A 68,587-nucleotide genomic window follows, 5' to 3' on the forward strand; every position below is an offset into this window, starting at 1 on the left:
CAGGTACTCCTTTTTTCCACCATCGTTTATCACTGTGGATTTTCCTCATTGATCTTACCTTCCTATTTCTTTGTTTCTCACCAGGTCTGAGGTTGTCCCTATGACAAATCCCCCACTTCCACTCTATCTCTTTCAAACCAATTCCTTGCCGTGTCAGGTCCCAGGATCAAAACAAAATAACCCTTGAGCATCATGAAGTTGGATTGGTCGGCAACCTTGTCAGGGAAAGTTTGGTTTCTGAGCTACACAAAAGATTCTCAGGAGCAATTAAAGAGAGAGACTGTAGCACCAAAAAGCCAAAAGATTTTGCTAAGGCTAAAGGAGATCACTCTCCTAAAATGTTTAGTAGACTCTCAGTTAGAAATGTGCTCATTGCGCCTTCCACACCAAAAAGACTGACTGACGGAGAAAGACAACATGAAAATGTATTAATCTCAGGTGTTTTTCACTGGAGAGAGTCCAGTGGACGTTCCTTCTGTGATAAAATATGAAGAAACAGATAGGGGAGGAATCTCTTGCCAGAAACTTCTCAAAGGACTCCAACAATGCTGCCTCTTCCTGGTTTGGTGGACAAACTGATCGAAAGCCCTGCTAAGAGAGGGACTTAGACTGCATGTGTGCTGATACTAAGAAAAAGTCACTGGAGAACTTGTGGCAGGACTGAAACATTGATAGGTGGAATACTACTGCCAGCTCAGTAAGGAGCAGCTAAAGCTTCAAGAGGTATCCTAAAGTGTGAAAAAAAGATTGGCAATACCTGTTTTTCATTTTCATTACCTCTACTCTGTTTCTGATGTTCTCTACACTTTCTCTCCAACATCCCTTTGCTCTTTGCCCGGCTGCTCACACCCCTCTTTCACTGCTCTTTTACCATCATCTGTATGAGGTTGTCACTTCCGGAAGCAGTCCTATCTTCAGAGATTGACCGATGGTTGTGGAACATTTCTCAAAAATCTTCTTCAGTGCTAAAAGATGCTCTGTTCCAAGAGACAGAAAGTCGTTGTTTTCTAGCATTGCAAAGATCAAAGAGATCAGTCAGAGGTGAGAACCAGACATTGTGTGTACAGTAAAAAGCACAGAATGTCTGAGGAGAAAAACATGATTCCCTTCCCGTGTTCATTGTTCATTGTCATGTTCAGAAAATAAAGAATGTTGGACCTATATATAATAAATTGCAGTGCTTAACAACCGCATGAAACTATAATTTGTTCATGACGCCGAGCGCACAGCAACGTACAAAGGAGCGCGCCATGCTGTTTATTCACTGTCGTCTGTCTGCATACACGTGTAATCATGTGACTGCCGTCATTCAAAAATGAAAACGTATTGCCGTATAACATTGTATTTTGCGGCAAACCACAAATAAAGACGATAGAGCACCATATGAATCATGACTTTTAATTTCGTCCACCGATTTAAATCGCATATCACCCAGCCCAGCATTATAATGTGACTCTCTCTCTCTCTCTCTCTCATCTCTCTTTCTTCTCTCCCAAGATTCCACAACAAAGACAACCACGACACACACAACCACAACACACACACACAGAATCTAGATAAAATTCTTGTACACTTTCATGATAGAACCATTTTTTAAAAATACTTTTAATGATTCTAACCGTTGTGAAAATGATATCAAAACTAGATTAACCAGTATATTCATTTAACTTTTGTAAAAAAAAATAATGAAAAAAAAATTATTCTTGAAAGTTTGTCTAAATGTTTAAAATCTCTATACGCGTTTCTACCATAATTATTGAAGTATCCTATAGCGCCCTCGGGTGGCCTCACTGGTATTAAAAATGCCATGCTGATCCAGAAGTTATGAGAGTTTTAAATTTTATGCTGGCATCCCTGAACATGAATACATTTATGAAACTTACTGTGTTTCTAAGAAACTCTACTACATATTAAAAAAGTATGAAGTTAGAATAAAGATTCAAAGATATAGTCAAAGAACTGTTGCATTTTTTAATGTGAATTTAAATCGCTATGGCCACACCGATCAAGGTATCCGAAAACCCTCGCAATTTAACATCTTCAGTATATTGGCATCATGTAGACAAAGTTGGTGTGTATAGTGTATTCTCCTCTCTTGCGGAGTATGGCATTATTCACAGCCATATTTTGCCAAAAATCCACTTTAACCAAAATAGCAGACTGTCTGTAGGTCTCAGCTGATGCTAAATATAAAGTTGTCCCGTCTTGAATAAGAACAATATTAGACCAAGTGTGTGGCTGTAGCGAAAACTAACCCCCCCACTTTTGGACAAAGGTGGGCGCTATAGAGTGCCTCCTCCAAGCTCCTTTCATGTGCTTTGTGCCATTGTCTAGTTATCATTAATACTGAATTGTTTGAGTTTCAGTGTAATTTTTCTGATCTTTTTAATCTGCCTCAAAATCACTAGAACAGAATATTCAAGAGTGACACGTTGACATGTCACACTCTATTAATATCAATTCCCCACAACAGAGTTTTACAGCGCTGGGTTTGGTCATTATTCTGATGGAGTTTTGAAAGAAAATCGAGTGAAAATAAGATGCTGATTCAAGCATTTTGAAAATGACACACTTCCGGCTGCATGTGCGCCTATAACTTTGACTATCCTAATAGTCACTTATGCGATCGGCATCATACTCGAACAATCCGATGAAGTGTTGATCAAAAATTTTGTCCAGAAAATGTGGTGGATGTTATTAGACATTGCCTGTTTCTCATTTTTGTGCCCTAATTTCAAACGCCTCGCCACGGACAAACCGTCGATATCAAAAATCCCCTGGCAATTTTTTCATCCCCCAATTTCCTTGAGACCAGACAAGTGTGCTTACACCACGTGAGTTTCGTGGGCGAACGGGTGGAAACCCTCAGAGGAGTATTTCGAATTCCAGAGCAATGCTTTGTTTGAAACAGCCTGAATAGCTCACTTCCTGTTGGGCGGACCCTATGCCATAGGAGCGCGACAGTTTTGTATTCGGGTCGCAAGAGATCTATAAGTGTCCAGGAGTTTATAAAATACATGGCAGTAGTGGGTGACTATGGTTTCAAGATTCTGACCTGTATTCCCATGGGGCGCCGTAGAGCCCATGTTGCACGCCCGGGTCCGCAGCTCGGCGGCGTCCTGATGGCCGCAGGTTCATAACTGTGTTTGTGTGCAATTGCAAGAGGTTTGGAGTAGGATGAAGGCCCCGAAAAACACCGACGGGAAGGTGTATAAAAAATAAAAAAATAATAATAATAAAGAATAATTCCTTAGAAAACAATAGGGGCATGCGCCCAGATGGCTCGGGGCCACCTATAAAAAATCGTATGAGCCATGATGTCCACAAACATAATTAAGCAGCATGATGGGGTTTTAGCATCGATAAATAACTAGGAAACATTTCTTGAACCCACACTCAACATTTAGAATTTATTTTGAAGGATTAATCTGACCCCCTGAAGACTCGAATTAATGGCTGTTGAGAGAATTGCAGATTTTGCCATCAAACATTGAATTATATCTTAACAAACGCGTGTAGTTTTTAATTTGCTTACTTTTTAAACTATTTTTACTTTTTTGTTTTTATCAAATTAGTATTAGAAACTTTGGTAGGAATCTTACCAACCCCAAACCTTTGAACAAATGGTTGTAATTATGGTATTCCTATACAAGTATAATGTATACAAATGGCTCCAAAAAGATATTTAGACACTAAGACACAAATAAAAATTTGATAAATGTGTCTGCATTGTATAACAAAATACAAAGCAAGTGGCCTTTACTTTAACGATAGAACAAACACTTTTTTTTTTTTTATCAAAATGAAGTGTTTACGTTTTTAAAATTAGGTTTCAAATGAAGCCATAAAATAGATTGTCCAAAATAAAGACACAAAGTCCTGAACACGCTTTCTGGCTGACTTTTCTGGTGGAACATGTTCATATCCACAAAAATGACCTTGAGATCAAAAGTAATTGAAAACAGTGGCTCAGTTGCTTCTGTAAAAAGCTTTTAGAATCGTTCATGTGCATGTCACCTTGTTAAGCTATATGTTGTATATGCAAAATAAATTCAGGCATTTTTAATTGTGATTTAAGTGTCCAAAAGTCTCCAAATACTTATCTATATCTTTTTCATCTTCGTTCTGTGTCCCAAAAGGTGTCCAAAATACGTATCTATAATCTCTTTTTTTTTCATCTAAATGCTGTGTTCTAAAGTTGTGCTTCTGCAAACTCTTTTCTAGCTTCATGGATGCAATGTGCTGATGGAGCTGGCCTCAAGTGTGTTCTGCGAACGTAATCTGTGATGTGTACACCAGTATACTCTTGGGCGCCTTTGATGCTTAGATAAATTATATCCATAATATGCCCTACCAGGAGCAGACGTTACATCACCTTGGGTTAAAAGAATAGAGCTTGATGTTTATTTATTATGTATCTTAGGAATGCAAACTGGTTTGTACTGTATTCTACAGAGATATTCTTTAAAGACCAAGGATTATCTAGTCATATATAATCTCTATTGTACTGTGGTCAGAGAAAAGAGAGTCCTCAGACTGTGGAGATCTTGCATAAATACAGGAAGACCCCGATGCAAACGACTATCCCTTAAATCTTTCCTTTAACTGCCATTTCAGAGAATCGCCTGTCTCTAAAATTCTAATGTAGGTGAGTAATGAGAAGCTGGTTTCAAATCTGGTCCAAATCTGGTCTGGTCCAAATCTCTTTGAAGGAAAACATGTTTGGCCAGAGAAAACTGTGTCCTGTACTTCTGTTCCTCTTTAATGATCTGCTACTGGTGGCTACTAGAAAAGGGTAGGAGAGACAAATCCATTTTAGTAAAATGAGCCGATTTAAATGTTTACTTAATGAGACGTTTCTTCAATTTTCATTAGGTTTAGTTTCTAGGAAGGTGGATAGTTCCTTCTAGGTATCTCCTATACAGATGCCTCCATTCTCTGCCTGTACCGGCCCCCTGACACCTCACATTTTGGATGTCTCCCTTATCTAAAGTGACAGATTCAATTTTGTGCTACCTGGTTTGCACTGATAACAAAATGTGTCTCAAATACCGATAATTATGTTATCAAATAAATGACCATTAAATCAATTAATGTTTTAAATGCTACAAATGAATTTAACCATCAATCTGTTATGATATATAGTACGAAAAATGGACATTTATTTTGAGATTTGCTAAAAAAACAGTGTTTTTAAGAGTGACTTTAATGAGCATAAATGTGATGAACATTAGAATGTTATGTTAATTGGGGATATGAGTGTGAACAAATATCAATATCCAATATTGACAGATACCAATAAATAAAGAAACCTCTAATACTGGCCAATAACCGATATGGTACTGATACAATGTGTGCAGGGTTTATGACTAAATCCTATTCATACATAGCCTTTATGAATGAATGGAAGGGAAAAATATGCTATATACCATTCAAAAGTTTGGGGTCGGTAAGATTTTGTAATGTATTTGAAAGAAGTCTCTTATGCTCACCAAGGCTACATTTATTTGATGAAAAAAAAAAATCAGCGTAAAAAAACAGTAATATTGTTAAATAATATTGCAATTTAAATAAACTGTTTTCTTTTTAATATATTTTAAATATAATTTATTACTGTGATGTCATGTTTTTCAGCATCACATGATCCTTCTGATATCAGTGATCTGGCGAAAAACAGTAATATTGTTAAGTAATATTGCAATTTAAATAACTGTTTTCTTTTTTTAATATATTTTAAATGTAATTTTATTACTGTGATGTCATTGTTTTCAGCATCACATGATCCTTCTGATATCAGTGATCAAGGAACATTTTAATCATCAATGATTTGAACATTTACCTGCTTAATGTTTTTTGGAAAATCTGATCATTTTTTTTAGGATTCCATGCTGAATAGAAAGTTCATACAGTTCAAGCCCAAACTTTTCAACAGTGTAGATACAGCAGAAGGTCAATTTTGTCTGTATATTTTTGTCTGCCCATCCTGTCTTTTACGAAGTTCATGGCTACGTGCACCACTCAAGTGACCGAGGGCAAAGATCTGGAAGAGGAGCTGGAGGGATGTGAGCTGAACCGGATGTTTTTTAGACTTTTTCCTTTTGCATAATCACCGGAGCACCACGTCTCAACTTCTGCTGCAAACAAATTCAGAGTCAGTACCTGCAGTGCAAAGAACTGTCAAACTGTCAGCCACCACAACACGGTCTTTATCAAAACAAAATAAATATAAAGCATATAAAATTCTATGATGCTTCCTTCAATAAACATGTGTCTTCTTGTTTTCTTAGAGCTGAGAGAAGGACTCGTGGGTGGAGCTCCTGGGTGGCCGGAGAAATGGACAGAACACTGTGTATGAAGAGTGGGGGTAAAAATGAATCATTAAATGCAAATACCAGTTTTTTAAGTGTGCTTGTTTGAGTCAATTCAGTGGAAACCAAAACAATTCTTGTAATACATATGACATAATATCACTTTAATTGAACAATGTAATGGAAAATATTTTGGTTTTATTCTTAAACTCATCGCTTAACTATCTGTTAGCATTTCTTCCACTGAGTTATATAATATATTATAATAATAATTTTCTTTGAATTTTTATATATTACATACACGTACACTGATTTAGAGTCAGGTAGGTATACCCTCTTAATATCACATAATAAAACACATATTTATATCAATATATGTCAGATCATGTGTTTTACTATAGGTGTTATTTTCAGAGATTTAATGACAGTGTCTACAAAATATTTTAACTTTAATAAATAATAATTGGTACTATACAGTATACAATAGCTTGTGCAGCTACACATTGTCCAGTAGGGGGCAAAAGTGTCAATGGCTTCAAGATTGTGTTTCCAAAAAATGGGAGAACATCTGTTCTAAATCAGAGCAAACAGTAACTGCAGTGTAGATGTTCTTTAGAAATTATAAAACATGTGAATAAATAAAAAAATAACAATGTACATATCTGAATCAAATAGACACTGTGGCTAAGACTGTCCACAGGTGCGACGTAGAGGTGTATAGTGGACAAAAACAAGGCAGAGCTTAATCTACAGTTGGGAGATATGATCAACGTCATGCAGAAGACTCCAGATGGTACTGTTGCAACACAACCCTGCCATTCCAAATTAAATATGTCTAAAATCAATGAACATTTTGAGAATTTGCATGTTCATTTCTGCAGGGTTTGTGGAAAGGCCGCAGGGTACAGGATGGAGAGCAGGGCTGGTTCTCTGCTACATTGGTAGAGATCACCAATGAACGTGTGCAGAGACGTCACCTTCATCAGCGGTATCATGTCCTACAGACAGCCACACGTCTGCTGAAACCAACACAGTGGGGGCTACAACTTACAAACCAAAAAATGCTTTAAATGACAGACTGCCTACATTTGGAGACTTTGCATTTTTTTCACGTACTGACTTGAAATAAATTAGTAAATAATTCTATGTACAATCTATATATAATTCAGCTGAACTACTGCCTGTTGGTCAGTAACTGTAAATGTCCTTACACATGATTTAAGACACACTAAAACTACTTTCTATAGTTTACAACAAAAAATGCAGTCAGTACTTATTCTTGCTCCAGCATGCAAATGTGGAGTTTTTGCTTTGTTGTTGTTGTTGTTTTAATGTAATGTACTGTGCGGGTCAGGCTTATTCCCTGTTGTTATTTTCCCTTCTGTTTAAATAAAATTTGTAATGATAATCTATATCCCTCTATTCTCTTTTGGTCAGTTTTTGTTCATTTGACACCTCGACTTTTACACTGATTTGCTTATATGTTTTACTGTTTTGATCATTGACACCTTACATGTGAAGCTTGAAGTTTCACTTATTTTTGCATGTGAACAAACAATATTTCATTATTTGGCATTCCTTGTAATTTTACATTTCCCAGAATTATGATATAGTGCGCAGACACAACTATAGGTTTTTTTTTTTTTTTGTCTCTGTAACTAGCGTAGTATTTTAGACAGCACTTCAACACAAAACTATAGTTTAACTTTTGTTTTCTTTTTTGTTAAATGCAATTTCATGTAAATGCATTATTATATTATATTTATATTTATATTATATTATATATATTATATTATATATATTATATATATTATATTATATTATATTCTATTATATTATTATATTATTTATTACTACATGGCATTTCGATACCAATCAAATTAATCCGCAGGTACACATCTCAGCCAATAGCTGCCGACCGTTTCAGTCCGAGTCTAAACCAATAGAAGGCAGGATCTGTCTGAAGTCGTCGAATCAGAGCTGAGCTTTGGCCGCAGTTCGCCTACAACGACGGTCGGACGTGTAACTCATACTGAGTTGAAGAAATACCAGACGAAAAAGAAAGGTATGATGTCGATTTATCGCAAAATAGAGATTAAAAGCAAATGTAAAACAGTTTTTTTGGCAGTAGCTTATTTAAACTTGTCTCAGTGAAGCATACAACGTAGAGTTTTATGATCTCTTCGCATGTTTGTGTGGTTTGACTAAACTTTCTCAGTCTTTGTCTCATCTCTGTAATGACAAACAACAAAACGTGTACTTTTATTTTTTTCGTCGCAGATGAGGATATTTTTGTCGGTGTTGGTGAAATACGACGAGTAAAATAAGTTTATCGTGGGGGGTTAAGCTATAGCAGAGATTTTTATCTTGGTTCCATGCAGCTTTATCTCATTAATTTACATGAACCTAACTTAACGCTAGACAACTCCAGACTTTATTGTGGCTCTTCATTTAAACGTTTTTAGCATTTTTGCATTATCAATTGCATCCTGCAATGAAAGAGTTCTTTTCATTACTAAAAAAAAAAAACAAGATTAATGGTCACTGATCATTGGTTGGTTCAGCTGTAGGAATTGCTTAAACTCATGGATGAAGTATTCCATCTCAAATGTTAACTTCATTCCTATGAGGGGAAGTGGCTCAGTTTGGACCACAGCTTGTAAGTGAGCCTGTGCTTTGAAGGCATTCCAGTCAAATTACTTAAACCAACCTGTTGCATTAAAGAGACAGAAACATTCTGAATGATGTTGGCTTTAATGAATGTTATTCTCAGTTGTCCCTGTTGCTTTAGCGATCAAGAGAGTGGAGCTTGTTTGAGTTGGTCGTGTTGCCAGTGTTAATCAGACCTCATGCAAAATCACTGCTAAATTTGGCAGTACATTAGTATTTTGTAACGGCTAACCTGAGCTTGGTTTTGTGGTCATGCCACTGCTAATTGTGCTGGCCAGTCATGACGGGAACTTTATGACGTGTCATATGAAAGACAGGGAATTGGATCGCACTGTTTTTTAGTGTAAATATTAATTGTCATCGGATTCTGTTTTTTTAAACGTGGAGCAGCTTTGAATGCTTGACAATTAGTCAATCAAGGTTGACAATAAATACATCAGCTCTGATTGACTCATGCCTGTTCTTTAATGTTGGCATGAAATGGAAATTCTTATTCTTATCTTATTGCGAATGATTTATCAATGCATGGTTTGTTTTAAATTGTTTTATAGCTTAAAATTTTTACTCTGATGTACGCCATAATACATACGGTTTGTTAAACACACTACGATAATTGTTTTGACTGATATATTAATGAAATTTTAACATTTCCACTTATCTGGATATTGGTTCTTTAATATCGAGTTTATTAAAAATTAGACATAGGCTAAACAAGGATGAATAAACATGACAATGGAAAACAAATGTTCAAAGTCTTTTCAAAAGAGTCTTGTAGAAAACCGTTTAATTAAAAAAAAAGTTCTTAAGCTGTGCTATACTGTATTTGTCTTCTGAAGTATGTTCACCTTCAGATGCTTATAGATTAATGATTTAGGTTGTTATGGTTATTATTGTGTTTAGTAGCAGGAATAAAATAATTAATTATTTTATACATAATCCATGTATTGATCACAACAAATGAATACAATGAATATTATATTCTTGTCTTTATACTCTAATAGCTGTCTCTGCAGATCTGGTTTCTTCTGTTTTCATAATAGATTTCGTATCATTGTGTAATTTCTTTGATTGTTCTGTTGTCTCCAGGCAGGGGGGTGTATATGTGTGTGAGAGAAGGGGGCAGGCTGCATTGGGAGCAGCTATGAGTGAGATCGAGGGCACCTACCGCTCCTTGCAGACCCCTGCGGGGACACGGCTCGGAGCTCAGTACAACACCGGCATCAGCACCCTGGAGCCCGGGCAGAGCCTCAGTTCAGCTATGGGAGCAGGAGGGAAAGGCCACAACAAGAGCCTGCAGATCCGCGTCCAGGGCCTGGATGATGCTCAGGAGTTCTATGAACTCGAGGTCAGTCACTTCACATCAACTCCGTTTTTTTGCCTCTGTTCATCTCCATATAGGTCTGTGTGAGTAATCCTGAATTTTTTATATAATCGTGATGTATTTGTCACAAATATAAAATATAGTGTCTGTTAATGGGCTTTTTATTTGCCCATGGTACACTATCATTTCAAATCTTTTTTTGTTCACCAATGCTTCATGTGTTAAATACAGTTAAAAAACCGTGAAATGATGTGTGAAATTTATAGCTTAAAATAGCTTTTCTAATTAAATACATTTTCAAATTATTATTATATATATATATATATATATTATAATATATATATATATATATATATATATATATATATATATATATATATATATATATATATATATATATATATATAAAAATGTATTTATTTATTTAATTATAATATATAACTATTCCCTGTATTTATTTAGCAAAAAACAGTGTAGAAAAACATGCCATGATTTATTTTTGACTAGATTTTTATTGTAGTTTACTTATTTTTATTAAGCCAAATCAAATCTTTTGAATCTGCTTTAACTACATTGGCTGGTTGAACTGTTGAAAATGATGCATATCACATATTGCTACGCCCTGAACATATATCCATAGTTGTCTGGTTAATTCTATGCCTGGATGTTTTTTTCATTTTTTTATTTCGCTGCACAAATATTGTACTTTTGCTATAATGTTTGCAAAGCTTCCCAAAGTTTATTTAAAAATAAGAGCACACTGTAGCCAGCACACTGTGTTTGGTTTTGTCCATTTGCGGCTGTGCTGGAGAATGTAAACGACCGTCTCTCCGGAGACCACTGGCAGACTTGCTTTGCGTGTCGGGTTGTGGTGGGTGACAGCTGCCATATGGCTTCAATTCTTAAATCCTGCGTCTTTAAGTCTGTTTTACACCCGAGGCCTGAAGTCACTCTCTAAGTGCTAGCCTGGCTGTAGTTACACATGTGACGTATGCATTTTCTGCCTTGAAGTTCTGTTATTATCACAGTGGGTAAAAATAAAAAAAAGCTAAAGTTTTTGGTGAAGATGCATTGATTGAATTTCCTAAAATATGACGCTATAGCATCTGAATACAAAATGACATGTACACGGCGAGATTTAGGATTGTTTGGGTTTGTGCAATTTTGATATAAGCAGCGTGGCTTTTAAAACATGTTTATTGTTGAGAGCTGCTTAATCAGGGACATGGAAAAATTAACTGGCTTTACAGCACACACATCTGAATAATCCTTGGGCCATCCAAGACTGTAGATGAGTTGGTTTCTTCTTCCTCTGTACAGATTTGGAGAAATTTAGCATCATCTCACTTGCTCACCAATGGATCCTCTGCAGTGAACGGGTGCCATTAGAATGAGAGTTCAAACCGCTTATAAAAACATCACAATCCATAACGCATCCACTCTAGTTCATCAGTTAGCATCTTGTGAAGTGAAAAGCTGCATGTTTCTAATAAATAAATCCATCATTAGGAAGTTTTTAACTTCAGTCAAACCACTACTTCCGGTTAAAATACGAGTCTGTCAGTAATATTGCTTTTTCCTTCTGAATCAGAAAAGAAATATGCACAGATCATGCACTGTTTATGGGTGAAAACAGTTCTAAACAATGTTGGTGGATTTCGATGTGAGAGGACAAGAGGGGAGGGATTTTCTTCAGTGGAGGAAGCGTTTTTATGGATTATGGACTGGTATTCTGTCCATAAATGATGGTTTAAAGTCAAAATGCCTTAATGATGTATCTTTCTTATAAACACAGCTTTTCACTTCACAAGGCATTGATTGATGGACTGGAGTCGTGTGGATTACTTGTGGGTCATTGTGATGTTTTTAACAGCTGTTTGAACTCTCATTCTGACGGCACCTGTTTACTGCACAAGGTTCACTGGTCGTCATGATGTAAAGCTAAATTTAGCCAAATCCAGGTATGGCCTGATGTTGAGTACATTTTCAGCAGATGTTCATTTTTGGATGAAATGTTCCTTTAACGTCTCTCTGGTTTGACATGGAAGATTATCTTAATGTGGTGTTATAAGACAGTTTAAGTGTTTTGGTGGAGGATGAGAACTTCCCATGATTAGATCAGATAACAATGTGCTTTGAATTCTTCTGTTAAAACATCAAACACAGCAGTGGAAAATGGTTGTTATCCAGCTTTATTAGGTTACAGGACTTAGGAATGCGGTGGTACCACCAAACATGCTGTACTGAATCAGAGAGACCCTGCTGGATGTTAATCACTGTTCATATTATGTCTAGATAATGGAAGAACAATGGGGTCAGTTCTGGTTCAAAGATTTATTACTCTTTCTAGTCCTCCTCAGGAGTGCATTGGGACTTGTTTTCCATTACACTTAATTTAGCACTGCTGAGTATGTTTGAACTGCGGTAGTGATTGATCTGTTGTCAGATGATGTGGATGTTTTATTAGGCAGATTGTGTGTAATGATTCATAAGGCAACGTGGCTTTGTGATCTGTCCCATGATGCACAAACTGACGCTAACACAGTCTGGTGTTGTTCATGTGTGTGTGTGCGGGTGAGAGTACGCATGTGCACTTGTGTGCTCATTGCATTGTGGGTCTGATGTCATGAAGCCACATCTGTTTTCAAGATGGGATTGTGTTCTCGTGTGCACACCCAGGTACATGAATGTAAGAGCTGTGGGAAAATATCCCAAAATTAACCCTCAGGACTAAACTATCAGACCAAAGAAATAAAGACAGATGTGCTGAACTACTGCTCTTGTTAGTCGAAACATATTGTCTGGTGATGGTTGTGATGAGATTTTGATTTACCTTTTTCATATGTTCAAGTTTAAAACCTCAGGTTTGTTCATTGTTCAAATGCAGACACTTTTAAACTACATATTTTCATAATCATCAAGCCGGTGGGTTCTCTGAACAATTGACTAGTCTTAAGAAACTCTGTATTTTCTTGGTGTGTGTGCATGTCCATTATACTCAGATCAGATGCATTTCTTTGGGCAGAATTCACATAGGACATTTTTGTTTGCATTTTATTTATTTACAATGTCAAAAATGTTCTTTTTGAATGTCTAGTTATTATTGTTATAATTATTATTATTATTATTATTATTTTAAATGAAACGCAACTCGCTGTGCTGCATCCTGTTCCCCTGTCTTTTCTCCAATTATTTCCAGTCTCACTGTCATACCAAATAAAGCCAGAAAGGTAAACAAACAAAAAAAAAATAAATAGGAAGGAAGGGGAAAAATAAAATAATATTAATACTAAGCAAAAAATTCAATACAATGACATACAAAACTTAAACTAAGAAAACAAAAGTGTATATAGTAGTTAATAATAACAATAATACAATGTCTTTATGTCAGCTTAAATAAGATTCTCATCTTCACCATTTTTTTTAAAACTATATAATATAAAATGGAATGCTTGAATCTTGTTTTATTTTCATTTGATAAAGGTCGGGGGAGCAGGGTCAGGTTTGGGACATATCTGGATAAACAGCTATGTATGAGTGTATTAAAGGGTTACTCCACCGCAAAATGAAAATGAACATGTCGTTCCAAACCCGTAAAAGCTTTGTTCGTCTTCGGTACACAATTTAAGATATTTTGGATGAAAATCAGGAGGCTTGAGACTGTCCCATAGACTGCCAAGTATACAGTGTCAAGGTCCAGGAAAGTATGAAAAGCATCGTCAGAATAGTCCATCTGCCATCAGTGATTCAACCATAACGTTATGAAGTGACGAGAATACTTTTTGTGCACGAAGAAAACAAAAATAATGACTTTATTCACCAAGTCGTCTCCTGTGTCTCTCCCCAAATCACCGTAGCGTCATTTTGCAAAACAGCTGCTGAACGCAAACAGTGTATGCTATTCTGTGTCAGCCGCACCACACGGATGCGCTGTTTTCTTTCAAATCAAAGCATAAATTCTCATAGAAAACGTATCCTTGTGGCGCAGCTGACACAGAAGAGCATACACAGTTTGCGTTCAGCAGGTGTTTTCCAAAATAAAGCAGTTATTGTTCGTGAATTTCCTTTTGGAGGTCATTATTTTATTATATACTTATAAAAAAAAACAAATATTTTAAAAAAACATGAACATGTGAATTCTTTTACAGTTATCTAAACATCCCCATGTAGTAGAGTTTGCACACTACTGTAAATGTCTCGGATGTTTGTTACCGTTCGGTTGTCATCATCCGCTATTTCCACCACATAAGCCATTCGTCTTTAAAGCATGATGACATTTAATTTTTTACAAATGTCACTGTGTTCGTGTTGGCTCTTGTGTTGAGTTGTTTCGTCCACAACCATTGGAGTATTCCATTTCTTCAGCGACTGATCATTCTTTTTTCTATGAAACTTGTAAACCGCATTTACCGGTTCTTACTCTATAGTGACACCAACCCTATAGTGGTTTGCCTGTGCATTGCAGTTATTTTGCACTTAACAAAACTTCAGTCACATGGTTTTTCCCAACTTTATTTTTGTGTCTGTCCTGTGCGCAGCATATTATTTCTTCTGAGCGGTCGCAAACAAATTAAGTTTGCAGCTGAGAGGGAACATTGGTAAAAAGTATAGGTAAAATCTAAAAAAAATTAATTAGAAAACTAGTCAATCTCACTGATTGACTGTTATTCAACAATACTGATCATTTCTATACTTTTTTTTTTAAATTAGTTTTTTATAATCCTAAATTGGCATAAAACTATCAGCTGTTTGATTTTAGGAACTGGCAGGCCCACAAAGTTTGTAATGATTTGCCATGAGGGAATGAATGCTTGTGCATGTGCATATTGGGCATCTGTCTGTTTGTTTCTGCCTCTAACCTTATTCCCAGTTCACCCGGAAACCCACTTGCCTGCTCTCTTGATCTGTGAGCCGCTCCTCTGCCTCCCCAACTTGTAATTTGTGCTGCCATCTAAACGCTGAAGGCATACAGCAATCCCAGCCTCAGCATGTATTTATGGATATGGGGTTTGTTCTCTGCTCCATAGCTTCTGCCAGAGTTATAATTTTCTCTGACTTTGAAATCAGGGAAAATGTATTTATGTACTTTTACCCCTGTAGCTGGATATGATATCTGTAACTTTTGTTTTGGGATTTGTAGCCCAATTGTGAATATTTTGGCCTGTTTTACATTCATGTGTTTGCACTGATCGCGTAGCTGTTCTGATCATGAAAGACCAGGTCTAAATTAAACATTCAAGACAGATTACCATCCGATCACTCGAACCATTTTAGGAGGTAGTTTGAGACGTACTGTATTCCTGATGCATCTGGCCAAGTTTAATTTGTGTGTATTGTCTAAATTGGACAATTTTGTCTCTTAAGTGCTGATGCCAGTTTCTTCTTTTGGAGTCTTTGATCTTGTGAAGGATCTTTCATAAACTTCAGTCTTCAGTGTCACATGATCCTTCAGAAATAATTCTAATTTCCTTATTTAGTGCCTAAGAAACATTTATTATTATCATCTATACTAAAACAGTTTAAATCACTGCTTAAATCTTTGATCAAGGTGTCATACATTTTCTGGATTATTTAAAGGTGCACTAAGCGATTTTTGAAAAATGCTTTTGACCACTGTATCAGACCGAGTCCCAAAACAAATTTGCAGCTAATCAGCAGTAAGGGGCGTGTCTAGTAATGATAGGGAGAACAGAGCGCTCAGTGAGTGCACAGGATGGATATTAGCAGATGGACTATAGATAGCAAGAGATGGCAGATAAAAAAAAAAAATTTGGAGGAGCAAAACTTTAAAAAGAAGGGCTACGATCAGGCAAGATGTAGGACCGCGTAAATATTGGAGCAGCTTTCCTGGAGTGGAAAGAACTCAAGAAGTGGAAGGGAATTGAACGCCAAGGTTGCTTTGTTTCTTCTTGATAGGTGAGTTACGTTAATGTAGCGTTTTCACACAACTTTTTTGTGTTGGCTTTTGCTTGAATATGCTGCGGCAAGCAGGCATGGCAGATCCACCATCGTCGCTGCCAATGTTGTGTATGTACGTGTGGGGCAGAGTTTTTTCAAAATAGGGTTGAGCTTCTGTTGGAGTGTGGGTGTCAACGATATCAACATCTTTTGGCAAAAATCGCTTAGTGCACCTTTTAATTAATCAAAACCTTTAGTGACGTTATAATTGTTTTTACTGTCACTTAAATAACTGATTACATCCTTGCTAAATAAAAGTATTGATTTATTAAGTCTTACTGACCCCAAACTTTTGAATTGCACTGTATTTGAATGTATAATACTAAAATTATTATTGTAGTTACTGTACATGTTAATTTTTACGCAATGGATTTCTGTTGAAAACAAAGTAGGATAAGCTGCTTCCGAAATTACACACTTCATGCATAGTATGTATTGTATAGAACTGTTGATGAAGTGTGTTCTTTAGCTATGGGTGTAAATACATTCTACATGTGCCATCTTGGCATTATCTTTTGACCCGCGTGTTCTTTGACCTATGACATACAACAGCAACACAAAAAATTACTTGACTGTTGTTAAAAAACGTACAGTAACCTGTGAGGAAGAACAGCTGCTTAGCTCATAGGTTTTTCCGGTCTTTTTTTTTTATTTATTTTTTTACTTAATGCGTAATGGAATAGTAAAGTGTAGGTTATCAAGTTTAAAGATAATTGGTCCATGTCAGTGCAAATGCGATGATTTTGCAGTCTTGACATTTCCAGTATAAACAGGCTCAGGACAGTCTCCCCATGAGTTTTTGTTCACTAGGCCAATAGGAAGTGATGAGGAGGGAGCAGCTACAACAGCCTAAACTTCCTGTCCCATCCACACTCATGGGACGACGCAGCCTCTTCCAAGTAATCACTCAAGCTGTCAGTCAAAGTCAGTGACAGGCCTGTTTCCTTAATTTACACGTGTGTGAGTTCATGTGCATGTTTTTCATTAGTGTACACTTTTTTGTTTTTGCCCCCATTTTTGAGCTGAACTCAAAGATCTAAGACTTTTTCTATGTACACAAAAGGCCTATTTCTCTGAAATATTGTTCACAAACTGTCTAAATCTTTGTTAGTGAGCACTTCTTTTTTGCCGAGATAATCCATCGACCTCACAGGTGTGGCATATCAAGATGCTGATTAGACAGCATGATTATTCCAAAGGTGTGCCTTAGGCTGGCCACAATAAAGGGACACTCTAAAATGTGCAGTTTTATCACACAGCACAATGCCACATATGTTTGCAAATTTTAAGGGAGCGTGCAATTGGCATTCTGACTGCAGGAATATCCACCAGAGCTGTTGCCCGTGAATTGAATGTTCATTTCTCTACCATAAGCCACCTCCAAAGGCGTTTCATAGATTTTGGCAGTACATCCAACCGGCCTCACAACCGCAGACCACGTGTAACCACACCAGCCCAGGATCTTCACATCCAGCATCTTCACCTCCAAGATCGTCTGAGACCAGCCACTCGGACAGCTGCTGAAACAATCAGTTTGCATAACCAAAGAATTTCTGCACAAACTGTCAGAAACCATCTCAGGGAAGCTCATCTGCATGGTTCGTCGTCCTCATCGGGGTCTCGACCTGACTGCAGTTCATTGTCTTAACTGACTAGAGTGGGCAAATGCTCACATTCGATGGTGTCTGGAACTTTGGAGAGGTGTCCTCTTCACGGATGAATCCCGGTTTTCACTGTACAGGGTAGATGGCAGACAGTGTGTATGGCGTCGTGTGGGTGAGCGGTTTGCTGATGTCAACATTCTGTATCGAGTGGCCCATGGTGGCGGTGGGGTTATGGTATGGGCAGGCGTATGTTATGGACAACGAACACAGGTGCATTTTATTGATAGCATTTTGAATGCACAGAGATACCATGATGAGATCCTGAGGCTCATTGTTGTGCCATTCATCCACGACCATCATCTCATGTTGCAGCATGATAATGCACTGCCCCATGTTGCAAGGATCTGTACACAATTCCTGGAAGCTGAAAACATCCCAGTTCTTGCATGACCAGCGTACTCACCGGACATGTCAGTTTGGGATGCTCTGGATCAGCGTATACAACAGCGTGTTCCAGTTACTGCCAATATTCAGCAACTTTGCGCAGCCATTGAAGAGGAGTGGACCAATATTCCATAGGCCACAATCAACAACCTGATCAACTCTATGCGAAGGAGATGTGGTTGTGCTGGTTGAGACAAATGGTGGTCACACCAGATACTGACTGTTTTTTGGACCTCCCCAATACAGTAAAACTGCACATTTTAGAGTGGCCTTTTATTGTGGCCAGCCTAAGGCACACCTGTGCAATAATCATGCTGTCTAATCAGCATCTTGATATGCCACACCTGTGAGGTGGATGGATTATCTCTACAAAGGAGAAGTGCTCACTAACACAGATTTAGACTGATTTGTGAACAATATTTGAGAGAAATAGGCCTTTTGTGTACATAGAAAAAGTCTTAGATCTTTAAGTTCATCTCATGAAAAATGGGGGCAAAAACAAGTGTTGCGTTTATAATTTTGTTCAGTGTATATTTCCTTTCTCTTTGGAGTGTTACAAGCTCTTGGTGCATGCAGAAGATCTGTAAAGTTGCAAAGACTAAAGTCTCAAATCCAAAGAGATATTCTTTATCAAAGTTAAGACTCTGCCACGCCCTCCACATCTCTACGTCACTATGTGGAAATATTTGCGCAATGCCACCTAAATGTTCACGCAAAGAATGAAGGCATGGTTTCAGTAACTGCAGTTAGTGTTGAAGCAGCTGTGTCAGGGAGATGCTGTGTGTATGTAGGCGAAAGCAAAAGCACTTTATTTGGCCTTCCGAAAGTAGACGCATTTAGGAATCTTTAAGATTACTTACAACAGAACAGCAACGCACCGTGGACGACCGTTTCGTGAACATAGGAGAGGAGGTAATTCTGACTTTGCTACGACAATCTGGCGCTTCTGAATCAGCTACTGTAAGTATGTTTTGTTATCAGTTTAAGTATTTTGCTGTAATGTGGGGTTTTGCGTGTTTGTGTGTGTGAGAGAGAGAGCGAGAGAGAGAGACAGGGTCACACAGTGGAGTCAGCTGTCTTAACCGTCCGTGGCTTGTGTAATGCAAATACATAGGAGCTCCATCACTGTGTCTGTCACACGACTCTGTTCCTCTTTCGGGCTTGAACTGATGGGTAAAACTAGGACATTATTCTGTTACATTTATTTTGAAAGATGAAGCTCGCGATTATGGAAAGGGTCATTACATTTTCTACGAGTGCTTGCGATGTTCGGCCACCAATTACAATGCACTGGGTCAGTTGGCCAATCAGAACAGACTGCGCTTGTCAGAAGGAGGGACTTGTTTGAGAGAGGCGGGGCATAGAGGACCTACAATATTGTACAGTATTTTGAAAAATTATGTGTTTTTTTGAACATTAAAGCATGTCAGCATATTCTGTTACACCAAGTACACAAAATGATGATCTTTAAAAAGCATCATATGACCCCTTTAATGTTTTTGTTTTTGTTTTAGTTAGCTATAATAACCCTGGATCTGCAAGAGTCAAATCCATTCAATACATTTCCATTGGAGTGCATGCAAAACTACAACACTGACCTAATTTTGTAGTCATAACAATAACTCTGGCAGCTGTGATGGAGTGGGCTCATCTTAGATCATTTTTTTTTATCACTTAATTTGCCATATGCTGTCTCAGCTCTTGAAACAAAGAGAGAACATGGGCACATGCACATTTGCATGGAATTTGACCAGAGCATGCTGCAGCCATTCAAGCCCTACTGTGACCTTCTGAGGAATCTACTGGAGTGTTGGGGCTCTGAGGGGAGAACAGCAGAAATAGACGCTATTAAACAGAGACTGCAGAGACCTATCGCACAACCCAGGGCCAGAGAGTGCTGTATTTTGCGAGAGCCCCTGCTTTCAGTCCTAAAGGGAAGCAGGATAGGTTGTGTGTGGTAGCATGTCACACTGGGTCTCTTACTGAGCTGAGTCTGTGCCAGGACCAGGACCCTTGCCAAATGCTCTCCAATGAGGGTCTGTTCACAGCTGCTTGTGGAGAGAGAGAGAGTAGAGAGTCGCCTTTATCTGCTCAGTGACACCATGCAACAGATATAAATACACCTCAGCCGAGTGATAATGTCCTCTTTGTCTGGACAAATACTTCTTATCCAAGACTACAGTTTTTATCGGCAGGCTGCGAGTTTTAGCAATGAAACATCAAAATGTTATACTTACAATTGCAACAGTGACTTCTGGGTCAATGACGTGGCTCTCTTTTTTAGTTTTTTAGTTTTTTTTTTTTTTTTTGGTCCAGACCTCTTGTAAGATGAACATGTTTTTAATTTTCTTCTTTAAGTATACTTTAATGAAACAGTGAAACTTTTTTTTTTTCTTAAATATTTTGAAATAAACAGAAAACAAGAACTGACATCATAGAGAGGACCCATGAAGATCCTTATGGTTTAATTTTTTATAAATTTGGACTTTTTATGATAGCAAGGTTAGTTCAGGTTGCAAAATGTGACTCCCCATTAATGTTTTTTTTTTTTTTTTTTTTTAACCATAAATTGTCCTATTTAAATTGTAAAAATTTCTACAGACATGTATTCAAGGTGTACAGAAAATATTTTTATAAATATTATGAAATTAATTTATTAATTAATTTTTATAGTTATTTTTTAACTTGACAGTTTAATCAGTATGATAATTGGTTTTAGAGTCATTAATTTGGTAGGTTTTTTTTTTTTTCCTTTTTAATTTCTTGAATTTTTTAAGAATGTGGGGCACCTTAACTAGTTTTAAACTATTATAATTTATTAAAATAATAAAATCCGTTACCGTACCCGCTTAATAGTAAACTCATTGACCCTTTTATCATTCATGTTGAATATTGCAAGAACTTTATTTCACGAAATATGATTTATGTGAATCATAAAACTGTTTTAGTGTTTTTGTCCTGACTTGACACACTTGTAATTCAATCTTGGGCTTATTCTCCATTGATGTGCAAGTAAGAATAGACAGTAATTGCTGCATTGGATGTTTTGAACTGGCTCAGGCCTTGAAAAAGTCTTTTCAGAGCTGAACCACTGAGAATGTCCAGTGACTAGAAACTATCTTTTGAACCTGCACAGACCTGGAAACAGTCACAATAAAAAGACATTTCCTGTACGTAAATGACATTAATGGCACAACAGAAAGTAAAACATGCCTTCCAAGAATGCTGGCTCCATGTGCCAACTTTAGTCTTTTACTGGCAATATTCCTCCCTTATAATGTGTGTTTTTTCTTCTTAATAAAACAATGTGTGTTGTGTAAGGCTGTGCAAAGACCCAAAGTAGACAGTCCCCCCCTTTTTGTTTATGTAGACATTGTACCAAGATTCTTTTCTTTGTTAATGTTGGAGCCATTTTTGAATGTGCTTTCAGAATCAAAACAACTGCAACTGACAGTGGGGGAGCCACAGTGACACCCCAGGTAAATGGGCAGCTCTGGAAAAAAAAAAAGAGTTTTGAATGGGATTGGTCAGCAGGGCTTGGGGCACCACCCACACCTCGCAGCACCAGGAAGCTCAGTAACACTGGGCCTTTTTATTCAGCTCATAACAACAGCGAGAAAAAAGCACTGGCGTTCACGGGGATCCCCTGCTTTGTGTTTAAGACAGACCTGCAGAGCGATGAAAGTGTGTGTGTTTTAAAGAATATATATGAATGTGTTTTGTTTGTGTGAGGCACAGATGAGTCTTTGTGGAGGGTTCAGTGCAGTGAGGGGGCTGCTTCGATCCCTGGGGAATGCGGAACACTGAGACAGGGGGGCTGGCTGATGGGATTTCGGAGGAGGGAGTGGAGCAGGACTTGTCCCATCATGAACAAACAAGCTTATAAATAGTTTGTTTGACAGGCTATAGAGGGGTGAGTGGGAGGAATGGGGTAGGTGGGAGTAGGCATTTGAGTATTGGGCAGATTGTGTTGCATGAGTAGTATTGTGGTAGATTAAGCAGTAGTACCTTAAAGTCCAGCCTTTGGACATGTTTTTAAAACTTTAAGGACCTATGACTTTGATTGTGAGTTTGTTTGTGTCAGGCAAATTTAAATGGAGAGTCCTCAATAATAATGGGAAACTTCATTATTGCGGTTGCTTGGAATGATTTGTGATTCCGCTTTGTTGTTGTAATGAGGAGCATTTAGAGTTTAAACAATTTCCTGTGCTAAAGCTGAGCATAACATACAATGACCTGTCTCTCTTTTTGTCTTGTTTTAGCTAGTTTTAGTATTGGTCAACTGGTATATTTATTTATTTATTTTTTTAAGTGTGCAACTCCAATAACTAGAGTGTAGAATGACTGATGGTTGATAATATGAGTAGGGCTCCAGACTCATTCTTTACACTGGTTGCTCTTTTTGTGATTAACTTTTTCAGTTGGTCGCATAAACACATGATTTGGTCGCAATATTTTTATTTTTTTTGCACTACAACATGGGATTAATCAATGCATGCGGATGAACTTTTATAGAAACGAAAGTAGTTAACATTCAACCCGTTATTTTTCATCTGTAGTTTATTTGATATTTTGATATTTTGATAAGCTGATATATTTTAATTATAAAGATTGAGATGTACACAAATATTCTTAAATATTTAGTTTTTACAATTAAAATGTGAAGCAAATCAACAGTGACAAAACCGCTTTCAAATAGCACGTCACAGGGCGAGCAGTCAGTCCTGTCAGTACAGTCAGTACTGGGAAGCCTTACACACCCTCTCATTTGGTCTGCTTAACGTCCACCATACGATGCAATTAGTGGAACAAATTAGTGACCGCTTTGAGAGAGCTGGCCATGAGGAAAATCCTAGAGGTCAGCGTCTCTTGATTGCTTCAAGCCCCCGTCGCCCCCAACTCAGATGACAACTTTTGCCATCTCTCACTCTGATATAATTCGAGGGTGTTGAAGCGTGACAGATTGGGCTTTTCATTAGTTTGGCCTTGTTGGCAGCCATCGCTGGCTTTGACCTTAAATCAGGGTATTTGCTATAGCACAGATCGAGTTCACTTCAGAGCCTTTCCAAAAGACTTCATGTGTAATGTTTCGCTCAAGAGCACTTCTTTCCAAAGAGACTTCATTTAATGTCTGCTCACAGTACAGTATTGTTGAAATTTTAAAATTTGACATTTTATCAACCATTGTTGAAATGGTTTTAAATTTGATTTTATGAAAATTATCCAAAAATTCAATAAACCGTTGTTGCCAGGTCACTTGTAATGTGACTAAAAGTGATGATACAAGCAAAATTGTTCTTTGAACTAAACTCTTTACCAAATAACCCTTTTTTTTTTTTTTAGAGCACTACTCTAAAAGCCGCCCTTATCACGCCTCACTGAAGGGGTAAAATGAATGAAATTTTTTTTTTTTTTAGAGCACTATTATGATATATCGTTCAGCCCTACTAACTAACTATAAAGACTTTTAACGATATATCGTTCATATTTCGGGATAAAAATAGTAATTTATTAATTCGTCAGCATGCTAAATCAGACTCGTATTTATCATTATTTCACATAAAAGAGAATGCACATAGGCCTGCTTGTTCAGTGGCAGCTGCTCTGTTTATTTGTGATGACAGGAATGCACAAAACAACCACATTAGGGCTTTTAAATTCAAATGCAGACACGCGTAACACAATATAGAAAATTAGCTGACACTCTAACAACGCCTTGTGATGTGTTACGCAGTCAGGAGAGGGGAAATCTAAATTCTTGATGTGAAAGTTCATATCCTAGATATGATTACGATAACGAATGATCCCACTAACACTATTATATCGAATTTTTCCACAGTGTATGTAAGGATGTATCGCTTGTTATCCTTGTTTTCAGCGCTTCTGTTGTCATTTGTGATGACCAAAGCACAGTGAGGGAGCTCACAGACAGAATTACTGAAACCTGTACGTCCAAAAGTGTTACCAGAGTTATATGAGTGTATGAAATTTATGACCTATGCAGACGCAGAAGTCCGGTATGGCCGTTGGCCCTGAGGAAGCCCTGACGAGGCCTGATGAAGCCCTGAAAGCTACAGTGGGAATGCAACTGGCCCAAGCATGCACTAGCACACCCACTTTTGGACTAACAGTGGAAATGCGGCTAATGTTTTCACTGAAAATCAGGGCAGGGCTTAGCAATGGGCCAATAGATTTGGCCTAGCAAAAAGATTGGGCAAAAAGAGAGTGAATAATAGCGTAACTCCTGGGAACTTATCTACACAAGATATTTGCTTAAATTTGACTAAATCACATTACATCTACAACTAGATAATGTGTTGTTCTGTGCTGTGCCTGTTGAATGAGACTGAGCACCAAACCCCATGTGTACTGATCATGTTAAAACTGCACTCTGGGAGTTTAGTTCATATGGCAAGCTTTAGCAAGGTGTTTACTGTGCACACTGGAGCAGTTGGTCAGTAATGTCAGGTACACATAAACCCTTCTTAGAACTCCCGTTTTAACTGCTGACAAACCTCTATTATGTATGTCCAGCTGTCTGCCGAGATGCTAGATACAGGTGATGCTCACACATTGCTTGCGGGAGTCCGTCAGATTGATGCATGCAACAAGAAATCAGATTTATAATGAAATGTTATGAAATGGGCCGGTTCTGTTTATTTTAAGAGTCAGATTTCCTGAAGCATTTAGTTGCCTGTAACAACTTGAGCACTGAGTCAGGGAGAGTGTTTATCTGTGCTCTTAAATGAGTAGGGTCAGCTACAATTACTTTTTTGTTTACTTTGCATGTACGTTCTTACCACAATTACAAGAAGTCGGGAAATTTAGCCGTCTGCAGCACATTTCCTGAGAGCTTTTCCTCTTCCTTTGAGCTAAATATTGAACTAAATGGTTAATCTAATATGTACAGTCATGTGTTGGCTGTTACATTCATAAAATCATTTGGCTGGGGCTGCCACATTTTCTGTGAGTTTTTGATTTGTGTCATTTGAGTTGATTTACATGAACAACATTCCACAAAATTTAAGTACACACAACTTGCTTAATTTTAAGTTGGGTGTCGGTGGAAGTAATGTTAACTTTTTTTAATAATTCAACCTATCGGTTTTGAAAATGCACATAATAGATCTTATTGTGAAAGATTCATCACTGTATATGTTTAATATTAGATTAGGTTTTCGAAAATGTAATTCCGGCCCTGAATAAATGTCTAAAAATCCCGATTGGAGTACCACTATAATAGTTATATGTGGTAAAAAGAAGGCTTTAAAAAGATCAGTATCGGTGATCGGTATCGGCAGATACTGCTTTCTGTGATCGGCCTCAAAAATCCTGATCAGAGCGCCCCTAATATATGTAGTCTTTTTATATCACATTCTGTTCATTCTGTATGATTTATTTTACTGAGGGCCTGTGGTGCTGAAGATTCAACAGCATGGCACAAGAAACACTGTAATCCATTCCTGTAACTGACATGTTAATGATTTGCAATGTTTTTTATCGCTTTGTGTCAAGGTGTGGCTGAAATCATTGCAACATAGCTGTGATGGCTAAGGCCACACTTAATAATTGGGCTAGTTTATTTCAATTGTTCTAGTTTCCTTTTTAATTTATTTAATTTCTTTGTAGAAGAAATTGATTTTGTTTAAGGGATTAATTGTTTGTTCGCTAGTTTATAAATTTCTATGTATTTATTTTGTCTTTTTAATATTATTTACCCAAAACATTTTGTTTAGTTGTGCATGTTGTCTCTTATGTGCACATTGAAGATCAAAGAGCGACATAATAATTCATTACTAGAGTGCACGCTAGTGATTGAATAAAACCACAACTAGACAAGATATGGGTTAATATTTTCTTTAATTGTTTGAATGATTGTGTATCTTACCCGTGGTTCTGCTGGGATCCATGACTGCACCATGGAACAAAGGTTTCTTATTAAAAGAGCACAGCATTTCCTGATGTCCTTTGTATCCTTTGCTAGGAATTATGGGAAATGTAGTTTTGGCTACCATAAGGGTTTGGATTGTTTGTTCATTTGAATGTGTTAATATAAAGGGCATTCTTCCCAGTTTATTTTATTATTGCTTTTATGGTGAATGGAATTCATGTTCATAGATTTTAATTGTATATATTATACATTTCATTCTGTACTGAATTGAGACCCCCTGTAATTATAAAATTGTTTGATCTGTTTTTTTTTTCTTTCATGGCTGATTCAGTTCTGGTGAGGGATCCCTGGAGAAACATCTGAGGCCCAGAACTCAGTAGTGTGCTGTTGTTATATAGCAGTTAGTTTTCTTTCTTTTCTTTTGGTTTTTCACATTTTTTTCTTGCACCGTTGTGATCAGTACATGAGTGTGGCAGTTTATAAAATGTAATTTGAAGATTCTATGTATGCCTTCTGAAAATTTTATGGAAGAACCCTGACAATAGCAAAAGCTGCTATCTACTAAGACTGTGAGGAAAAACATGCCCAAACACAGTCAGCGCTCAAACGCATGATCACATAGATTCTGTGCACAGACAGACTAAATGAAAAAGCTTACACACTAATGTTAGTTTGGATTAAGCAGTTGCCAATGTAGTCTGACAAGTTGGCTTGGTGAATGTGAGAAACATCTGCTGCTCAGTAATCCCAGCCACTGTTGACCCATAAACCTGCCCAGCTGACACTCCAACTGTAACAGGGAAACTCCTACACGCTGGATAGCGTCTGTGTGCTTCGAGGGTTCGGCGGGCTCTGTGACACATGGAAAATATGCTCCGGTTGTATTTCCTTGTTGCAGTCAACACCACCAAGTTGATCCTCAGCTTAGTTTTGTTATGCTGTACTTCTAATGGGCTTTTAGTTTAGGGTGCTTGAGAAAGCTGTAGAAAAGAGACTTAATCCAATTATTGCTGAAGTATGTGAACTGAAAGTCTGTAGAAAGTCACTCCCAAGCATAAAACACACCTGACACATGAGAACGTCGAGATGTATTCATACCAGCAGTGGGTTTTCATTGTTTTATTGTAGTGCCTAAATGAATGTACATCAAAATTCTTCAATTGGCAGCCATTTTTGCATATTTTCTTTATGAGTTATAGACATAGTAGTATAACTTACACTACTGTTCAAAAGTGTGAAATATTAGTACAAATTAAAATAACTTTTCTGTTTTAATATATTATAAAATGTTAATGTCAGAAATCAATCTAATGTGCTAATTTGGTGCTCAAGAAAAATTCCTTATTCCTGGCTTCTGACACTTCTGTATTTTCTTGTCCTTGTGTGATCGTGTGGTCTCGAGTATCCTCAAGCTATGAGCTCTCTTTTCTGCGTGCCCTGTTTCCTTGTTTCATGTTGGAGCGTAGCTCTCTTGTTTGCGTGACTCATGTCTTGTTCAGGTTCAGTTTTGTGTCGGGGTTCAGACACTCACGCTCCGTGTTCTGTCTTGTTGTGGGAGCTTGCGGTCTTGAGTACGCTCGGGCCGTGTGCTCTTCTGTCCGTGTGTGTCGTGTTTTGTTTAGCATGTGGTTCGTGTTCGGCTGAATGGTTTTTCGTTGTCTTGTGTTGTTGCACTCTTCTCATGTTTTTATCGGCTGTGTGCTTTCATGTTGTCATGTTTTGCGTGAAGACTCGGCTTGTGAGTGATCTCATTTGTCAAACTGTTTGTGGTTGTGTTTTTGTTTTGTGTGAGCACATGGCTTTTCTTGTTTGTTTCCGTGTGCCATGTGCTCTCATGTCTATTATTTAACCCCGCCCACCTTGTTACCTGATTATTGGTTTATTTTCCCAACTTGTCTTCCCTCTTTACCCTCCTTGTTTTTCTCCCTATTTATTCTCCTTGTGTCTGTACTAGTTCGCATTGAATTTCTGCGTATCTTTCCTGATTGTGTCCCGCTCTGTCCTGTCCTGTCCAGCCTTGCAACGCCTTGCTGCCAGCCTGTTTTTCCCCCACGGGGTAGTTTTTGGTTTTGTTTTATTTTTATTATTAATAAGGAGCCCATTCTCTGCACCATGGAGTCCTCGCCTCCCTCATCCCCAACCCTGACAATAGGGCCCTATGAATCCATTTATTATTTTTTCCCAAATTCTTTTCATTTTTTTCGAAATTTTTTTTTTTTTTTTTTTCATTTTAATTTTTCTGGATTGTTTTTTTTTCTAGACTGTTTTGTAAAAAACATCATGAAACTTGCACAATTTAATGGCAATTTATTGAACATTTAACAAGCCCTATGAAATATATATTTTTTATATTTTTTTCTCAAATTCTGTTTTCCATTAATTTTCTGGATTCCATTTTAATGGTTTCATTAAATTCTAATATTTAAAAGCATCTCTAATTAATCGATTTAAAAAAATCTATGTATTTACATTCTTCTGCTAAATAATTCTGGTAAAATTCCTTAAATAATGTTTTAATATTTTAATTAGTAGTAGTAGTACTATCATTACAGTAAGTCATTTCTGTTACAAATTCTGGTTAAACCAAACTTTTATTTTGACGGGTTACTGTGAAGACCTTTCGGGGGAGGACCTATGGAGATGTGGTATTGGGTCAGTGCTATCCTTTCTCCAAGAGGGCCTGGACAGGCACCTATCCCTACTTGTCAGTATCTGTGCCATCGTGAACTTGTAGCTTGTTGAAATTGCCACTTTAAGGGTATGAGCCAAAACGCACTTTTGGCAAAACGTTTTTTTGTGTTGTGACGTCATAGTAGTGAGAAATCTGGAAATGCTAGTGTGGAGAGACTGATTATGATTTATTAGGATTATAAAACAATGAGTGGGTGATAATTTTTACCATTATAGGCTGGTTGTTTTCAAACACTGCGGCCACACTACTGTGTTCAAACACCTTATGAAAATTATTTTTGCATTCTATGGTACTTTTAAGTTTTTATTTGTATATGATCTAGTTTTTCCCAAAAGAAACTGTAAAATGCTCATGAAGTGACTCTCAGGACAGTTACAGAGATTGTTTATGTACTCGTATATTGAGGCTATGGATTTTTAGATTGACACAACAGTCATTTATTATATTCAAAAACAACAACATTGGCTCTACATCATTAGACATCCACAAAAAATTTTTTTTTTTTTTTTTTTTTTTCCGTTGTTTATGAATCAAGTGTTTACATGTCCTGTTGAAACGGATTACAAAAGGTTTATTCCACCCCTCTCACCCCCTGTTGAAATTTCGATCGGATTTGGACATTTTTATTCAGATTGAGGTGTTTTACATGGCACATTTTCATTCAGATTAGACTTTCAAACCGTTTTTTTTTTTTTGTTTTTGTAATGGGAAATACTGTATAGTGCTCTGTAAACACACCTATAGTAAATTAATTTACTTTTTCTCTAAATAAAAGTAATAATTTCTTTCCTTCACAAAAAGTCTTACCCCAAATTTTTGAATGGTAGTGTATCTACTTCAGTGGTAAAAAAAGACAGAAAAAACCCCAAACTTTTTGTCCAGATTACATTTCAATAATATATTTTAGGGCTGGGTGAATGTTTTTTTTTTTTTTTTTTTTTTTCCCCTCCCCAATTAATTATGATATTGAGCGATCCAATAATAATAATTCAGTGCCAAGGTAGAAGAACTCATACTTTGCCAGAGATGTTCTTATGGAAACAAGTATATAAAGCACAACCAGTGTAGCCTGATTCCCATGAATGAAATGAATGAACGACCTTTATGTCCAGTTTTCTTTTACAGAATATTTAAAAAGGTGAATTACTGGTTTTTGAATTATGAAACACTGCCCTGTATAATTTACAGCATTAGAACACATTAAAAAGTGGCAGAATTATAAATGACATTGTACTGAAATATCCCCAAATTAAATTAAGAATGGTTTCAAAATCTGAATCAAGTCAAGGGTTTTATGAATCAGAATCAAATCTGGACATCGTGTATTGATACCCAGCTGTAATGTATTTCATATCAGCATTCAATTCTAACAACAATGGTATCATAAATTTTGCTTATTCAGATCAAATTAACAATTAACAAATATAAAAAGTAGTATTTGGCAGAGCCTAGAGGAGGCCAGTTGGAAGGTGCTTACCCTGCTTGGCACGGAGAGTACATTCTTACTTAAGAGTCTGTATTAAAGGCTAGAAAGTATCAGTCAAGTTTAGAACGTACCAAAGAACTGGAGGGTAACAATCTGACCGGCCCAATTCAAGTCAGGCTGTTTTTATGGTCTTTAAAATAAACATTTCCACATTACAAAAAGCTGTCCTGCTGTATAATTTTCCCAGAAAGTCACAGGCTCGAATGGCAAAACCTAAGCACAGTTGTTCTGGGTACATATTAATTAGTCCGTCATTTTGTACTGACAAGCCCACCGAGTCCAGTATAGGGAAAACCCTTTTTTCCTTAAGGCAGATTTAAACCCGCCTGTGTGCCTGACAATGTCCGCAGATGTTCTCCTCGCCTTTACACAGTTATATGTTTACAACAGACAGTCCAGCTGATCGCAGAAGATTGGACTTGTGGCCTTTGTGTCTGGGTTGGCGCCTGGGGCTGCACGCTTTAGAGAATTACTCCAAATCAGCGCACAGATATTTCCCCTGACGCCCCTTAGCGCTCAAAAATCCAGCGAATTTAATACATACGCAGAGCTGCTTTTCCGCAGAAATATTTTACCCCTCACATCCCCATAATCTTAAAAAAAGGGGAAAAAAAGAACAGAAAAAAATACGAAGAAATGTAGACCATGTTTTATAAAATGAATTCCAACTTTGAACTTAGAATTAGTTAGACTTTGAATCAATTTAACTGAATTTCAGTTGTAATTAATAACTGCAATTTTCCTTAATTTTAGCCTTATGTATTAAGAACGTTTTGAAATGTATTAGCAAATTCATATTATTCCTGATATTTGTAACATATATAATAACCAACTATTATATAACCATAATATTATAATCTGTGTTGAATGGAAGTGAGAGAATATTTCAATTATTAATTTCATTTATTTAATTAAAAGCTTTTTATCAATAATTTAATATTTACAATATAGTTGTTCATGTCTTTACCTCCTGATCAGTATTTTAAATATAGCCTTAAAGGAATCAACTTTTTATTGTTGCATAATTCTAGTGTATAAATAAAGGACAATGACCACCTTTTCAGGTGGATGTTGTCTTATTTTTACCCTGTAAAGAATCAAATGGACAATTAAATATTAATTGTATTATTTGTTAATCCCAGAATAATTTGTAATCATCCAAATTGTCATGATTGTTGAAAAAAAAAAAAAAAAAATATATATATATATATATATATATAGATTTATATATATTATATTTCATTTATATTTTATAATATATAATAGATTTTTGTGTGTGTGTGGTATCTATAATCTATATATATATATATATATATATAATATATTATATATATATATATAGTATATATGAATTAATTTTTTTTTTTTTTTTTTTTAATTATTTATTCACTATTATTATTAACTGTATTAATTGACTGTCCTTGTTTTTCTTCTCTCTGTAATGGGTCAAAGCGGATGGCAGGTGACTCTTTTCCTCTGAAGTGTTCAGAACGATCAATCTCATTGATAGCGATATTTTTGGTACATGGGCGGTAAAATTGTGGGGGGCAGAACGCGCAGATGAAGCGGTGGGAGGGACTAGCCAAACTATGGCACACGGTTGACATTAAACAGGGGTGCGCCACTGTTCAATACAACCAAATAATTTAATATTTACAATATATTATTGTTCATGGCTTAATCCTGTCATTATTTTTAATATAGCCTTAAAGGGAATCATACTTTTTATTGTTGAATATTCTAGTGTAAATAACGGACAATGACAACCTTTTCAAGGTGTATGTTTGTCTTATGTTTACCCTGTAAAGAACAAATGGACAATTAAACATTAATTGTTAATTATTTGTTAATCCGCAATATTGATAATAAGCCAAACATTGTCCATGATTGTTGAAAAAAAAAAAAAAAAAAAGTATTATATAGGTAGTTTATTTATAGTATTATATCTATTATATTTATATATATATTAAGTATATATATTAATATATTTTTGTGTTTGTGTGTATATATATAGGTATATATATATATATATATATATATATATATATATATATATATATATATATATATATAATTTTTTTTAATTATTGATAAAATATTAATATTAGCGCATTAATTGACTGTCTTGTTTTTCTCTCTCTGTATTGTAGTCAAAAGCGGATGGGCAGACTCTTTCCTCTGAAGTGTTCAGACGGATCAATCTCATTGAGAGCGATTATTTTGGTCTGGAGTTTCAGAACCTGCAGATGAACTGGGTAAGTGGCCACTTGACAAACAGTCCCCGTGCTCACACAAAGACGGGATTGTGAACGGCCCGCTCCTCTGAAAACCCGGCTAAGCTCTTAAAAGACGAGGAGGTGTATTATGTTGTTTGTGTTGCCTCTCTCTGGGCCCCAGAGGTTTGCTGTTCCCTTTAAACCTGCCTGACTGAAGGCGCACAAACTTAAAGAACACATCTTGATATTTTATAACATACCTGCAAATGGACAATGTCATTCAGAAGACATGTACAGAATTATTACACACAAATGTGAAAGATTTTACATTTGATTTAAACAGTTCTGTGTATTGTGCCAGAGGAGATTTTATGTATTTAAAGGATTATATGATCCAGGCTAAAGAGTAGCAAAACGTCAAGTTGAAGTATGTTATTTTTTTCAATCTTAAAATACTTACCCTTGCTTAATAGGCAGAGAAAACAAGTAAATTGATCACAACACTGCCAGTAGTGTGAGTTAGGAACTCTTCCTTTTGTTTGACCAATGAAAGGAATATTCAGAAAATCTTTGGGCAAACAGTCATTATTTTTTCTCATTTATATTTGGTGTCACAGGTGCAGAAATTACACACTTCACTTTTAAGTCAGTTACATATTCAATGAAATCTTAATTTGCTGGTAGATTTTTTTTCATTGTTATATGCTTCTACAAGGCAACCATGAGCTATTTTAATAGCTAGGTCTTTTTATAATAGGCTTAAAGGGGTTATCGACCTAAAATGAAAGTCTATCATCATTTATGTTGTTCCAAACATGTATTTTGATGAATGTTGGTAATAATCATTTTTGGTTCCCATTGACTTCTATTAGCATGGACAAAGGCCACGGTGGAAATCAAAGGAAATTGAAACCACTTTTTGGTTGCCAACATTCTTCAAAATATCTTCGTTTGTGTCAATGAAGAAAAGAAATACAGATTACGGAGATGACATGAAGGTGAGAGTAGATTATAACATAAAATAATAGAACATTTTTCATTTTTGGATGGATTATTCAGCCGGAGAGTGTTTTTAACGTTTTTGCCACAGCCTTGTTGTTTTGCTTGTGCTATTAATAAGCAGCCTTGCATAACTTGGTTTAATTATTGCCATTATGCATCTTTTTCATCTTGGTTTTCTTTATTATTGGTGAAAAAAAAGAGTAATTATGAGATGAAATAATGGAGACAGTCTGTGGCCATTTGTTTTTTTGCGTGTGGCCAAGCCAGTTTTCTTTGAAGAGAGTTGAGTCAGTGTGGAATTGTGTGTACGGGTGTTGATTATTTACTTATTCTGGAAAGATGAGAGGTCATTGGAGTTGGAAGGAGCTGGAGTGGAGTGAGAAGGTACATTCATAGCCACAATCAGCTCCAGATGTGCTTGGAGTCCTACAACTCTGCAGACACACAATTAAAACACATCCTTCACATCTAGCAAGACCCAAACAGGCAAGCACATAGGTTTGATTTAAAAATGTTGCATTAAACCTGATAATAGCTTTCCAAAAAATTCGTTGAAATATGTTTTTTGGTGTGGTTCAGCACTCTCAGTATCTCATCTGTGGTCCTGCTGTGGACGCGAGGATGTTCTTCTAGATTATTAATGCTTTCTAAACGGACAAGAAACAGATGTATTTTGATAAGAGTTAGGGATTTATTTTGTATTTATTATTGGGCTGCAATTTATATTAATTTTTTTAAATTCTGAAAATGCCAATGTTTTGTTTCTACAGGTTTGGATGGAGCCCCCAAGCACTCATAGCTCTGAAATAAGAGTGATACGTAAGTTCTCTTTCTGTTTTGTGTTGTGTTTAGACATCAGAGGATCTTGGGGGTCTTTGAAACCTGTGTGTTTATACTTCTTATCCTTAGGGCCAATGAACACAACTCTTGCGCCTGTCGAGTGAAGTTCTTTCCTCCAGATCCTGGTCAGCTTCGGAGGGTAGTTTACTAGGTGTGAAGATGTCTTCAGAAATCATCATTCATCCTTTATATACTTATAGTCAAGGTGAAACCGTGCTTGGATGTGTGTTTTTCTCCGCAGGTACTTGTTTTCTCTGCAAATCAAGAGGGATCTAATGGAGGGCCGGCTGAACTGTACAAGAAAACACTGCTGACCCCTGCTGGCTTCTTCTCTCTGGTGCAATGTATGTATAATTTTGATCAGTCAGTGTATCTGAAGTCCTGAGTCCGCATCCTCCATATTGTTTTAAATGTAATGATGTTACCACTGATTTCTGTTGTTTCTTGCTTGGTAATGCCGTTGGTCATTAACATTAGTTTTTCTGTCTTTATTAATCAATCATCAATGATGAATTAAAAAATGGAATTCCTTACATTCAGTTGCTTGAATATAGTGTGTATGAATGGGGGCAGTAAAGTAAAAACAGACAAAAAAAAAAAAACGTGGAGCAGTTGATATCACTGAGACTCTTGCATTCTTTCTCACTGTCTTATCACAGGTCAGAAAGTATTTTGAAATAACAGATAATTTTTTGACATTTTTGTATTTATTTAAGGTATTTCAGGTAGTGAAATGTTACTGTGGTGACAAATCCCCCCAAAATAACAATGGTCAAGAATCTTTTTTAAATGTTTTTTGGAAAGAAGTCTCTTGTTTCTTATGATCACTGAGGCTGGTTTGATTTTGATCAATAAAAACAGTAAGTCTTGTGGAATATTTTTTACAATTTAAAAGATAAAACCATTTTCTATGTTTAATAGAAGTTACAATTCTATCTTTTTTTCCTGTATTAGTACGAATGGTTGGACTTGTTTCTCTTCTTCAGCCCTTACTCCAGTTCTTCAGTGTCCACATCATCCGTCGGAAGTCATTCTAATCATGGCTATTATGTGGTGCGTAAAGAGAGAGTTCACCCAAAATGAAAATCCAGTCTTTATTTGTACTCACCCTGTGTGGTTTTCCAATGTCATTAATGTGCTCCTTTTTGTGTTTAGACCACAAAATTATATATTGTATTACATATCTTGCGTCGTCGGTTATAATGGGCATTGAAATAGAGACCAGCAATCACTTGGTCCTCCCACCCACTCTAGAAGCGATACTAAGACTTCAGTGGAAACGCAAACCGTTCGCCGAGTCGCCTGCCGGGACGAGCTGATTATAAACACGCGTGGAACACTGCCAATTATTGTCTTTGACCATTTACAGTCTCTCTTTTTCCCCCTATACAGCTGGCAGATGGTCGGTGACTACTATGACATAGCATACCGGGAATTTCTGAAGATTAATAAAATTGCTGCCATTATCCAGACGAAAAGTGGGCAAGAAAAAGATCCTGGGAGCTCCACCGACAGGGACACAAGGTAAGACATTTAGTGTTTTGGCCTGATGGTCTAGGCTTGTGCATTGTTCTCTCTTTAATTTATCTCAGCCTGTCGGCTTTTGCATTTGTAAGTTTCACTGAGCTCTTTATCTTGTCAAGTTTAGTTGGAAGCGTTGGTATGAGTGGCGCTTTTTTTCCCCAAACGGGACATCTTAAATGAACTTTACATACAGCCTCCCCCCGGTAATCTTGAATGCCAGTCTGTTTTACATTTGGTGCCTGAGTTTATTTGGCGAGAAGAGATCTGATAGTGTGTAAGTGATTGTTGTGTGTGGCAGTTTTAGTGGATTTAGGTGCAGTTAAGGTGGACTGCAGTTTCTCTCTCTCTGCTTGAACTTTGGAAAGATGTTTTTTTAAAGAACTTGCAGACACTATATCGATAACATAATATGATATATATGGGACAGATGATCCTCCTTTTTTATGCTCTGAATGGATAGAAATCCTTCCAGATAAAAATAAATATGATGCTAAAATTAAATGTTTAGCAGCATTTTTCATTATTAGGTTATCAAATTTGTTGCTATCATTCGTTAGGACTTATGTTTTTCCACCCCATTTGCTGGTACAGACATGAAACGATAATTAAAACGTGTCCTCTGCCTATGACATTTGTAAGCAGTGAGCCTTATAATTGCTTTTTTTTTTTTTTTTTTTTTGCCTGCAGAAGATAAAATGGGCAAAAAAAAAAATAATAATATAATTTAAAGCTACTATCTGTCCCATATTCTAGGAGTAAGTATATCTTGGAAGTACATTTGTTGTTTTTTGTTTTTAGAAATAATGTCTTGAGATATCATCCGTTGTCAGTTTTTTGTAAAATCTCCAGCATGTCAGCCCTGTGTTTTGGGCTCTTTGTAACAGTGCATTTAATCCTGAGGGCTTTGGCTGTGAGAGAAGTATGGCAGGTGGGCCGTGTCAGGAAACTATGTGAGGAGTGTGATCGTAATTTCAGGGTGGCTCAAGACTCTTTATTAGCCATACAGGCCAAAAGGGAAGGGGAGGGGGGCTTAAGCAGATTGAACAGCTTAAAGGATGAGCAAAATTAGAGTGCACTGATGATCTGGCACTGCTCTAACATTGTGCCCACGATTAGCCAGAATGCTACTCAACATTACTGGAATATGTTTTACCCATCCCCCACACTTTGCGTAGAAATGGTAGGATATAGTTTTTTGCGAAAAGTATCTTGTTTTCCACAAAATATTAAGCAAATCCTTGTTTTTTAAGCAAACAGCGTTTCATTCATTGATTGATAAGAAGAAAGTCTTCTTGAGAAGCAAATCAGCATATGTAGAATGAGCCTTTTCTGAAGGATGTAAATAATATATTATAATATAATACAATAATATATTCTAGTATAGTGTTTTGGAGAATGGATGGTAAATGTATGTTTAAATGAAGTTATTGTAAAGTGAGTACAGAAGATGTGTTTGTCTTTTTAAATTGTGGGGTAATGTAAGGTTGAAAACCTCTGCTATAAAAAAGGCTACAAAACATATGCTTTACCACTCCGCATTTTCCTTTGAATTCTTTTTGCTGTGGTACGAGGTGTTTTATTTTGTTAAATATTTTCTCTAATTTTTGTCTTTGTCTTCCTCGACTGTAGTGGGCAGACCCCAGCAGAATCGGATTTCCAGGGTTCTGGAGATTGCTCGTAAATTGGAGATGTATGGGGTTCGCTTTCATCCCGCCGCTGACCGAGAGGGCACCAAGATCAACCTGGCAGTCGCACACATGGGCCTGCAGGTCTTTCAGGTACATAAACAGCTTTACTGTCTTTCAGAATATAATTGATATTCATAGTGTTCTAAAAAAGGTGCCGTTTATGCTCTATTTTAGTTGAATGATTAGTGCATCTTCAATGCCTTTATTGTTGTAGTACATTAATATAAATTAGCTGAAAAGTGATATTCATTTTTTATTTATCTACCTTTCTTTTTCTTTTTTTTCAGGGCCACACCAAAATCAACAACCTTCAACTGGTCTAAGATTCGGAAGCTGAGCTTTCAAGAGGAAACTATTTTTAATTAAACTGCACCCAGAAGTTCATGTGTGTATCAAAAATTTATATTATATATTGTTGAATAATGATATTATATGTCCATTTGCAAACATGTAGACACACTGCCTCAATTTAAAAGGGACAGAAATAATTAGTCTTAATATGAGAACAAGGACTCAATTTCATATGAGAGTAAGACTCAGTCAGAATGTCAATACATACGTCCACCAAAATACACAATTTTGGAGAAATACAATGCCTGTGAAATCAGTCTGTGGACTCCCGGGACATATAGGTTCAAGTGTAGAAGTAATGTGTTCAAGCTCAGGAGCTTGGTTGGATAAGGCCATCTCTTCCCCCATGTAAGACATTTAAATATATTCAGAGTGACTTTGTTATTCTGTCGGTATCTATTACTTGGGGTGCAAAGAATCTGAACCATATGTTTTTGTTGCCTTTCATCTGAGATGGAAGTTCTCAAGTTCAGTCTTTTCTCAGTGACCGATCAACCTTTCGTTTCACAGGGTCCTCATCAGGATACGCTGGAATTTCTAATGGGTAGTCGAGATCAGTGTAAGATCTTCTGGACCGAACTGTGTGGAACATCACTCATTTTTCCGTCTGTTTGAATCAGCCTCAGACCCAAATCCAAAGCCATCTTCTTCAGCAGAGGATCCTCCTTCAGATACAGGTGCCACAGCTGTAATTATATCGACGTGGGTTGGTAATATCTTATTTAACATTGGTGTTCCAGAAGAAATGTTTTCAAATATTGTTTCTTTCTGTTGTGGTTATGCTAGTGTTTTCCTGCACTGCTGCTTTAAAACTGGTTCATGTCTTTCTATTCACTTGTTCTTATGAGTTCCAAACAAAACACACAGCTCAACCAGTGTAGCAGAGTTACTAGTTAATCAGCCGGACGAAACCTTCTAAATGAACCTGACCTACTAAATCTATTTTACTTAAAAGCTACTGTGGGTTCTCATAACTTTTAGGGGATGTTTGTCACAAAATGAGTTTTTCGGTACCAGTGGTTCACAGTTACTATCAGTGCAATTACAGTAATATACAACTGAGTAATATCTGGAACTCTGTACTTAACATTAGGTAATAAGTAAGTAAAAAGTTTTTCAGTATTCCATAAACGCTATCCAAAATGTGACCTTTTTTGTATTTAGAATTTCTTTTTTTCAATTATTTATTTATAAATTTGTTGCATTGCACTGTACATTACTGTATAAGTATGACATTTGTAATTGTGTTTGGAAGTTTTTTTTAGGTGGTTTTAGTATTTAGTATATATTTAGAGTTTCTTGTAATACTTTTTCCTTGTATTGTGGAGGCTACCAATCAAAATTATTAAGTAATTTTTTATCGTAAGTGACAGTAAAAAAATGTTACTAAAGAGTTTCTATTTCAAATAAATGCTTTTCTTTTGAACTTTCTATTAATCAAAGAACCCCTGGGGAAAAAAATGTATCAATGTTTCCACAAATATACTGTATTAGCGGCATAACTGTTTTCCAACATTGATTATAAGAAGAAATGTTCTTGAAAAAAATTCAGCTTTTTCACAGGACTAAATAACATTTTAAATAAATATTATATATAAATAGAAAAGTTATTTTAAATTTTAATAATGTTTCACAAACATTACAGCTTTTACTGTATTTTTGGTCAAATAAAATGCGGCCTTGGTGAGCATAAGAGGCTTCTTTCAAAACATTTAAACATCTTACCAACCCCCTGCTTTTGAACAGTAGTGTATATCACAGTTTTGTTTTGTTTTTTAAGAATAATGTGATTACAAATTGTTGCTTTTACCACCCATCTGTACTTTTTTTAGGTTAAAAAAATGTGTCTGACTTGGTTTGTAACGCATTGTGTATATGTGACAGTGGGCGGACACAGAAGCAGCTTGTTGAGTATGTGAGGGACATCGGGTTGAAAAAGAAACTCCTTACCAGAGGTAAAAATAAATTCTTTTTTTCATAGTTTCACCTGAAAGCAGTTTTATCTTATACTGTATTTCTGGACCATCCTTCATAAGCGGCCCCTTTGTTGTGGTGCTTCGTTTTCTGCTGAGTGTTTTTGTTAGTTTTTTCCATTGATATGCTGTTTTTACAGGAGGAACAGTAAGGTTTGCATGTCGACACGTTCCTTGGCTTCTGATGTGCCAAAACAGGTAAGTAGAGTCGTTCGATCGGAGCGGGACACAGCCAATATCTCGACAGCCCAATGCCAATACCCAACATGAAGAACCATAACAACTGCAAGAACTGACTTTACTGTTTTCATCCACTCTCTCTTTACCTTCCCATCCATTTCAGAATCTGTCTTTTAATGACAGTCTAAGGTCTCCAGTACCTCCTTCCTCTGTTCACGCCTCCCTTCCACTCCCTGCATGCCCCCAGTTCACCCATGCGGATGGAGACCCCGAAACCAGCCCGCTGCATCTCAAGCCCAGCAGACACAGCAGCCCGCCCCAGAGCCCCCAGCCCAGTGCAGCAGGACTCCATCGAGACCAACTTCCATCCACCTATACGCCTTCCCAGGTTTGCCACTACATATCCAGGCAGCAGGAGACGCAGCCCCTCGTTTGTGTGTGTAGAGAGTAGTTCCTTTAGTGCACGGCCCTCCCAAAATGGCAATGAGGATCGCGAGCAAGTAGGGGTTGGTGGCCGTAAGCAGTGGGGCACAAAAACAGGTTTTCTCACACCTGAAGCGTTTGAGGCAGAGTTGATGCGTGTTCGACAAATGTCATACCAGATCCCGATGTTCCAACACACAGTTGCATGTTAGCGAAGAGTACATCGATGACGATCCCGGCCCGAAAATTTCCTTTTACGCTGGGGGCGCGGAGGCTACTATTATGGGTTTGACGAAGAGAGTCCTGAGAGGTTTGCAAATATGGGCCATAGAAATCTCTGTTCAGCCCGCTGCGTGTGCTCTCGGTCTCGAGGACCTCAGCGGCAATGCTAACGCGTTCCCTGAAAGTGCTTTCGGCCGATCTGAGACCAGTTCTCTGGTCAACAACCGTTCCGAGTGTAGCTCGCTGGATAAACCTTCCACTAGGTTCTGTCGGCGACTCGCTCTCACTGGGATTTGGAAACAGGCCCCGACTCCTCATCCTCCTTGCGTCTGCCTGGTTCCGAGAACCTTTCTGAGGCCAGCTCGATGTTTAACTTCCCTACGTATTCAGTGCGGTCGGCACACGGAAGACAGTTCGGCCATGCAGTTCAATGATCTGGTGGAGCAGCTGGAGCAGCTCAGCTATCCGCCCACAGCCACAGAGGGCTCGGCTGATGGAAGCTCCGATTCCGACTCCGACTGGGGGTCGGATGGTGGTCTGTCAATGCAGATCAAAACCTCTTCTTTAGCAATCCACTAGTGAGTGGAGCAGATTTAGACAACTTCCTGCTGGAATGCCAAAATCTCAGGGCTCTAGGCATTGGGGATCCCCCACAATGGGCCCCCACCCATCTTAAAATGTAGCGTGACCCCCATTAAACGGCAGCAGTTATCATTGGTTTTTTAATGCAAAACATGACCAAGCACTTAATTACCACCTTATCCTGATATAATCAGTACTTATAGTTTTGGCTCTTCCTGTTAGCGCTTTAATCTGCCACTTTTTTTTCTTACATGCCCTTTCCAGTGAGCCACTTCCTCTCTTCTCTCTCTTTGGTGTTCAATCATTTCTTGTTTTTTTTTTTATTGTTTTTGAATCATTGTGCTTGTGAGGTTTTTTTTTTTTGTACGACAGTAAGATTCATTAGCATTTTTAAGATTATATAGTTGAATCATTTATTATCCTTTTACATTTAATCTTAGTAGTCTGGATGGCTACAAACTAAAGTTGCGCTGTGACGTTTTGAAGAGGAAAATTAAATGACTATCACCTAGAAATGATATTTACGTATTTTCTCATTTCTAAGCATTTTGGACTTTAAAAAAAAAGAAATGGATTGCATTTCTAGATTCGTCAATATTAGGGCTGCATGGCATGCGGGAAAAATGTGATAATGGCTGCATTCATTACATCTAAGATTATGGCACACATTTATTTTTTTTGTTATTAAATAAAAAAACATTTAATAGATTTAAATCCAGAAAATTATGAAACATCCGGTATGCCTGGCTCTTGTTCTTCCTGGGTAAAGAAAACATCCCTCAAACTTCTCAAAGACTTGCGATTCTTGTCCCTATTAATGTTTTGACCTTACAGGATCCTAAAGTTAGTTCGACGTTGATTTTCATTGCAAACATTCTTTCAATGGCTGAATTTAAATTGTCTGAAAATGAATGAAAAATATACATTATTAAGCTTTTTACAGCATGTATGAAGGTACTTTTATATCAGGATAATTGCAGAGTCCTTTTCCAGTAATTAACCACTATACTCAGGGTTGTGATTTAAATTAGCAGCGGACCTGACAGCCTTTGCTGCTAAGAGCAAATTCGAGCTGAAGTTGTCTGTTACTTTAGAGTTAGTCACTCCACTCTGCCCCCTGCTGTTTACTTTTCAGAAATGTTTTGATTCTCAGCTATTCTGATTGGACTATAGGGCTGCATCTACACTGACAGTCACTGACACAGATCAGACATTGTTGCATGTGTGTATGTCAGAACACTTTTTTGGCATTGAATTTAAGCCATTTGCAAATTTCCCTTTCAAATTTGCATTTTGACTCTCTAGTTAAGTCTTTAAAAGATTATTGGATCTCTGCATGTTGACTTGCAGTGTGAGACTGAGAATATTGTAGCCATTAACCTATAGTCTGTAAGTAAAGGAAACAGACACTAGTTTGGGGTTAAAAAGTTTTGGGTCGGTAAGATTTGTTTTAATGCTTTTGAAAGCAGTCTCTTATTCTCATGATAGCTGAATTTATTGTGATCAAAGAGACAGTAAAATTGTGACTTTAAAATGTAAAATAAATGCTTTCTATTTTAATATATATATATATATATATATATATATATATATATATATATATATATATATATATATATATATATATATATAGATATATACATACACACACACACACACACACACACTCACACCACACACACACACCACACACACACACACACACACACACACACACAACACACATAAACATTTCTTATTACTATCATCAATGTTCAAAACACTATTTTTGTGGAACATGTAATGCAGTTTTTGTCATGATTATTTAATGAACAGAAAGTTCAAAAGAACAGCATTTGAAATGAGTCAAGACTTACAAAAAATCTTTTACCGTCACTTTTGATCAATTTAATTTGTCTTTTAGTGAAATAAAATAATTAATTTCTTTAAAACTAAGTCTTAACTGACCCCCCAAAATTTTGAACAGTAGTGTAGCATTTTACTTTTCAGTCAAAGAATGTAAGTAGTTGAGTATTGTTATATGCTGTCAATACCACTGCTAAGAAAGTGAATGTAATATAGAGCTTGAATTCTAACCTTATGCACGTAGGAGTATGTGAACCTATTAGGGCTGTGCAAAAAATCGAGTGCGATTTTCATGCGCATCTCATCAGTAAAGACGCTCCTGTAATTAGTAGTATACCTCCAGCACGTGCGTTAAGATCAGGGTTGCCAGGTTTTTCACAACAAATCCTGCCCAGTTGCTTCTCAAAACAAGTCCAAAACTAGCCCAATCGCGTTTCCAGGAGGTTCCCCGATAAAAATTGCATCCCGGGGTTAAAATATGTTTTTTGGCAGGGTTGCCTTGCTAAAAATCGCATTTTAGGGGCTAAATATCACGTTATTGGTATTGGGGTCGCTTCAACCCGCAGACATGAAAAAAACTGGACTAGTTTTGGAAAGCCAATTGGGCAGGTTTTGTTTTGAAAACCTGGCAATCCTGATCTGAACGCACGTGCTGGAGATATACTACTAATCACAGGAGCACCTTTACTGAGGAGATGCACATGAAAATCGCATTTGATTTTTTGCACAGCCCTAGGACCTATAGAAACCAGAGTGATAGTCAATAGTCCCCAGTTACAATTATGTTTCTATCATTAACAGTATGTCTAGTTTTGGCACATTTCTATGAATGTAGTGAACATTTCTTTCTTTAAGTTCAGGAGCTATTTGCTTGTGCCCTGCATTTTGATTTAATGAAATTGGTGAACTTTTCTGCCTTTTATCTAATAGCTTTTACAACATAAGTTAATGATTCGGGTATTATAATTTGTTGAATTATTTTTGATTTTATTTTTGTCATTTTGGTGTATCCACGTCTGGTTATATTCTTGCAGTGATTTTTTTCTACAAGTACTGCAGGTTTGCTTTTGGAGCACTTTGACTTGCTTTCGAAGCACTTAGGTTTATTCCTGAATCTTTGTTTGTGCTTATTACCTTTGGGTGTCTCTTTTCAAGGTTTAACTTGACCTTTAATTGCCTGTTAATGCCTCAACGCATTTTTATAAGAAATGGCACTCCTAATGATGCAAAGTATTACACAGTGCCTTAATAGGTAACATCAGCTCTGTGCAGTTGTGTTTTTGTATGACATCCAGACCACAATGCCCTGGGTTTCTGTGTTCCGGGGTCTGGAGTGAATAACACTGTCTGTGTGCCATGAGTACATTTGAGTTCTGTGAGCTCAAGATGAGATGCAGACAATGCCATTTGGTGTCATTTCCTCTTCCTTTCTTGAAATCCCATTTAATATCCTGCCATGTTACTCTTCTTTACTTGACTGTGTGATTCAGGCTCTTCTGTCCTTTGCATTTCTTTTTCAGTCCATTTTAATGATTAAAGGGGTTATATGATGCAATTTCAAATTTTCCTTTCTCTTTGGAGTGTTACAAGCTGTTCGTGCATAGATAACATCTGCAAAGACTAAAGTCTCAAACCCAAAGAGATATTCTTTATAAAAGTTAAGACTCGTCCACACACTCCTAAAATGCCTCGTTTAAACACGCCCCCATATGTCTGCGTCACTGTGTGGGAAGATTTGCATAACGCCACCCAAATGTTTACGCAAAGAAAGGAGGAGTAACTTTGGCTGCATTTACACTGCAGGTCTTGATGCCCAAATCCGATTTTCTGACTATATCCGATTTTTTTGACGACCCGCTTACATCATCTTTTAAAAGTGACCCGTATCCGATTTTTGCATTTACACTATACACTGCTGAAACTACACCAAACTTAGACGTTCTGACCCGGAAAAGGAAGTAAAACAGCACGAAATACAATGGCTGCAGATGCAAATAATATTATACAGTGTTTTGCTTTCCACAATATTTTGAAAAGTCAACAAAAAAATCAGCAAAACATTGGTCTCGTACGGCGCGGCGGAGAAAAAAAGCGCTTCCAAACCGTGCCTCCCCATCTCTCGTGAAATGTCCTTCAAACACGGATTTATTTCTGTTACAACCCTGCATTTTTTTGCCTGCACTGTCTCCTTCTTCCCCAAAGACTCTAAAGGACATGAAACCTGCCGCATTGCTCCACTGTTGTGTATCCTTCGTCCTCCATTCGCGCTTATAATAAGTCATGTGATCTCAGTTGGTGGTGTCCACCTGAGTTGACGTCACTTTTTTAATGACGTTTGACTCGCATTTACTGGGGAATATCCGATTTGTCTGCTACCATGGCACACGTCAAACTGCACGTATGCCGATTCATATCCATTTATACCACATATGAATGAGCGGGCCTGAATCCGATCTGAGAGAAAATCGGAATCCATGCGGGTTTTTTCCTGCTGTACACGTTCACTTCGGCTTCGGCCGGGTCATATCCGATCTGTGCCACATGAGAGGAAAAAATCGGATTGGGACTCACTTGGACAACCATGCAGGTTATAAATGGGGCGGCCTTTGCAATTCTCGTAGTAGTTCAGTTATTGCTGTTTGATGCGTGCCATTGGTTGTGGAGACGATGTCTGTTTTTCGTTTGTGTTCAAAGTGAAACTATTGTTTGTTTGGCCTTCCAAAAGAGCGAGACCGACAGTCTCCTCGAGCAGTCTCACAGTCAGTGGTTAAAGTTTTATTTACAACACTGTCCCAGAACAGTTTCAACCACAAAATATTCAGATGTGTTGCAGGCGCATGTTTTACGGAGGACCTTCTTCCTGGGAGAGGTAGGCCTACAATGGGATCTGTCCGGGGCCACAACGGCTGTTTTCTATAAAGTTCCCGGGCAGCAGTTCCACACTTTGCGGGCCCAAGGACAGTCTGGCAGCGCCTTCGGAACTCAGTCTGTAAGTACCTCTGTCCGTCGCTTTTCTATTTAAAGCAGGCGCTTGCCAATGTGATGATTCAAACGTGTCGTGATTTTTTTAGCTCCATGTTAGAGAGCTCGGAGCGCTTGTTTGTCGTTTCTCAGATCGTGCGAAAGTCAGACATGGTTTTTAATGTTTAATGTGGCACGATACACGGACACATAAAAAAGACAGGGACACTGCATCACAGGATGGGAAGCGGGCATAACATTTCCGTCTACATGCTTGAAGTATTTCAGCCAAATCACAATGCACCGGAAGAGCTAGCCCATCAGCGTACACCTCACTTTTCTGAATGATGAGGCTTTGTAAAAACGCGAAAGCGTTTTCGGAAAGGCCGGGGCATAGAGGGAGAAACATAATGTACATTATGGGCAAAATAATGTTTTTTTTAACTTTAAACTGCATTAAACACATTGCATTACACCAATACACAACAGAATGTTTTTTTTAGCAACGTCATTGACCCTTTTTAAATGTTTTACAGTTGCTTTCACCACCCAGTATCTCCTGTCAAAACGGTGAATACCCTGAAGATCACCCAAAACTGGAATTGTACGCCATTTTTTTTCCATTGTTCAACCTAAGGTTAACTTATTTTGAAGTAAACGGATCAACCATTTTAGTATTACCAATAAAGAATCCATTCGCATTGTCATTTGAAAAGCAAGCGAACCAGGCCCTTAAAAAGTTTTCTTATTTGCTGTCCTATGGTTTTAAACTGTTGGGAGCCTCTCTCCTACTCCCACACGCAAAAGGGCAGGCCTGGGTTTGCAACTTTAAACTCCTGGCAAAGGCACCATTTGGCCATCATCTAACGGTGCTTTCCTTCACATTCAGCTGAATTCACAGATCTCCCATCATGGACTTAATGGACGGACTTTCTCCTTTGTATTGACCAGTATTATTATTATTACTACTAAGTGTTGCCAAATCTAACTTTTATAACCTTGGACAGCTGAAGTACAAAATTAACCTTTTTTTTACTGTTAACAAAATAATACTGTAATTCAGGACTGTGGACCTTTTTATTTTAATTTAACTGATCATCACAAAGCCTGCCAATAATGAAATCCATAATGCTTCCCTTGTCTAGTTGTCTTCTCTCATATTAGCCATAGTATTTAGAATTTGCGTCTTTTGAGGACTGTTCTGGTTTAGATTTCAGCTGTTCCAGTTACATACAAAGCAGCTTTAATTTCAAAGAGGTCTTATTCCTGTCAAAACAACGTCAGTATCGCAAGCTTGTGACAGGGTTGCCAGTTACATGACTGTTCTTGAGTCTAGACTAATACATAATTAACAGTATGCCTCTATCATGTTGTTTTTAATATCACAATGTTGTCCCTGAAGATCTTTTTCCATAATCATGGATCATGATTATTATAATCTACAGCTATGAACCATTTTTTTAGCACTCACCTTACACATCTTAGCACTTCAGGATACATTTCAAATACATACGTTTTGATGACAGATAAAACTCCTTAGTTAGTAAGTAATGAAGTCCTCCATTTGGTTTCCTTTCCCCCCAGATAATTAATTTTTTATAATCTAGTCATGTTCTGATTTGTTTGCATGCACACTTTTAATATTTGGCACAAAAATGCAGTTTGTTTTCAGTGTGGCTGTTTTTAAGTGTTTCTTACAAGAAATAAAATACACGTTATGTGTAGGAAAATTCTTACAAGGTAGTATTAAAAAACTGTGCATTGCTATTGAAGGTGTCTCAAATTAATATTATTTTGCCATTTTTAAGACACTTCAGTATTTATACCAAATTACATTGCACTTAAAGTTTTTCAAATAGAAATGCAGCTTAAGTTACAACGTTAAGTCTCCGTCAATCACAGTACTCCTTCAGAAACAAGGTTTTCATTTTTCTTTTAATCAAAAAGAGGTATTTCCTAGTACTTTAGGGGATCTAACGGGACAAAAGAGAACCTGAGCAGATTTGGCCTTTTCTTTACCTGCCTTGTGCTTTGCTTTGTGCTTCCTCGGTATCAAATTTTTTTTGTAAATTTTATTTCTGAAATTAAGTGCTATTAATGCAAAGGCAAGCGTCCTTAATGTACTAATGTGAAAATAGTGGTTATTATATGTGTGTGCGTGCATATTTTTCCCTTTGAAATAAAAAATAATAATCTTTTGGGTAATTGGGATTTCAGACTTTTTTGTACCCTTTTAAAAGTGATTTAATTGAAGCAAAGGACTTTAAATAATAAACCTGTGTCTATACATAAACCTACTGCCATACCCTACTATAATATGGTGTTCATTAAAAATCTAATGCAGTTTTTCTTAAACTGCTGGAATGCTTTTTTTATAAGGATTGTGACCTTAATGGGTTTTTCAGGATTTGTGATGTTTGCTGTGTTATTTTGATTAGATCTATATTTAAGGAGCTAGTTTTCAATGTCATGGATCAGTGTCAGTGTCAACATCTTGAGCCCACATATTTATCATCATTTCTTTGATGGAGTTTGTGGTTGAACAGTGAGCTAAAATACTACAGGAAAAACAAGCTGATGGCCAGGAAAATGGGGAGCAATGCTAAAACTAGTGGGAGCCAATGTGTCCGGCAATCGTTGTCGAATCCTTCTGCCTATAGTTTTATACTGCAAATAAGAGAATAATCACTGAAATGAATCACGGCCAGGTTCTCTTCTGTGTAGGGTACTGCCCTGGTCTTTTGTTACCTAATTCATGTAAATATCCATTTTAGCTTGTAAAAATCTCAAGTGAAAATGGTTGAAATACTGTACTAGCCATCAGGAAATAAAGAAGCCGAATTCTAAACCGTGCTAATGCTGAAGCCCATATCAGATGTCTATTTGCCCTCTATGTTCCATTTCTTTTTAGGTTCAATGTAGACATACAAATGTACTGAAAAAAGTCTCCATTCGTGTTATTTTAGTAGTAATTGTTTATTATAAAAGTATTTATTAATATATTTGAATTCTCTTTTACTTTTATATGGTCAATTCTAGTTAGTTTTATACATTTCGAATTTTATATGTAAGTTTTGTTTAGTTTAAAAAAAAAATTTTTTCTTGTAATTTATTTTTTATTTTGGTTTTTTATTTTAGCAATTTTTAGAGTACTTAAAAATGTATTTCAGCGTTGCCATGGCAACCTTTTTTTTAGCTTTATTTTTAATCTGCTGAAAATGGATTTCTTTTATTAAGTCTGGTTTTAGCTAACCGTAAGAACTCTGGTCTTCATTATCTGTTTTTACAAGATTAGTTTACTAAGTCGCTTAAAAACTCACACCTTTGAAATAAATCCTGTCCATTTGTATCTGTTTTACATTTGTTTTTAAGCAGATAATTTCTGACCAATAGATGATACTGTACACAAGTTTCATATAACAGTACTTTTTTTTATGATTACTAAGGTATTTCATGGATGCATGTTGTGTGTTAACACTAATTTCTTAACAAAAAAGTTGTTAATAAACACAGTGTCGATACATATTTTTTTATCTATAGTTTATAGCTGTAATGAACTACCAGTAGGATTTATACAAAAATACAAAACTGAATACAATCTAGCAGCAAGCCTTTCTGTTGTGTTTAGAGTTTCAGACTATGCTTCTTACTTGCTGCATTCCACAGCCTCACTCTAGTGTAGAGTGCTGCCTCTGTGGTTTGTTCAGGCTGGCTGCCAAACCCCAGCTCCAGACCCCTTCTCTCCCTCCCACTCTTCTCCTATGTCATCCCCGCTGGGACGCTCTAGTTATAAACTGTAAAACCACTGCCGGCTCACCAGCCCAGCAGTACCGCTGATAATCCTCTGCAGGAATTATTTCCGGGTCGTAAAGCCACCTTTTTCTATCTGGAGTTCCTTGTTTATGCCCAGCCTCTACATTCTTGTTTTTTCCCCCATGAGCTACTCCTCTTTGAGGAAGAAACCATTTCCCCCTTCTTGTATTTATCCCTTTATATATACAGTAGGCATGGTGCCATTTTATTCATTTGTTTTCAGGTTTATTATCTTCATTTCTTTTTAATAAAATAGTATGTGGTAAAGGAAATGGGTGTGAATTATTGCTCTGCAAACAACAGCTCAGTGTGTCAGGAATGGGCGTTTCTTCCTGATATATCATATCTTTCGCTGTTCTGCTTTGTCAGAATTGCTGTGCAGAGTTGTTGGTGACCTTTTTTGTGTGTGTGTGTTTTGTTTTTTTTTTTTTTTTTTTTTTTTTTTTTGTTATGTAATGTTATTAGCACCTTAAATTTACTTTTTGATTTGATGCAGGGCATACTAATGACATGCTTATTGAATTTAGAGTTTCTAGATGCATGGAAGGGTGTTTTGAGTGGTTTCTTCTGGTGCATTTGACCAATTTCAAGTACAAGTGATAGGTTGGTCTTGGTAGTTGCTGAGTGTTCTAGATGGTTGTTAGGTGTTTCCGAAGTATAATTACTATTTGCTTCTTTTTTTATTAGTAGTAGTATTTCAATTACAATTATATATATTTTTTTTATTTAATTAAGCTCCTAAAACATTGTTATTTGTTTTTAGTCATATATATATATATTTTTATAGAAATAAAATATTTAATAAACTCCTAAACTAAAAATAAATAAAAAGTATTTACTTTTATATTATTATTATTATTACTATGGTCTTAACAGTATTAACTCTTGTTCTCCCCTTCTTTTTTCATCCCCATAGACTCGGCCACTGACATCCCCACAGCTGCTCTCTCCTTCAAAACACCAAGGGTCCTCTGTGTCTGTCGCCACTCTTTCCAGATGTCCACTCGCAGTCTTCCCGGCCAGGCACCTTCACCCCTGCAGAGCCCCTTCTTGAATGAGGTGGGCACTGCCAGACTTGAGGAAGACGAAGAGGGCAAGGCAGGAAGGTACACTGATCGCATGCCAACCTGCCTGAGCATTAAATAAGAGTTGAAAACATCCTTGGATTTGATTGGACATAAGTAAAAAAAAAAAGTTAAAATGAGAGGAAAAACAACCCGACCACATTGATAACTTTAAAAATGTAATAGTATCTTAAAATATTTCAGAGTTAACTGAAGTTAGGTTGAAATGAGTTTAGGTTCTGCCTTACATTCTAGGTTTCTGTGTTTGAAGTAAATTTTTATGTTAGTTTCTATGTTAACTACTGGTTTAATTTCTAGGCTCTGAGTTCTGTGTTAAAAATGTTCAAGGTTCTAGACCAGGTGGTTTCTCAACCCGCGGGCCGCATGCGGCCCGTCACGAATTCCAATGCGGTCCCACCATGCTGAACACAATTATAAAAAAATAATTTCAGTTTTACAATTCATTTTAGTTTTTACATCATTTAAAATATGTACTAAAGAAATATAAGCTATAGCCTAATGTTTTTCTGTAAAATTCTTTTGTTTTTCATATATTATTTTCAGACATGAGCAGACCTACTCACATAAAATTGTTTCCATACAAGCGCGCACACTTTGGCAGAATTCAATTCAAATAGTCATCCAACATCCCTTAGTTCGGTAAAATTGAGCATCAGAATGGACAAATTTGTTTTTAAGGGAGTAAAAAGAAATGTGGAAATCCCAGCGAATGAACACATACAAAACAAGAATAGTCACAGTATCAGCAGTGAAGGAGAGGGCTGGATTTTCGGTTTGCGCCGTAACTCACTTGAAGAAGTTCAGGCACATAGAAACATCCCATAACTACGCAGCAATCATCCTTAATTGCAGAAATGTGGCAAAACCATCTCTGGAGAGAACCTCATATTATTAAATTCGAAAGTGCTTTCCATGATTTGGAATCAAACATAGGCTACATGTGAACGCACATTTTCGCAATGTCGCGCGTGAAGTCATGCTCCCGTGCGCGTCTTACAGACTGCAACTTACAATCGCAACGTCATTGTGCTGTTACTCCTTCGAGCCGAATTTTTCACAAAATTGGTCAGCTCCCGACAGCATCAGGTGTTTTATTTATGGGGAGTAGAATTATTAATTTATTTTCAGTGAAGTAATCGATTTAAATATCATAATATTTAGGCTATAATATTATAAATCAGGTTGGTTTGTAGTGGTGAGTTAATATGTAAATGATATGCGTGCGACCGCGAGAGACTTGCACTTGGACCATAGTGTGGCCCGTTGGGAAAAAAAGGTTGAGAACCACTGTTCTAGACTAACCTACTACGTTCAAAGATATGTTCATTTAGTTAAATTGTAGGTTTTGTGTTTGAGGTTGTAGCAGTGTGTTCTTGCCTAACTTCTACATGAATTTCTATGTTAACCTTTATGTATGAAGCTCTACATTAAGTTTAATAGATAAACTGTTTTCTACATTAACTTCTAAGTTCTAAACTGTGCATTTTTATGTTCATTTCTGGTTTTTATGTAGGTTCTAAGTACTATAGCTTAATTTCAAAGATAAGTTCTTGGTTCTAGGTCTACAGATTTAACTTTGAAGTGCTAAGCTTTTAAATTAAATTCAACTTTCTGAGTTTAAGGGTCAAATTGTATATTAGTTTTTTTTAACTTATGAATTCTAGGTTCCAGGTCGTACATCCAACGTATATATTCTAAGTTATATATTAATTTCAAAGTTAAGTTCTTGGGTTTCTGTTTTTCTGGCTGCATAACTTTTTATGTTCTATATTCTACATTCATTTCATAGAACATAAATTAGTTAAATGAACGTGCCAAATAAAATAGTGTTTAGAGGGTTTAAATGCAGCGTATCTAAGAATGGTTTTAAGTATGCGTCTTTATTTTCAGCGATATCCCACCGACAAAGCCTACTTCATTGCTAAGGAGATTCTGACAACAGAGCGGACTTAGCTGAAGGATATGGAGGGTCATCACAGTGGTGAGCAGAGCTGTCTGTGCTCATGATCATGAGTATAACAAGTTTAGTGTGTGAGGCTTGTCTGTACAATGTATCCTGGGTGTTGTGACACTTCGCTGTGTGTATGTTTCTACTTGACGTGTTTTATGCGTAGTTAGATGATCTTCTGTATTTGAACTTTGTCTAATCACATTGATGTGTGTGTGTGTGTGTGTGTGTTTCTGTGTGTGTGTCCATGCCCTCAGTGGTTCCGGAGTGCAGTGATTAAAGAAAACGCAATGCCTGAGGGTCTCATGACCCTCTTGTTCTCCAACATCGACCCCATCTATGAGTTCCACAGAGGTTTTCTCAAAGAGATTGACCAAAGGCTGGCTCTCTGGTACTAGTTCTTATTTATCAAAAATGCAGCTTGTTTGACATATATGACAATGTATAAACAATTTTTAATTTAACCATATAAAGCCTACTGTCTTATAACTATGAGCTCCATATTTACTGTGCAGATACTATATGAACCATGAAAACCTGATGTCTCAAATATGATACTAGAAACAACAACAACAACAAAAAACTAAGCAAACTCTTTTTTTTTTTTTGTGTTTTGGTCTAAAGGTTCATGACAGGATGCTAATTTTGTCTCAGCCACTAATAATTTCACATGTTCACAGGGGGGGCGCTCTAACGCTCACGTAAAAGGAGATTACCAACGAATTGGAGATGTTATGCTGCGCCAAAATGTGTGCTCTGAAGGTGGAGGTTATGGTTCAGTTCTACAAGCAACAAGAACAACTTTGATTTTTAATTAGATCATCCATAATTTATGTGATGGGGTTGTTGCCTTTTAAATTCTCAGGAGTTCATAGGCTATTTGCAGAAGCATGATGAGGTGTGTAACAGAGCTTGAGCAAAGCCACAAAGCGTGTGAAGACAAGTTGAAGAACGTGGGAGACTGTGTATAAAGATGTTTGAGCTGCAAGAAGGTGTGCTACCTGCCTCTCAACACCTTCCTGCTGAAACCCATTCACGACAGACTCATGCACTACAAACTCATCCTGGAGCGGGCTGTGTGTAGCATTACGCCCCCCAGCACAGAGACTTCGATGACTGCGAAGGTGATTCTGTTACCAGCTAAACCTCTGAAGAACAAAACGCTTTTTTCTTTAAGATCTGAGCTTGATAATGAACTTACACATTCTGTTTTTTGCAGAGGCTCTGAAAGAGGTTGCAGAGATGTGCTGCTCAGCTGCAGAGCAGTCTGATCCGACTGGAGAACTTTCAGAAGCTGACAGAACTTCAGAGAGATCTGATTGGCATTGAGAACCTTACGGCTCCGGGAAGAGTGAGTTGTTAACCCTTGTGCATTTTCATTTTTTTTTTTGGTTAGTTAAAGCAGGTGGATGAACTGGTGTACAGAGCATGGTCATGGTCACCATAGTTTATAACTGGGGATTCCTAGATTTACACTTTTTTAAATGGCAGGAAATCTTTAAGATAAAAGATAAAATATATGAGCTAGACAATCATATTTCAACTCAGAATAGAACAATTATATCGAGAAAGGTAATTTTAAAAGAGGGTTATAATACCCAAAATAACTAGACGTTCTTCACCGGAAATGATATTTCACCTCAATACAAACTCTCGTTGTCTCAATTTCTCATTCGATTTGTGGTACACTGCTGGCAGGATGATGGTATGTAGTGCTTAGAGCTTGAAAGCAATACAATTGACGTCATTGATTCAGCCTTACATATGAACACATCTTACAAAATGAAGAGTTCCAGCAGAGAAACAAGGAAATTGGAATTGTAGTTTGCAGCGTTATAATTAATTAAAGTCATTAAGTGATTGTGGGACAAAAAAGTTAAAGTACAATTGATAGTCTGCCGCCCAGTTGATTTTGATTTTTTCTCCTTCCCCAGGAATTTATCAGGGAAGGTTGTCTCTACAAGCTCACCAAGAATGGTCTGCAGCAGAGGATGTTTTTTCTTGTAAGACTGAACTTTTATTCTGTTTTAGCCATTTTGATTTTGAACTTCAGGTCTGGGTTGACTAAAACCTTTTTCTATCAAAGTTTTCAGACATGCTGCTGTACACAAGCAAAGGGGTGACTGCAAACCAATCAGTTCAAAGTGCATGGACAGCTTCCCCTGCATGGGATGATTGTGAGTATTCCCAGGAATTATTTTTTTGGAATGGAATAACACACAAACTGCATACTAAATAAAATACTCTGTGTACTGTGTGTGGCATATGACAACAGTACTACAGTTGCTACGTGATGCACATTTCAAACAGTAGTAATGCTGAACATTGTCATTGTGATTTGTAAAACCTTTGGAAAAAAAAAGTCAAAAATGCTACTCCAAAAATCAAACAGGTTGGACAAAGCCCGAATAGACGTCGATAGGGAGCCCTCTGTCGCTTTACATCTGTCACATATTGGAGAAAGAGAAATAGTCTGTATATTTTATTTAGTCTAACTTTGGAATAATACAATCTATTCAGCCTATGTCTAGCCATTATATTGAACAAAATTGGATATACCAAGACATTCATTTCATGTTTCATCAGACAGGTATAACACCAAAATCATTGCCCCGAGATTCTTTTAAGTGGGCTTGAGTTCATAGGTATCAGAAAAGCATGAACAAATCATGCAGTCGGGATTTGACATCACATGATTTATGTTCAATTCAAGTGAATGACTTTCAGTTAGGGCTATGATCGATGCCAAAAGGAATTAATTCTTTGATTCTGTGGTTCTGGGAATCAAAAGTCAGCTCCAAATATGAATCAGCTAACTGAAGAGCAGGACATATCATTGCCATAAACTGACAAATACTATCGTTGTGCCTGGAAAACACCATACGGAGTTTGATGAAGAGCTTTGTGTGTGTGTCCATACTTCAAATCTGATTAATCCCTGTGATTCTTTGGTGATTATTTCTTTGTTTCGTTATGACACACAGTAGATGGAATGAACACTTTTTTTTTTTTTTTTTTTTAAGTTTTTTTTTTTTTTATCATTTGTTGAGTTTTTGAATCATTCACTCAACAGATTTGTTCAGAAGTTGTTTGGACACTGGACATATACGAATGTTTTTAAAAAGCTAAAAGCTCCACAATCGGCATGACCGATCTCAAAAGTGGGAGTTTTTCCCTCTTTTTTCCCACCTGCAAAAGAAGTACACACACTTCAGCTTATTTGGTGGATCTTTAGCAATCTCTCACACCAAACCAGCTTGCCTGAAAAGGCCTTTTGATGGAGTGACTCTGTCCAAACAGTTTGCACAAGTGCCAGGCTGAGACGGATTTGCCCATCTTTAAACATGAGAAGACGGGGCTCTCTCAGTAGCATGCTGTTTTTAAGTGAAGTCCTAGAATTAATGTGGCTTTGTTGGGGTACCCTCAGATGAACGTAAAAACAGGCAGGCAGTGATAAATGGAGCGTTTTATACTGGCATTTTTCTCTAAACGTCTGCACTGTCTTGTCACATCTTAGCTTGTTTTCATAAGGCAGTGATCTTTCAGGCCATATTTGTAGTATCTGCCGGTAACTAAAAATTTGAATGTGCACACTGTCCTGGCCCACAATTCATACAAGACGCATGTTCAAAGTTAGAGCTATTTAGTAAGAAGGGCTGGCGTGCAGAGGAGGATATTTGGGTTATGGGTTATTTTCAAAACCCTATAATCATGCTGTCTATTAACACAGACAGGCAGTGCTGACAAAAGTCACAGAATGAAAATGCACCTTTAAAATATATAATAATAGAAAAGTTATTTTAAAGTGTAATAATTTCAGAATATTGTGTATTCTACTGTGGTGTTTGAAATTTTAGATCCAATAAATGCAGCCTAGAGAGCTAGGTGACGTCTTTGAAAAACATTTAAAAATCTTCCCAAAACCCTGAACTTTTGAACAGTAGAATATATTACCAAATGAGAAAATTTGTTTACTAGTACATACTGGTACACTGGACTTGTCTGTGCTTCGCTCCTGCCCGCAGTCTCATTGGTGCTCGGACGCGCCGGCGTGTGAGTATGAGGAAAAATCCCAATATCCCCCACTCCCAAACACGCACCTCGAAAGGTCTACCCACAACATCTGCATTCCCCTTACGGCTCCTTCTGTCTTATCCCCTCGCCCCAGAACTGATAGACATGAGGATTGCTAGTAGTCAGGCTGTAAACAGGCAGATTATTGACACTTTGGGATGGGATCAGTCACATAAAGAATGCCATTAGTCATAAGATCCCTTAAGTTTAATTGGCAGGCCTCTTCGGGACTGTGCTTAAATGTTTTTGCAGGTGGAGGAGAGTGAGGACATGAGTGGTCTGTTCATCACTGTTTCACCATATATTCTGCTCAGAGGACCATTGTGGTGGCAGCTAGGTGAGTGCATATGAGAGAAATTACTTTCACACTGCGTTTAACTAGGGCGTGGGGAATCATGACTCATTTTTGGTTTGATTTGGTTAAAATATTGGGGTTTTGAGTGTTATTAATTATTTCATTCCACATTATATTATTATTTTTTATTTTTTGCGGGGTTGAGAAATAAAGACCGCCTCTTTGTGAATATGTGTCGCCTGCACACCCACCCGCAGCCCTGCTGAAATGATGAGATCCAAATTTTAACAGTAATGCATTTTAAAATGAAAGGAAATTATATTATACCACTTTTATTATATATTGTCCATTAGGTTTTTTTTTGTGTGGTTTTATTGAATGGATCAAACATGACAGTAAAGACATTAATATTGCTTAGCAAAAAGTATATTTAATATCAATCAGTCATCAAAAAATCTCTTTGAAAAAAAGTAGCACGTTTCGAAAATAATAAGATAGCACAACATGATAAATAGCAAGAAATGTACTTGATCCCCAATTAGCATATTAGGAATGATTTCTGGAAGATCATGGACACTGAGAAGACTAGAGTAATGATACTGAAAATTCAGCTTGCCATCACGAAGAAGAAATTACATAAAATTTAAATGTGAATGTATAAAATATATAAAAAATAGATTTTTGTAATTGGTATGGTGATATTGCACAACCCTAATATTGTTGTTGGACTGTATTTTTCATCAAATAAACCTGGGGACGAGTGAGCTCAAAAAGACTTCTTTCAAAAACAAAAATGTTCAAAGAAACATTTCCTTTACGGGATAGTTAGTTTCTTAAAATAACAACTATTACTCACATTAAAAGTTGTTCCAAAAACTGTATGATTTTTTTATTCATTCTGCTGAATAAACACACAAAAGATATTTGCAAGAATGTATGTTACCCCAACAGCTGCTGATCCTCATTGACTTTGGAAGTCAGTAGGGTACTACAGTAACTGTTACCCAACAATCTTCAAATATTTTCTATCTTCAACAGAAGACAAAGGAAACAAGGACTTGAGGGGGAATAAATTCTGACAGATAATTTAAATTTTTGGGTGGGGAACGTTCCCTTTAACTTTTGTCTTTGCTGCTTATTATCCTTTAGTAATCGGACTCTTATCTCCTCCCTTAGCTCCAAGTAGAGATGAACAAACATGGATTGAAGATGCTGACCCATGGCTCTTGACCATGTCAAAGAAATGTTCAGGAGGAAAGAGATCTTGTGTTGGACCCAAGCCTGTGTGATCGTTCAAACAGTAGGATCCTCAAGCCTCTGTTTACCAGCGTTATCCCTCCACTGTCACACATGTGCAGCGCATGGTGTTTTTGGACCCTAGCCTCTTTATCACTGATCCTAAATAGATGTAACCCCATTCCCTTCCGATGCTCCTTCTCTCTCTACCCTCTCCCCTTTTCCCTCTCCTGCACAACTCATAAGGATCATCAGATGAAGTGTCTCTGCGAGCAGGAGTCAGAGGATGACATGAACTTTCCGCTGCTCTCTGGCCAAGCAGAGCCACACAGGGCAAACACCACCATGCATGTGGCTGGCACCGCAACCCCCCGGTTTCTCTATGTCTGACCACAGCCTAGTCCGTGGAGTGTAGCATTACACACTTGCACACAGACACATACAGTTACAATCATTTACAGTCTCCATGGAGCCTGAATGTGAAGATCTTGACTACAGCTGCAGTGTACAGATAATGAAGAAAGAAACACTGCTTTACACTCTAGAATGTGTTTGCAGAAGAAATGTGTGGGGTGATATTTCACCCCCAGCATTAAAAGAAACTAATATTTTGGATTAAAAAAAAAAGAAAGTAGATTTATTTCTTTCTTTCTTTCTTTCTTTCTTAAATTCAGTACTTACAGTACATTTATTATTATTAGTACCCTGAATTGTCAGAAAACTGTAAAGACAAAATATCATAGTTTGAAATCATATTTATTAATTATTGAATTTATTTATTTATTTATTTATTTGCTAATTCTAGTGTAACAAATATTGTACAATATATTTAGACACTACTTTGTTTTAAATAATCATAAAAATAGTTTAAATAGTTAATTTATCTTTTAAGTTTATTCATTCACTTAATTTATTTCTATCAGAAATGGTTTATGTACTTATTATTATTATTATGATTATAGTCTTTTATTTTCATGTCAGCTATAATCTTTTTTTACTATGAAATTTTCAGTACTGTACATGCAAAAAAATCGCAAATGCTCTCAAAACCAATTTTTTATTAATACATTTTTGCGTTTAATCAGTAAAAACAGTGATACTACAATAATATTTCAATACTTCAATGTAAAAAAGTCATAAATTGTAGATCTATTTATAATAATTAAAAAAAAAAAAAAACAATATATAGATATATATATATATATATATATATTCGATATATATATATATATATATATATATATATAATATATATATATATATAGTATAAATTCAGTTTTAATAATAATTTAAATGTTTTTTAACTACCAGTTTGAAAGGAGATGGACCCAGTTTTGAGCTTTAACCAATAGAACACAACACATCTCTTGGGAGGCTTGCTGTTTTGAGGTCTGGACTGCAACCGAGCGCTTGGTGAATGCAGGGGCACAGACTTTGGGGATCTTATTTATGCTTCTGTCTCCCTGTTCGTCCAAACATCCAGTAGCGTCTACCCCCCGCCCAACTTTCCATGTTTTTATGTCTGTAATATTTTTTCTTACTCTTTATTTGTCCATTAGTAAGCTGGACTTGTTGGAATGAAAAATTGAATGAATTCGTTAACATTTTCATGGATGAGTAATTTCTCTGTCTCACAGTTCTTTTCTACAGTCTTTTTTTGTATCACTTAGGGATGGAAAAGCTAACTTTCTAACACACTTGGTGTCTTATGTTCTTCTTTACCTTTTTCTCCTTGTTGCCCTTTTTCATACTTCAGCACTTTCTCTGCACAACATTTATCTGTCCTCCTCCGGCTTTCCATCTTTTCCCTGTGCCTGTTGCTCTGTTTGACTGCCTGCGCGCAGTATGTCACATTCTCCCCACAGTGCCGTGTCTCAGAGATCACCCATCGGTACCTGCTTGGGCAGGGCCAGATACCCCAACGCCATCACTCATGTGGGCTGGTACCGAAACCAGCACGGGTCTCTCAGTGACTATCTGCATCGCGCTGAACCAGGTACCAATGAGGTCAAAACCCTGCCAAAAACAGTCATACTAGAGATTTGAAAGGACATGCACTTGAATCTGAAAACTTCCTTGACATGTTCAAAAACAGTTCCTCCTCGATTATCGAAAATCCATCCTTGTTTTATTAATTTATTAAAAAATTACATAAAAAATAGCCTCTTATATGATGAGCCAAGTGTTTTATCTTTTTTCTAAATTGAAGTTGTGTTTTATTTAGGAGTTAGTGCGTTTATGTAGGGCTATGTTATATGTAAATTTCATTAGCCGGGTTTCCATCAAAGTTGCTGATTTAACCTTATGTGAAAATTGAATTATCGACACAAAACATTTGCGAACAAGTACTGTTTTCCATCCAACGAGAGTCCAAGAGAAACAAATCATCACTTTCTGATAAACTGGCACTATAACTTCACTAAGAAAGGTAGGAGAGCGACTAAATTATATAGTAAGTGTAATGTATCATAAAGTACTTTTGCACCTCAGATATGAGCAGACGAAACCCAAAGAATGAAGTTGTTATTGCTTTCGAGGGTGTCTGCGGCTGTTTGGAAAAAACAAAACGCAGTCGTTTAACAGTCAGGGGTTCGTTTTCCCAAAACCATAGTTGCAAAACTGTTGCAACCTAGTTGGTTGGCAATGTGGAAATTGCATTGCAACCAATCAAAGTTGCTAACTTAGTTAGCACCTTGTTGGTTGCAATGCAATTTTCCCATATTTGCAATTTCCCATAATTAAAGGTTGCTAACTAAGTTAGCCACTATGGTTTGGGAAAACGCCACCCTGGAAAGCACATTATACCGCAACTAGAAACCTTTGATGACAGACTTTGCTCAGGCATTTCCGAATGACCATAACAACATTTCGGATGCTGGGGTACCAAGATTTGTCCGATGGTTAGTCATGATTTACTGTCCCAAAGCGCAAATTCATGATTACTTTTTTTGCGGCACTTGGAAGAATTTCTTCGCAAAATGCTATTTCCATTCTCCCAGTATTTCGCATTAACACCTTTTCCGCACAAGTCAAAAAACCACCTCACGCCGAGAGTAAAACGTTTGTGCGAATTAAGGCATTTGTTCATGCGAAATCTTTCTGCGTTTCCATCACTCCATTCTGGGAAATGCGATAACTTCAAAGGCGCATAAGGCTTTTTATGATGGAACCCAGCTCTTGAGGACTTCCATGGTCCGTGTATCATAAAGAAAAATCTAAGTCATTTAGAAATTTTAGCAAATAAATCAACGAATTTGTCTTGATTATCTTTTATTATTAAGAATCTTTATGCTTTTCTTTTTTTTTTTTCATGGGTTCGACCAAATTTTTTTTTTTTTTTTGTTTAGAATTTATGAAATGTGTAAAATTAAAAACTTTAAAAAAAACTTTTTTTTTTTTTTGTGAACATTTGTCCATTTGATATCACCCAAAACTCTGAAAATGCTTTATCATTGCGAATTCAGTTGTGACACACTCACTTATAACAGTATTTTCAATGACATCCCCCCCCCATCTACCATAAGTAGAATGTGTATAGAGTGCAAGCTTCTGAGGTGAAACGCGAGACATTTTTTTCATAGTATTTCCTTTTTTGGGAAAAAAATGGCACTATCTTCTTTAAGCTTATTCTTTCCGTGTTTCTGTAAAGCTGGTAAATTTCATTAAACTTTAATGCAGCACCACTGGTCTTTGTTGCATGAGGGGGTTCTGGGTTGTAGCGGTTAAATGTTCAACTTCCTGTTGGCCCTCCATTACAGAAACCATCTGTCTGGTTACACTCCTAAGGACGTTCAAGAACACAAAACGGCTGGCCAGAAGAAACTCTGGGTCCTCTTCAACCACTTCTGCCCTGTTTCTTCTTCTAAGACCACACCAGGTATTTGAAAAAGGGGGGCAATATTGAATCAGCTGTTTGATGTACAGGAATTTGTTTACCTTCCTGTAGGATGTCTAAAGGTCTGGATAATTTATAATTCATTGCTTGTTTTTGTTCCAAGGATGAACTTCCCTCTGCCAGTCCGGCTCCGTTGCTTAGTTTACACAGTCAGCACCCCAGGGGAATCGGATAGACCTCATAACGGAGTAATTCTTCAAGCTGCAGTTCACATCCCATGTTTACTTCTTCAGGGCCAGAGAGCGAGGTTATACATTTGAAAGGTTACGGTTTTAAAGATACTTTATTAAAAATTCTTCCATTAGTTATTCCTTCTTTTCATATTAATGGAACTTAATTGTGGGGCGGTCAATTGAGTTCAGTAGTGCAACCATTTTAATGATTTGGTAATTTATCATATATAATGTTCACTGCTGTTTCGACAATTTTGTGTCTCGTAAAGCTTTTTTTGAAAAATGTTTTTTAAAGGTCTCATGTCTGGCAAAGGCGGTCATTTATCTTGATGAAAAATACTGTAAAACCTTGTTAAACTGGGGTCATCAGTATGCCCGCTAAAAAAGAACATTATTTTGTGTATTTGGTAGGATTAATGCAATGTGTTTATGCGAGTTTAATGTTCAAAAAAACGTTATTTTTTCTATACTGTACAGTATTTGTTTCTCCTCTGTGCCCCCGCCTTTCTGAAACGCATCGATTTTTACAAAGCTTTCATCTGTCCTTAAAAAAGCGAGGTGTGCTATGATTGGCCAGCTATCCAGTTGCGTGTGATTGGCGCGAATGCCTCAAGCGTGTGACAGAAATGTTATGTCTCTTAACATACTATGCCGTCTCCCAGGCCAGCAGCACCAGACTCAGTCTGCTCGTGCACGTCCCATCATCGGTTCTCTTTTAGCAGTTCAGTCAATGTAATGGTAGGACGTAACGGAATAACTCTGAATATGGTTTATTTCGTGTCAGAGGGAGTGTAAGGCACATTTATAAACCGAAAATAACTTAAGTAGATTTGTGGATAGTGCGTACTGGAACGCAAACCGGTTCCAAATCGATTCAGTTTGATATTACGGTAGAACTGGTTTGAAACCGGTTCACTAAGAAGTATCCGGTTAAATAGAAGGATTCGTATCACACGATCCGGAACCTCCTAGACGAGACAAAACCCATTACAACCACAGAGGCATTTGTTGCCATCCATGGACATAAATTGACTGATTGTATATGACTTGTTTTCACTTGTTGTTTACGCATATTGCGTGCGTGAACATACACCACGTCTGCATTTGTGATAACTGAGAAAACAACAAACAACGAGCCTACTCTACTGCTCAAAACTTGTGTTTGAATCATCTTGCAAATTATTTAAAGATAAAAAAACGTACTACGGCTTTGAGTCAGAAGCGCCAGACTTGTCCTTGTTAAAGAACAACATTATGAACATGCACACACACTTGATAGAAACAGCCGTCATGTGTACACAGATGCATTGCGCAGAAGCCCTGTATCAGGAAACAAGATGTCCCTCATCCTCCATAAAATGCGCAGAAACACGCATCTGAATAATTTGAGGTTGAATTGATTCTGACAAACAGTTGTTGAAATACAACGTTAACCTCTGATTTCCTAGTCGTGTCCTCTTTTGGAAGGGCCAAACAAAATAGTTTCGCTTTCACAACGAAAGACACGGCGACTCCCACAACATGGAAGTGGTGGCAACCATAGATGAGAATAAAAGTATACATCAGTCTTTCAAAATCTTTGCGTGAAACAACTATATGGGACGGGTCGATTAAATGGAACAAATCGTTCCACATTGTGACGTAGACGAGTTGGGGGTTGTTAAGAACGAGGCCTTTAAGGGGGGGTGGGGTTTACTCTTAACTTTTATAAAGAAATATATCGATGTTGAATATTGAGACTTTAGTCGTTGCAACTTTAAGCAGATCTTCTTTACTGCACCACAAGAGCTTGTAACACTGCCAAAGAGAAAGGCTCATAATATAACACCCGTTAATAAAACTTTAACTTACTTCTCACACATTCTCACTCTTCAGGTGTACATGATCCTCAGGAAGCATTTCTACTATCTGAATCTGATGCTATAGAAACACTTTTATTTTACTATTAATCATATTGTATTTTTATTTTTTTTATTATGTATATTTTTATATTTAATTTTTATTTCTTTTTTATTATTTTAATTTTATAATGATTTTCTTATTATTTTAATTTTTTATTATAGTTTTATTTTATTTTTTATTTGTCTTTTTGTTATTTTATTTAGTTGATTTTATTTTATTTATTTTTTTTATTTTTTTATTTATTTTATATGATTTTTTATTTTTTTTTTTTATTTTAGTATTATTGGTAAATTTTTTTATTTACTACGCTATTATTTTTATTATATTTACTTACATCGAGTAATTTTACACTATTCCTCCGTGTTACTTTCGTTTTCCTTTAATGGTTTTTGTCTTTCTGTTTTGTGCTATCTTTTTTTTTTTATTTAGATTATTTAATTTACCTCTGTTCTCGGATATACCTGGGACATCACCTACACTTATGTTATATCCGTCGCCTGGGAGGTAGGTATGATGTTATTGTTATTTATTTTTTTATTTTTTTATATTTTATTCGGTTATTATGGTATTTATTTTTTTTAATTAGATATTTAGATTTTTGATACATTTTATTTTTTTGGTATTTATTTATTTTGATATTTAATGTATTTTTTATAAATATAAGTTGGTTTTTTTATGTATTTTTTTTTTATTATTGATATTTTTTTGTTTGGTGGTGTTATAGGATTGTTATTCTTGTTATTGATTATTTTTTTATTTTATTGTAATTATGGGGTGTCTTATAGTGTGTTATCTCGTTCCTGTAATTTTTTAGTTATAATTTAGGGTGAGAATTAGTTTTGTTTATTCTTTATACTCTATTAGTAATAGCAATGTCGAAACAAGATGTGGTGCTTGCGTGGTAAATTTTAGTGGAAATGTGAGTTTTTTTCAGGGGAGTTCCTTGGTTAATAGAAAGTTTAAAAAAGAACAGCATTTATTTTTGAATGAAGTGTTTTAAAACATTATAATCGCATTCTGAATAAAACGATTCCCACAAAAAAATCTATCTACTTGCTGACCTAAATAGAAGTAATCACCAAATAGTTTTTTTTTTTTTTTTTTTTACTTGGTTTTTTTTTTTTTTTTTTTATTTTTTTTTTTTCGTTTGAAGCTAGCTACGTTCATTATAATTGCATATAATAATTGCTTGCATTTCTCTAAGAAACAACATATGAAATACTTCTATTTTTATATTATTAGTTATTAATCATGCAATGACAGCCTTAATTATATTTTCTGGTCCTCTAATATAAGGATCTTGTTATATGGCTAACACATGCCTGGATGGTGTCTTGCAGATGGATGGAGGTGATCAAAAGTGGCAGCGAGCTCCGTGGGACGCATGAGTCTGCTTGTACCCAAAGCCCAGCAGAACTACACACGGGTGAAGCGTGCTTGTGTCAAGCTGTCTCAGCTGGAGCTGGAGGTCTTGGTCCCACTGTCATGCCTAACCAGGATACTTCATATTCACCTCTCCTTTCACATCGTCCATCATTTTTATCCTTTCTGACTCTGTAGCTTTTGATGAGCTATCATGCATAAATAACTTTGATTCCTTAACTCTGGACTGATTAGTTTCTTTGCTTGCTGGGAGTTTGTGCCGCGCTTACTTGAACACCTATACGGACCACATAGAATTTGGTCTTTCGGTGTTTCTCAGATACTCGTTCGACGGCATCGCGCTTTATATCTCGTTCTCTCGCCGTCCCATGTTTCTTTTCGTCTCGTCTTCTCGCTAATGAAAACATCAAAAGTTAAGGTAAATCTTGCTGGTTCTATGAGCACTTAGTATACTGAAAGAATTCTTATAGAACACACTCTTACAACCTGTAATTAGTTAAGTTGGTTGGTTTCCCTTAAAGAGCCAGAGATAATCTTGCTAAGGTGTACTCTTGCTGCTTGCTGCGGTATTCAAGTTTTATTAGGTCTTATGCTAAGAGAAATCTGTCCGAGGTAGTGATAATTCTTTACTGCTGACTATCCCTCTTATACTTTGCCAGTTATTCAGTAGAAATCTAGTCCCACGGACCACAAAAATAGTTCTTATTATTTGTCGGTGACAACCTGACTGAATACTACTTCCGAATGATTGTTACAGACAGAGGGTTTGTATTACTTCTCCAGCTGGTGCAGTAATGAGATAAAGGACTAGCTACTGGAAAATGTGTCTCACTGATGACAGAAACGTAGAGCTAAACTTTTTTGCTTTTGGTTAAGAGAGCACATGCTTACAGCTTACGTCAGCTCAGAAAACTGGCTAGTTCTGTGATGTCGAGCACCTTTTTGCCCCCTTTAACAGGGCAGAGGGTGGATGTTGGTTACAGGAAAGGATTCAGTAAGGAATAGAAATGTTATTTTGACGTTGAGGCAGCTGAATTGGCTTTTACAAGTATGTGCCACCCCCCGTCCTCTTCCAGAGTAAGTTAAAGCATCGTCTATGGTAGGTCATTATTAAGTGACTGTTACTGCTTAGGGATTTTTAAGATCTGATCCGAACCTTTTTTTGATCTTCACAGCATTGATTTTCGTTCAATCTGAAACAATAATCCCATATTTATTTTAACGGAAGACTGACCCAAAAAACATTTGTCGAAACCAAACTACATGTTATTTCTGTCAAATGATCTATTCACAACTCACTAGTTTTTGATTTTTCGGATACCTTGACCGAGCACACAGCTACAAGTCTAAACTAAGCCCCTGCTTATGTGGAAGAGGGTCCATCCACAGTGTAATATTGCACTTTTCTTTTGGTTTCTGCCATTTACACGAGGGAAGAGTGAAATACCCTGTGAAGCAAAGTTTTGTCAAAGTTGAAGTTAAAACTAAATGGTCAGCCACTAAATCCAACATTTAAACTGGGATCAACGGCCTAAAACTGCCTGTTCCCCTTTATATTGTATATGAGATGTTCTTTTTTGTCCTTTTTTTAAGCATATTAATTAATTTACATTCTTTTCCTATGATCTATTGATCAACAACATTTTTTTTTTTTTTCACTATACATGCTACAGAGTCAAGTAGTTGGAAGGCCAGTTGAGTTGTCGGTCGCTTCTTCAGTAGCATGATGAGTTCCAGTGTTATGTTTACTTATCTGCTTCACTTTATGAAGACAGATCTGTACCACATCTGATTTGGGGGAGACTTTTCTTTTTTTTTTTTCTTTTTTTGGCTTCTTTTTGGATTATCGGTTGTATTTTATAAGGCTTTTTGGCTTTGTCCATTCTACATGCTGTACAGGGTCCTACCAAAGACTCCAGCTAGTCTTTATGCGAAGCTCAAAAAGGTTGGCCAGAGTTAGTCGCCACACATTAAGCAGTGTTGCTTTTGTGTACTCATAACAATAAACTGTATGCAGCTATCATCTCGATATGAGCTCAGCTAGTCTGATGTGTTTCAAAAACCTCTTAATTCACTATTAATGCACTGTGTGGGCTCATGGTCTCCACCCATTTTTGTACATTTTATAATGCAAGGACTGGAATCATTTTCTTCCTCGTTTTCTGTATCTGGCAATAAGAGGGACGGATGAAGGAGTCTTTTTCCATCCCAGCTAAGCATGAGAAAAGGGAGTTTACTCAAAGACCCCAGCCTCTGTCTCGCTTAGAGAGGCACAAAACTGGATTTTGATGAAATCGCTTTCTCCAGCTTTACTATTTATTTTATGTAGCATGCTGCTGAGGCGCTGTTCTGTACACACCGCATACAGTAAGTTTCATGTTATGACACTGAAGGGATTTCAAATAAAACTGAACTGTGTAAACGTTTAATTCTCTTCTTTTTGTCACATTAAATGGTTAGTTCACACAAAAATAAAAATTGTTAGGAGTTACTCACCCTGTATGAGATGAGTTTGTTTATCTTTAAAACACAAATTAAGATATTTTAATGAAAGCTGAGAGATTTCTGTCGCTCTTTTGAAAGAACACTCAGAAAGTTCATA

The 68,587-nt window shown here is 36.8% G+C and overlaps 1 pseudogene; it reads left to right on the forward strand.

Annotated features, from left to right (window-relative positions):
* Positions 1–9,766: 9,766 nt before the first annotated feature.
* Positions 9,767–59,033, forward strand: LOC122145416 (annotated as a pseudogene).
* Positions 59,034–68,587: the final 9,554 nt, after the last annotated feature.

The sequence above is a fragment of the Cyprinus carpio genome, chromosome A6 (assembly GCF_018340385.1).
Source record: "Cyprinus carpio isolate SPL01 chromosome A6, ASM1834038v1, whole genome shotgun sequence".
In the NCBI taxonomy this organism is placed as follows: domain Eukaryota; kingdom Metazoa; phylum Chordata; class Actinopteri; order Cypriniformes; family Cyprinidae; genus Cyprinus; species Cyprinus carpio.